Raw genomic sequence first — 72,089 nt, 5'->3', positions numbered from 1 at the left:
TATTATTTTAAAAGTCAAGAAACTGGATGAATTCAAAAATAATTAAGATTAAATGTAAATTATTCTATTAAGAATACAAATTTGACCAAGAACATCAAGTAATTTAGAAAATGATCAGCAAAATGAAACTATCGTATGAATTTTAAATGTGACAACGCTATTAAATAGCACCATGCCATACTATTTAACCATGTATGATTTATGCAGTAATATATTCTGACTTGCTTTGCTACTCTGCTTACTTAGATAAAGCAATATTTCTTCTAAATTACATCAGAACATTAATGACTTGTTTTTCTTTATTTAACTTCACTGTGTGTTAATTTAAATTCACATCAGGGGAATGTGCAATAATCATGGCAACACATTCATTGAGATGAAGATGTTCCAGATGGAGTTATGTATTTATTTATTAAAAATAGATATTTTCATACAATGTGTTCTGATTATAGTTCCCCTCACCCTACTCTTACCACATCCACCCACCTTCTTCACCCACCCAAATCCACACACTTTCTTGCTGCTCTCATTAGAAAATAGTCATCTAATAAAAATAAAGAAAATAAATCATAAAATAAAATAACAGTAGGACAAAACAAAAGTAGAACAAAAATAAAGAACCAAAGGAAAAATACCAAAAAAAACATAGACACAGATTTACATATTTGTACACACAGAATTCTCACATAAACACAAAATGAAACTATAATATACAAGCAAAAAGACTTGTATGTTAAAAAAAGAGTGATTTGTACTGATTCTGTATTCTGTCCTCTCTGACCTATAGTGAAGTTGTCTTAGATAATCAAAGCCACTTATTTTTATTCAATGAATTTAATTGGTAATACATTATATTACCAAATTACAATTTCTACATAGTAATTGCAAATGTTTATTCTTTGGTGACACATATCATTTTAGCTACACTAACTGAAACTTCATTGCACAGTTTCCTGCAGTTAATTCTAAGATGTTTTATTTGGTCTTGGGATTTGCAGACTTGTTTAATATGTAGAGCCTTTGTATCCAATGCTGTAATTCGGTTTGAATGGAAGTCAAGCAAAGCCTGCGATACTGTACTAGCTCCTACTGCTTGCCTTTTCTTCTAGCAAAACCGAGGTGGTTGCAATTTAAGTTGTTCAGTAAAGAAAGTCAGCGAGAAACCAGTAAGATATTTTGATACAAATATACTACCCAGCTGGGAAAACAACTTATATTGGCATTTTTCTTTAGTTTGTTTAAAAAGATTTTATTCAAAGAAAGTCAGTGGCAATGAAATTAACAAATGGAAATAACATTAATAAATTGAAAATCTACATATTATTATTTTTTACCAGCTTTAGTGTTTTTATGTCCAAAATTGCTTTGGAAGTAAGTAATATATTTCCTTACCAGTTTACCATTTTAAGATTTCTATAGGGAAATATATGTAGCTGACAATTCAAATCAAGAAGCTATTTTATATTTCAACTGATATAAGGACATAATTATTTTAAATGTGCATAAGTTTGTTTTTGTTATTTTAATATTGTTTATGAGAAATTATTAGCATCTTTATCTTTATGACTTTTCATTTCAAGATTCAAATAAGTTTTAAAAAAGTGAATTATCTTTAATTTTCATTTTATTTATACTGTTCTGACAAATAAATGACATTAGCATCATTTTCTTTGTTAATAATCAAATATTTGGATAAAGTTATATAACCACTATGTTACAGAAGCAACTGAGTCATACTCCTCTTAGTCATACTCCTAAGAGCCAGCATCTTGTATTTATTACAGTGATTGTCTTTATTTTTTAAAAACATTTGTATTTGATCTTCTACTTATCCTAATGTATTATTTCTTGTAGATATATAAAATAAGTACACCAATGATGCTTTTTCATGATCCATAAAATAAAATAGATGATGTCTAAAATCAACAACAGAATAGTAAATTTTAACCATAATCTTGTTCATTGTCATCAAGCAGATAAAAATGTATAAGTAAATTCTATTCCAATGTATAACAACTCACAGGAATAGCCAATGTGGCTTATGAACAATATACTCCTTTTTGAATGAAAATAAAAACATTTATCATAATTTTCTTAAAAGCAGTTCAAATACTTTGAATCTTTGAAAGTATACTCAAAATATATTGTCTTTGTTTTTGTTTCTTTTTTATTTTTTATTGAAATAGATTCTTCTCTCATACAATACATCCTGACCACAGTTTCTTTGCCCCTCCAGTCCTCCTAGATACCCCCCAGCTAGATCCACTCCATTCCATTTCCTCTTTAGAAAAGAGTAGACCTCCTAGAGACAACAGTTAAAAAGGGACAGAACAAGATACAATAAAACAAGGCAAAAGCTCTCTCACACCGAGGTTGGACAAGGCAACACAATAGGAGATAAACAGTCTGAAGAGCAGACAAAAGACAGACACACCCCCTACTCCCACAGTTAGTAGTTCCACAAGAAAACCAGGCTAACAGCTACAACACAGGCAGAAAACCCAATGCTGACCCTTGCAGGCCTCTGTGAGCATTCCTTGATTCAGTAGGCCATGTTTCCTGGTGATCTTCATAAGCTCTGACTCCTACAATCTTTCCTCCTTCTCTCTAGCAGGATTCCTGGAGATCTGAGTGGAGGGACCTGACAAATCCTCTAATTTAGATGCTTTCCTCATCATGTCTGTCTGTGGGTCTCCGCATCCTCGTCATTTCTGTCTGTGGGTCTCTGCATCCTCACAATGTCTGCCTGTGGTCTCTGCATCCTCACAATGTCTGTCTGTGGGTCTCCGCATCCTCATCATGTCTGTCTGTGGGTCTCTGCATCCTCATCATGTCTGCCTGTGGGTCTCTGCATCTTCATCATGTCTGTCTGTGTGTCTCCGCATCCTCATCATGTCTGTTTGTGGGTCTCTGCATCCTCACAATGTCTGCCTGTGGGTCTCTGCATCCTCTCCTATCTGCTACCTGAAGAAGCCTCTGGTGACCACTGGACAAGGCACACCAATCTATGAATATTCTTTTTCCCCCCAATCCCCCCCTAGTTCACTGTGCTATCCAGTTTTCAGTTCCAGAGATTACCTCTTATGATTTTTAACATATTTTATATGTCATTTAGATAGCATTCTTGCCTTTCTTCTATTTTCATTATTCTTAGTATGTGGTCTTTTTTCAGGTTCCAAGCATCTTGCAACTCTCTTTTGTGCCTTCTTATTAATTTTTCTTCATCCTTGTTGGAGCTATTTGATTCTTGCATTTCGTCTTCCAACTCACATAATCTTTTGGGGTTTTGTTTGTTTGTTTTGCTTTCTTTTTAAATATTTATTTATTTACTTATTTATTTATTTATTTTTACTCATTTTATATCCCAACCATCCTTTCCATCCCTCCTCCTGCTCGCCCACCCCCTTCTCCTCCCCAACTAACTTCTCATTCCCTCCTCCAACAGGGTAAGTTCTTCCATGGGGGGACAGCTAAGCCTGGTACATTCAGCTGAGGCAGAACCAAGCATGTCCTGCTGCATCAAGGGTGAGCAAAGTGTCTGACAATAGGTAATAGGATCCAGAAAGCCAGCTCATGCACCAGGGATAGATCCTGATCACACTGCCAGGGGCCCCTCAAACAGAACCAGCTACACATCTCTCTTCCGTATGCAGAGGGTCTAGTCCTGTCCCAAGCAGGTTCCACAGCTGTCAGTCTAATGTTCATGAGTTTCCTATGAGCTTGGTTCAGTTGTCTGTGTGGATTTCTCCATCATGATCTTGACCCCTTTTGTTCATATAATCCCTCTTACCTCTCTTCAACTGGACTCCCAGAGCTCAGCCTGGTCCTTGGCTGTGGATCTGTGCATCTGCTTCCATCAGTTACTGGGTGAAGGCTTGTATGATGACAGTTAGGGTATTCACCAATCTGATTACCAAGGTAGGCCAGTTCCGGCACCCTCACCACCAGAGGGGTGGGGATGAAGGATGAGAACATGAGGGAATGTGATGGCCGAGCTAGGAGAGAGATAGAATGGAAAAGCAATGAAAAAGATATCTTGATAAAGGGAGAGATTATGGAGTAAGGGAGAAACCTGGTGCTAGGGAAATTCCCAGGAATCCACAAGGAAGACCCCAGATCAGATAATCTTTCAACTCTGGTCCATTGATGAGGTGTTTCCAAAAATCTTGTTATTTGATTTAGTGCATTTTATATTTCAGTATGTCACTTTTTTAAAACTTAGCTGTTTACATTTCTTTATTTAAATCCTCTTCATGCTTTTTGAAAAATTCTTTTAATTGTTTGTGGTTTCTTGGGATTCATTCAAGAGTTTCTTTTCAACAATCAGCAGAAATCCCTTCGAAGTCTTGCTCAGCATCTTCTCCTCCTACACTCATGCACGCATTCCGCTTTGAATTGTCTGATCTTTGAACCAACACTTGTTCTCAGACCACTGGTAAAATGTCCTACCTTGCTATATCACTGAGCCAGTGTGTGCTCCATGTGGCCTTCACATCTTTTTAAAATTAATTGGTTTAGTTCTCATTCTTATAATAAGCTTTCTAAGTCACAGAAATATTTAGTTCATTTTATTTTATTTATTTATTTATTTATTTATTTTGGTTTTTCGAGACAGGGTTTCTCTGTGTAGCTTTGTGCCTTTCCTGGATCTCGCTCTGTAGACCAGGCTGGCCTCAAACTCACAAAGATCCGCCTGGCTCTGCCTCCCAAGTGCTGGGATTAAAGGTGTGCGCCACCACCGCCTGGCTAGTTCATTTTAATAGACATAAACAGGGATGCTGTTTTTCTTGCTGGAAGTGTGATTTGGAATTTCAAAGTAATTTAAGATTTGATTAGAAAAACACCAGTGAAAGACATTCAGTGAAAGGGACTGAATAACTTGTTTGCAAAAGGGGCATTTATTGGTATTATCATTATTAGTGTTATTAATCATAGCAGTAGTAGTCAAAGCCAATGTTGCCCCTCTCCTTGACATTGTAATAGAGATGCTGTGTTCTTAGGATATATGCCATACATTTTTGAAAAATAAAAAATAAAAAAGATGAGAAAGTAACTTTTATATTTCATTGCCATGAAAAGTTAGTCTATAAAAAACCCCAAATTTTAAATATAAAATATGGGTGGATAGAGAAAGTGACTTTTTATATACAATAATTTATAGTAACTTTGGTTATGCCACATAATAAATCAATTCCACACATTGATTCTTTAGTATTGGAATGACCATCTCTGTCTTTTCTGCAATGATCTTTTAGAAGTTAATTAACATCTTTCACAGCATCCAAAGTTATTTTTGACCTGGTCAAACCATGCCTCAATATAAATATGAAAAATAAAAATATGTATGTCAATATATTCAGTCTAAACTTTCTAAATCTGGCTTCTTAAAAGTCCACATATATTGGACATTGGAGTTCACTTCTGAACCCTTTGTTAAGAGTATATCCCTGCCTAAGGAATGTATCCATAGAAATAAAATAATGATGCCAGTTCAGTAACTGAGTTTAAAAAGCGGGCCTGTCTTCAAGAGAAGATTAAATATTTGTATTAGGCCTTTGCTCTCTGTGATGATTTGAAGAATGGGAAGATAGTCTTTTTTGCTAAAATGCTGGCTGGAGTAGATTAACAATGATATGTTTCACATTATTTTAATATGAGGTATCTCCACAGCATGTTGCCACATTGTTAGACTGTTAACATTTTTCCTCACCAAGTATACTTAAGAAATATTTGACGCATTTTCATGCCATGTACTGAACACAGTCCAAATAATTAGATATTTATGACAGGCAGAGAAAAACAGTACAAATTACCAAGAATATGTGCTCTAGGTGAACAGCATATAGTTCGGCAAAGAAGAATTTCTGCCTGAAACTGTGAAAAGCTCCATGGGAATGTTTTAAAGAGGGAAAACAAGTGAAAATGGCATTAGCTCCAGGGAAAAATTTAGTGGCCTGAAACTTTGCAGGGTGTGCTTAATCATACCTTTCATTTCTCTGACCAAAAGATGAGGATGAATATGTATAGTAAGTGCAATTATGAGATGCTTTGCTATGGTAGCCTTTTCTTAAGCTAAAATGTAATCCAGAGCAATAGTATAGAGTTTTCCTCCTATGTGATTTTTCTGGTAATTATACCATTCAAGTTCATATTTTTAATTAATTAAGCTGCTTGAATAGAGTACTATGCAGAAGTTAAGCTAAGGACATAATTTTATGCCTCAGTATGTGAATATTTCAGTTGTCCAAAAACCATTTATTGTGGAGTCCAATGGGTACTTTTGTTGCATTGATCAAATATATTTTACCTCTAAATATTTGGATTTATTCCTAGTCTCACTTTTATATTCCCTTGGCCAAGTGGTCTTGATTGAGATACTATAAGCTATCTTTGGTTTCAATTTGCTCCAGTTTCTACATTGTAAAATTCATTTCTTGATAGCCTCAGCAGGTTTTATTTAGGAATATGTATGTATTTATTAATAAATATATATGTATGCAGTAGCAATTGCTGCAAAAAGAGGTCATGGATTTCAAGGAGATTCGGAATGGGTATATGGGAGGGTTTGGATAGATAAAAGGGAAAGAAGCAATGTTGTAATTAAAATACAATCTCAAAAATAAACACAAGAAAGAAAAATTCTGCTAAGCGTACAATGAAATTATAAGAATCATCAAACTTATTCTCCGTTCATCTTTACACTAATATAGCCATTATGTGCAGATGTAAACACACTGTATAACATCATTGTGGCCAACCATGATCGCCACCACATAATTGGAGATGCACATGCAGCTGTCACAATGCTGAACATTTATGAATATGGTGACTCTTTCCAAGTTCAAAATACTAATGCTTTGTAAAAAGAAACATACACTGAGGAGAAGAAAATTAATATTTACTGTAGATAAATAACATTTTCTATCACTTTTTAGAAAATACTTTTTCTTCTTTAAATATTAGTTTGAAATTAGATAATAAAATAATATTACTGCAAACATACAAAGTATGTTTTGGAGATGACTTTAATATGCAAGTGTAGATGTCTTTATAATTATATGATAGAGAGGCTAAATTAGTTGAATATTCTTAGTTCTGGTTTATTTGTAAAGTCAATAAGGTACATTCTCATGGTAGCCTCACATTTCTGTCATATGTAAATACTTTTAGGTCTTTCATGGCATCATATATATGCGCGTTCAGCAGCTTTAGCACTTCGTGCTTATTTAGTTTTCTGAAGTGGCCCTAAAGGATCAAATCATTTGACATCTGCTCAAGTGATCTGTTCACGCATAAAGAGTGACTTAACTAATATTTTAATGAATTTATTAAGAAAATGGCACTTCACAGTAAAACGTTATAACATTTGAATTAGTATTGAAAGAATATTTACTACTATCGATTATTCCCTCAACATTGTTGAATATTGTCAATATTCAACAAGTTTTGAGAAGCAGAATGACAGTTCGGGGAGCTCAGAGTCCTCAAAGTGAACTTTCTATTAATATTTTGTAAATGGACATTGTATCCCCTTTGTCTCTCTATGGGTAGATGAATGCAGGAATCAAACATCAGCAGAGGAGTTTCTGTGGGCTGTAGATGCGAATTAACACAGATAATCACAACTGGTAAAAGTGCAGAGAACAAGTGTCTGTGGTTTTGCTCAGCCACAACTGGGACATCTAAATCACATCTCATACCCAAGGCTCAGGGACAATCACAGATGATGGGATAGAAAGTTTCCCAGAGCTAAGCTTCTAGACAACTGAGGCAAAACAGTTCCATTTGTGTGTGACAGGACTGCTGCCCTGATGAACTCACCCCAGCGGCTGTCTGCACAAGGCACGAAGAAGCTCAAGCCAGTAAGCATTCCAGCATGGAATGGGTCCCTAAGTTTCCACTACTAACTGAAAAGTTATGGACACTGATGCTGCTGGGGGAGAGAGAGTCCTTTTTCTTCAATGGATTATTCCTAGTTGGTCAAACATTTCCTAATGTATGGTGTCACATAAAGAAACATAAATAATACAAATTGGAACCAATGGGTTATTACATTAAAAAATAGAAGAGGATATGAAGGTAGTGATAAAAGAGATGAGACCAGATCTGGGGGACTTAAGGAGATGAGTGTGGTGAATGTAATCAAAACAGTGTATTCCATTCTCTATGACTTAATAAATATTTCTTAAAATTGTGGTGAGTTAATGTGATATATTAAAATATATAAACACAGCACACATTTATCTTATGCAATGATCAAATTAGCTTTATAGGAAATTGATATAAAGCTTAAAGTAACCCCTTAGGATTAACTATGAAAGAAGGGCAGTTAAACCACAAAGTTTGAAACTTTTAGAATGTTTTCATTATTCTTCAAAAACATATTTTTAAAATATTTTTGTTAATTCAATTTTTTCTTCCTATTTCCAGAACTTGACTTTTTTAATCTTAGTGCATGTTTAAAATCTTCGTTGCAAAGCTAAACTACACAATTATAAATTCAATTGCAATTAGATAATTTGTGTGGAAGAGACTAGATAACATTATATAGACGGTCTGTAACTATAGCTACAAAGAAAGTAATATTTACATTTTCACATTTAGACATCATGTCATATCTAACAAATCATACAATGTGCTTCTCTGCTGTAGTTTCCAAAATTCACCACAAGGAAAAAAAAAAGAGAGAGACAGTCAGCAAGGGGGTGGTGGCACACGCCTTTAATCCCAGCACTTGAGAAGCAGACGCAGAGGGATCTCTATGAGTTCAAGTCCAGCCTGGGCTACAGAGTGAGTTCCAGGACAGACAGGGCTACACAGAGAAACCCTGTCTTGAAAAGTAAAAATGAAAATGAAAATAAAAGACTGCTGCTGTAAGGACACGCCTTCAGCAGCTCAGGAATTGAGGGGGAGGGACGGAGTCAGTAGAATTGGAAGACCAATCACTGAATTTGACTTTTCCATCTGAGGGAGTAAAACTTAACTCTCTAGGGCCAGGTCAGTAGGGCAAAACTTAACTCTCTGGTGCTGGTGAAGAAGAGAAATGCATACGCGCGCACACACACACACACACACACACACACACACACACACACACACACTTTCAAGGCCTCTCTGTCTTCTATCTTATTTCTTTTCTTACCTCTATCCATCAGGTGGGTCCTGGGAATTGAACTCAGGTCATCAGTTTTGTTGGCAGTCATCTTAACCTGAGCCATCACCTCATGGAATTCATCTCTTTTTACAGAAAACAATGAATATGCTTGCTTGCTCTTTGCCACAAAGGGAAATGGTACATTTTTCCTTCAAGATCTTTCAAAGAAAATACAAACTTGCAAAGTAAATAATGTAAAGATGACATTTTGTGTGTATAAACATATTTATGATTATTATGTTTATTTTATTATGAGCTAACAATGCAATCAATGATTAACTTTATTTTTTCCATGCAGAAACATATCCTTGAAAATTTTGAAACTAATGCACTAGTACACCATCACCTTATCTGTCAGGGTCATATCAGATATATGTAGGGATAACAATAATGATAACCATTTATTTCAGGGAGCTAATGTGAAAGTCTTGTGCTTAATTTTCTAACATGGAAAAATTTGTAGCTAAATCACTGTTATCAAAAGCATTAATCAAACATTTCTCTATTTTCTTCTGAATAATTGCATAGAATGCATTTAGAGTCAAATATAAACTACATAAGCACACACACAAATAATTCCTTGTTTTTTTTTTCAATGCTCATGATTTATAATTAGACAACTTCTTCATGCTTGATCACCCACATTATTTACCAGTTATGTCTGGGAAGCTCTCCAAAAAGAGTAATATCCCAAGAGAAGTTATTTTATTCTGCTACTGAATGATGATTTAACATTGTTTAGAAGTTGAATCCCACAAGCATTTCAGGAGACATATTAACCTAAGAACACAGATTTCCTCTACTGCTATGTTACTACCTAGAAAAACACATACAATCCCTGAGGTACTAAAACTCTAATTCATATTGTATATAAACATTATCAGCAGTAAATAATGATAATAAATAAATGAATAAATAAACAAACATCTTTAATATTAAAATGATGTGGCCTATGTTCATCTAATATCAGAACAAATTTATCTGAAATGTTGAAATTTCTGTCCAATTCTAAACCAATATATGCCTTGAATCAAAGAGCTTCAGAATTGAAAAGACTTGGAGACAATGAAGTTGGTTTTCAAAGTTTACTCAGGACAATTAGCTAGAAATATAAAAATGGCTTTTCTTTTTTGGTAATTTAGCATATCAGCAACAAAATTAAAAATTGGTGCTTTCAGTTTTGATTTTAGAGATACTTAGACAAGATTTTCTGTTGATTAGAAAACATAAGTATCTCAACTAAAATTAACAGAGAAATAAGATTGACTTACCTAAAACATTTAGAGGATTGATAATCTTTTTGAGTACATGCTAAACATTTTCAACATACATGTATAGCATTATTTCATATTCATAGAAATATGGATATATATATGAGTTTGTATATATTGTCATCATAATTTTCAAATCAGCAATGGAAAATCCACAGAAATAAACATGGTAAATGATGTAACCACAAATGTATGCTGAAATGTGACCTCTGATCAAATTTCCTCAGTTATTAAGTCATGCATTGATACACAAACTAAGAAATAAAAAAAAACAGCAGAAAATACATTTTTACTTAGTAGGCATGTTATGTCTGTGCCCTCCTAACACAAAAGTGTAAGGTGGACAGAAATTGAGTCCTACAAATTGGTCCCTCAGGCAAAATCTCTCACACTGCAACTGTTCTTAGACCATGTATACTCAAGAAAGAATGACAGTAGAAATATGTTGAAACTGATCCCAGATACTATGACTCAGATATATCACTTATCTTTTGGACTGCCAAGAAAACTACTAGGACCCATGATGGAGTGGTAAATAAGTGACTAGAAAATTAAATTTATAGAATAATGTAATGTAGCCATGATCCTGAATTAATTCCTACATAGTTAAATATCCATGACTAGTTAATTATAAAGCTCTCTTAGACTAGCAAGAAACTACATGCTTCTGTGAACGAAAACAGCAAAGCATTTCCACCACACTTGAAGACTTACCCTTCAGTTCTAGATAAGAATCTAATGCTCAGGTCCCCAATTTCTAACAATTTTTATTGAATATGGAATGGAAGAAATATGAAATGTTACTGAAAAATGGTGAATAATTTTTTAAAGATGAAATCAAGTGTGACTTGAAATTTCTCCCGTTTATTCTCTTAGCCCTTTCCATTTATAGCTTTTTTAATCAGCAATTCCCTTTTATAAATCAGTTTTTGGGAGAAACAATTCTAGCCATTTAAATCCTATAAAACCCACAAGCTTCTGGCTTGACTTCATCATGACTTATAACACAGACTTGAAACATCATTACCTTCTCTCTTTCAGTTGTGTTTAAGGGATAAAACCTGAAGTTAGTGAGTGTAAAGATCAGTTAATGCCGCTAACGCACTAAAGGAGCTCTAAAACGTACTGGATAATGGAAGCACAATACCCTGTAGATGCTCACTTCAGCTCTGTGTGGCAGTTATACAACACACACACTATTACTGATCGCATTGCCTTGTAGCGTTTTGCGTTCCCAGGAGATGATGCTTCACTTACATGAAACCCACTTAGAGCAAGTCTTGCATTTCCACTTCCATCAATGGTGCCATTGGAAGAATCTTTAAACTACATTTGCATTAGAAAAACATCACAGGTTTTGACTTTGCTATAGAGTTACACTGGAAGGTTGTGATATAGTATTTAGTGAGAAGAAACGCTGAACATTTTATAACTATATATGATCACATCATATATTATAATTCGAGATATATAATCTGCAAAATTTGTTTTTAAAAAGAATGTCTTTAAAATACATGCACAGCTTATTTTTAGCTTAGATGAACATCATTTGAACATCAAGTGAACACACAATGAGAAAGTAACTGCTTTAAACTTAACACTTGTGGAATGTGGTCACTTTTTGCACAGCAGAGAAGAAAGTGCTTTTATAGTTTCAAGAGTTACAACCACAGTTATCACTGTATGGAGGTATATTGTCCCATTTGTTCATATGCAAAACTACTGCCTATTTTAGGAAATACTTTTTTAGATTAGTGCCTGGTTTCCTAATAGAGCATAAAGCATATCCTCATACTGTGTTGATACTGTTTTTTATTTCACTGTTTTTTTTTTCAGAGATTATCACATGAGATACTTTGAATTACTCTGATGTTTTTGTGTTTTTTTATGTATTTACTCAGTTTAATAATATTGTGTATTTTCTGATTGTGTGCATATCTTTTTTCTTTGAATTCACATGGATTATAAAACCACTGTCTTCTTAATAATGTATCCAGTATCACAGAACCATTACCACACTAAAAGAATTCCACAAGTCATCAAAACACATGCAGGGCTGGTGAAATGGCTCACAGGGTATGAAGAGAACTGATTCTCACAAGTTGTCCTGTGACCTCCACCCATACATACTGTGATTCTTAAAGGAAATTGTATACCAACACATAACAAATAAAAATAGTAAAACCATATATAATGCAGAAGTTAGTTTTAAAATTCCTTATGAATGATATACTTACTGAGTCCTCATTTGTTTTGAGAGAATGCATACATATATATAACATCCATTATTTTCTATCATTTAAGTTTGTGAAAAGTTTTTCCACATATAAAAGTGATTTAAATATTTTGAAGCATTCTAGTTTATAAGACATGGATGTATTTCCTTAAGTACTTTTGATTTGGGGAAATCACTAATAATTCCTTAATTGTGGATTAGAAATTAATTTAGAGTCATCAGGACACATAGAAAAAAAGCAAGGATTTTAGCATCTTTCATTTGTAAGCCAATGAATTTCATGCCACCATACAAAATAATACTATAGAAACTACAGAAAACAACATTGTTTTCAGAATTCTACAATTACATATGTGTGTGTGTGTGTGTGTGTGTGTGTGTGTTTTTTTTTTTTTTTTTTTTTAGAATTTTTTTTTTTTTAATTTTTATTTTGCAATACAATTCAGTTCTACATATCAGCCACAGATTCCCTTGTTCTCCCCCCTCCCGCCCCCCTCACCTTCCCCCCAGCCCGCCCCCCATTCCAATCTCCTTCAGGGCAAAGCCTTCCCCACAGACTGAGATCAACCTGGTGGACTCAGTCCAGGTAGGTCCAGTCCCCTCCTCCCAGGCCGAGCCAAGGGACCTTGCATAGGCCCCAGGTTTCAAACAGCCGACTCATGCAGTGAGCACAGGGCCCTGTGTCACTGCCTGGATGCCTCCCAAACAGATCAGGCCAATCAACTGTCTCACCCACTCAGAGGGCCTGATCCAGTTGGTGACCCCTCAGCCATTGGTTCATATTTCATGTGTTTCCGTTTGTTTGGCTATTTGTCTCTGTGCTTTATCCGACCTTGGTCTCAACAATTCTCTCTCATATAAACCCTCCTCATTCTCGCTAATTGGACTCCCAGAGATCCACCTGGGGCCTAGTCATGGATCTCTGCCTCCAGGTCCATCAGTAGTTGGATGAGGTTTCTAGCACGACAATTAGGGTGTTTGGCCATCCCATCACCAGAGTAGGTCAGTTCGGATTGTCGCTCGATCATTGCCAGCAGTCTGTTGTGGGGGTATCTTTGTGGATGATCTTCACCAATCCCACATCTGACAGAGGACTGATATCCAGAATATATAAGGAACTCAAGAAATTAGACATCAAAATGCCCAACAGTCCAATTAAGAAATGGGCTATAGAACTAAACAGAGAATTCTCAACAGAGGAAACTCAAATGGCTGAAAGACATATAAGGAATTGCTCAACATCCCTAATCATCAGGGAAATGCAAATCAAAACAACTCTGAGATACCACCTTACGCCTGTCAGAATGGCTAAGATCAAAAACACTGAAGACACCTTATGCTGGAGAGGATGTGGAGCTAGGGGAACTCTCCTCCACTGCTGGTGGGAATGCAAGCTTGTACAACCACTTTGGAAATCAATATGGCGATTTCTTAGAAAATTGGGAATCCATCTCCCCCAAGATCCAGCTATACCACTCTTGGGCATATACCCAAGGAATGCTCAACCACACCACAAGAGCACTTGTTCAGCTATGTTCATATCAGCGTTGTTTGTAATAGCCAGAACATGGAAACAACCTAGATGCCCTTCAACTGAAGAATGGATAAACAAAATGTGGTACATATACACAATGGAATACTACTCAGCAGAGAAAAACAATGACATCATGAGGTTTGCAGACAAATGGATGGATCTAGAAAAAATCATCCTGAGTGAGGTATCCCAGACTCAGAAAGACAAACATGGTATGTACTCACTCATAACAGGATACTAGATGTGGAACAAGGATGACTGGACTGCTACTCACATCACCAGGCAGGCTACCTGGAAAACAGGACCCCAAGAAAGACACAGGGATCGCCCAACGACAGAGAAATGGAATGAGATCTACATGAACAGCCTGGACAGGAGTGGGGGTAGTGAAGGGCGAGGGTCGAGGGAAAGAGAGCTTGGGTGAGTGGGAGATCCCAGCTGGATCAAAAACAGAGAGGGAGAACAAGGAATAGGAGACCATGGTAAATGAAGACCACATGAGAATAGGAAGAAACAAAGTGCTAGTGTGTGTGTTTTGATCATAGCCAGAAATCAATTTTGTATGTTTTTCAGCAGCCATCCACTTTTTTTTTTCAAGATAGGCAGGGTCTCTCATTAGGTTGGAGACTTGTTATTGGCCTGAGTTTTGCTGAGCAGGCTGGTATGAATGGCTATAGAGCCCTGGGGATCCATGCCCCCTGCAACCCCAGCCTTAGGATTACAGTTACATCCTGGATAACCGGCATTTTATATTGGCTGTAGGTACTGAAATTGGGTTGTCATGCTTTTACCTCTAGTACATTGTGGCCTGAGCTTTCTTCTAAACCAGATAACTTCTCATTACAGATAATTTTCTGCTTTTCACTGGTACATGTCTTTCATTTTCCTATTCTTGAATCATGATGATGTCTGCAAATTAAATTATGTATAAACATTTTTATTGTTATTACTTATTTTTCTTTCTAACTCTTCCAATCTGTACTCAAATTGATCATTATTTAAAATTATTTATCATGTTTTGTAAAGATTTGACATTTACTATCTGAATTTAATTGTAGTTTTTTAAACACTATATATGTTAAATTAAATGATAAATTTTAACTATGTAATAACTGAAAAAATGGGCATATGTTTGGTAAAATATGTTTTCATGTCTATTATAATTGTTGCCATTGTTATAAAAATATTTTTTCAGTCTGCTCATCTACTTTAGGGCAAGAATAGACACTGGACTTTATTGTTATATCTAAACAGTTTTGACATAAGGTTCCCAAATCTTGAGTAGACTGTTCAAATTTTTAATTTCCTATTATTTCAAAATTTAGGAGTTACTGATGCAATCTTTTTAGACTATTCTAAATTCAGGAACAGTACCACAAATTGATGATACTAACCTTTTTGAATTTATTAGAAATCACAATAATTTTATTTTTAAAATTACTTGCATACATATGAAATTAAGCAAACTATTTTATTAGTTGTGTGGCCCTAGAAACTATGTCTGTTTGAAAATTATACAGAAAGTTGGTATCATTTGAAAATAATTCATAGCAAGTTATATACAGACTTTGACAACAAAAGTTTTTCTTTCTAGGTATTATAAACTAATACTATGTGACTATCTGAGACCTCAGAGAAATATCAAGAAGTCATAAAATGTAAGGCTTTTGAGTATCTCATAATAAACCAATTTAACTCAAATTTGAAATCATTAATTGACTATCATAATAGTTCAAGCCCATATAAATTCAATTTCATCAAAATAAGAAAAATGTACACTGTTCTGTAGAAAAATACTTTTCCTTAACTGGAGGCCATGGGAAAGAAATATTTATAGTTAAATTAATTTTAAATTATTTCATTTCTTATTGAGTTTTTTCCCTGATTGTATGTATAATTATGCAGTATAAGTTTAAAAAATGAAACGACAATAAAAGTTTTGCTCTAAAATTTTTGTTACTAAGTGCACTGCAGTGCCTCTTTGTGATGTTTTATGACTCTAGTCCAAATCACATGTTATCATAGATGTAATCAATTAGCTAGATTTACTATAATGTTGACTTTATTTCACTAATTTCAACAATCCACTTCTTGATATTTGGCTGAGTTGTATATATTATTTAGATGTGTAACTATTTAGGTGTGGATTCCTGAAATCGGTAAATACGTCATTCTATTTAAACTTACTGGTAGCCAGCTATCTATTACAACTTGCCACAAGTTGAGAAATACAGAATCTGTAATTAATAACTACATAGAGAAATACAACAACAATCATAAACTTAAAAAATAACTTTGTAAAAGTAAAGTTAGGGTTATGATGACATATGAGAAAAAATACCCTGTAAATATTTTACCTATATTTTAAAATAAACAAATTTCATACTATGAAAATTAAAACACAATAACTATTCACTTTTTGTTAGAGAATGAGAATGTTAACGTTGCTTGTACATATTTTCTCAGAAAGAAACAGATTAAAATAAAAAAGCTTCTTGAAGTCAGATGATACTTTTGCGTCTGGCAGTCTAACCAATGGTAATGGTTTGTATGTGTGTGTCTAAATAATTATACAAACCATCATTTGAAGTGAATCACCACTAAATCAATTATTCCAATACAAAATATTCAAATTAACCAAAAAAGTCTTTAATCAAAAGAAAAAGTTATAAATAATGTATACATTATAAATAATGTAGGGAAAGAAGAGCTCTATAAATAAGTGGTGGTGAATGCAAACTGGTTCAGCGAGTCAGAAAATTCCTCAGCTGGCCAAGAACATGAGAATAAATAGGACATGGCTGAGAGGAAAACCAAATACTATTGTTCTGCTAAGGAACACGTTAATAAAGTGACTCCTGCTGACATTCTGTTATGCCCATAGATTATTGACAGACTCAGCCGTCATCAATGAACTGTTCTTCTACAGTAGGTGGGAACCAGTACAAAGACTCACAAATGGACGATGTGCAGATAGTGAGAGAATTTGGAACACTAAGTCTTAAATAAGATTTCTTCATCAAACATCTCCATTAGGGGAAAAAGAGAGCTAAGCTGAGAATGAAGTGAAAAGATTGTAAGAGCTAGAGGAGATGGAAGAGACCAACACAACAGGATTTCTCTATGTAGTTTTGGTGCCTGTCCTGGATCTCTCTCTGTAGACCATTCTGGCCTCAATCTTACAGAGATCTGCATGGCTCTGCCTCCTGAGTGCTGGGATTAAAGGTGTATGCCACCACCTCTCAGTCACAATGAGTTGATGAGTTTTCTCATAATGTTCTTGACCCCTCTGGTTCTTACAGTACTTTTTCCCTCTCTTCAGCAGGATTCTGTGAGCACAGCCTAATGTTTGGCTGTGGGTATCTGCATTGTTTCCATCAGTTACTGGATGAAACCTCTCTGATGACAATTGATCACTCTGAGCCTATCTGATCACAGGAGATGACCAGTTCCAGCTACATATCTGCTATTGCTAAAAGTCTTAGTTATGGTCATCATTGTAGATACTCGACAGGTTCCCTTGTGTCAGGTTTCTACCTGGTCCTGAAATGACCCCCTTTCATCTATTTCAGTACTTTCCACCTTCATCCATCCCTAAACTCAATCTCTCAAGTTCCCTCCAGACTCAACCTCAGTAAACCCAGGAGATTTCTTCTAATTCCCCTTCTCAGTGAGATCCATGCCCACCCCAACCATAGCCTCTTAGTTACCTAGCCTCTCTAGATTTGTGGCTTGTAGTATGATAATCCTTTACTCTATAGCTAATATCTCATAAGTGAGTATATACTATGTCTTTCTGGGTCTGGGTTACCTCACACAAGGCTGTCCACTGTGTCTATATCTGTTCACAATAGTACTCGGAATTCTAGCTAGAGCAATAAGACAACAAAAGGAGATCAAGGGGACACAAACTGGAGAAGTCAAAGTATTGCTATTTGCAGATGACATGATAGTATACATAAGCGACTCCAAAAATTCTACCAGGGTATTCCCATGGCTGATAATTACCTTTAGCTAAGTGACTGGATACAAGATTAACTCAAAAAAAAAAAAATCAGTAGCTCTCAGATATACCAGTGATAAAATGGCTGAGAGAGAAACAACATCCTTCACAGTACCCACAAACAATGTAAAATATCTTTGGGTAACTCTAACAAAGCAAGTGAAAGATTTGTATGACAAAAATATCAAGTCTTTGAAAAAAGAAATTGGAGAAGATATGAGAAGATTGAAAGATCTCACATGCTCTTGGATCAGTAGGATAGTAACAGAGTAAAAATGACCATATTACCAAAAGCAATCTACAAATTCTGTGCAATCCCCATCAAAATCCCAATGCAAATTCTTGAAAGAACAATATTCAGCTTCCTATGGAAGAACAAAAAACCCAGGAGAGCTAAAACTATCCTGTACAATGAAAGAATGGCCAAAGGTATAAACATCCCTGATCTCAAGCTCCACTACACAGCTATAATATAAAAACAGCATGCTATTAGTATAAGAACAGACAGGTGGATCAAAGGAATTGAATCAAAGACCCAGACATTAATCCACACACCTATGGACACCTGATTTGGGATCCCTGATCCCTATTAGCCTTGATGTGGATGTAGAGGAACTGAGGAGCAGAGTTCTGGTTGTGGTAAGTATGAGAGGCAGTAATAACCCTGGAGATTGTTTTGGAGGACAACTTGCATATTGAAGTGCCTGGACTAGCTTTGTATAGCTTGAGTCATGGGGGAGGGGAGGACCAAGGAACAAGGGAAGAAACTCACTTAGTTTGCATATGTGGACCTGATTGAAGACAGGCACATGTTAATGATGCACCAATTCAAATCGAAAGTGTGATGAAGGAAGTGCTGCACCTGAGGCAGGGATTTTCCAAGTGTGTCAATTAGATTAAGTCACATGATTTCTGAGGAGCTAGTCCTCTGGTTGGGAAACAGAAGCCTAACTGACTCAAACATGGCTAGCCTTTGTCTCTATGGAGTTGAATGGGCCCAGGCCTGATTTGGGTAGGGAGCAGAAGCCCTCCTCCTGCTGTGCTTTCTTATAGATGTCAGGGGTATGAGCAAAGCTCTAGTGTTCCTCATCTGGCCTGGGAGTCCACTCCTGATTTTTGACAAAGAAGACAAAATTAAAAGGATATTTTAAAGAGATTTCAAAGTGGGTGACATGCTCACTATGCAAATAGCAGGATCTCAGTTTGTGTCTCCAGTGTCCACATAAAAGTCAGACACACTGGTGAACAGGGAGGAGACAGGGAGACTACAGGCACTCACTGCTGAGGCTGCCTAAAAGAAATGGGATGCTGCAAAGCTGAAGGAGAAGGCCTTGTCTCAGAACTACAATGTAGAGAATTACAGAGACCTTTGGTTTGCCCATGCACACTCAAGGGCAAGAACACTTGCATACAGGTATGCACACACAGGCATATTCCACCACCACCACCCCCACACACATCTGGATATATATATATATATATATATACATACACACAAAAACATATATACATAAAAGTGGCATTCACTCTAAAAACAATACCCACAAATTAAAAATATGTGCTATACCCAGATCACCCCCCCCCCCCCCGCAAAGACCACCGAGGAGTGCCAATCTGTATGCAAAAGCAAAGAGCTTTTATTCAAGTGGCTTGAGCTTGTACCCTCCCTGTGTCCAACTCGGCAGTATGAGAGTCCTGAGCCTGGGCACGGTGGAGTTTTTATCATAGTAGAGGTTGGGGGGTGAGGGGATTTCCAGGGTTCAGGACCCTGATTGGCTTAAATTTTTCTAGGGCTATCTTGGTAAAAGGGAAATGGATGTGTGCTGGGCTAAAGGACACCTGGTGATATCTGATAATGGTTGGAATGTTAAGTATTTCCTCTGAAATGATAATTGGCACATTCCTGGGTGGTGCCAGTTTATGGCTTTTCCTGGGTACCTGACAGTAAGCCTGTCATGGAAGCTGTGTCTGGGGCCTTAGGCTATAATGGTGGCTGTGTGGTCAAGCTGTCTTGCCCCCCCGCAATGGATCATGAATATTTGCAAAGAAATTATTCAATTTATATAATTATATAACTAATAAAATATGAATTGTACATTTAAAAGTTTTTCTAGACCTTTACTTAGGTATGTTTGTACTCATACATTTAAAAATATTTTATTATAAATATTTGCCTATTTACTTTTTATATTTATCTGTACATTTATGTTATTCTATTTTACTATGTTTTTGAGACAGGGTCTTACAACATATCTGAGGTTGGCTTCGAACACATGATTTTCCTTCCTCTGACTCTCAAAGTACTGAGTTGTAGTTTTGTACAAACCACCCAAGATACAGTTTATTTGTGTGTGTGTGTGTGTTTCTGTTTTTTTCTTTCCTTTTATTGAAAATGGATTGTTTTTCTCACATACTATATCCTGATTATGGTTTCCTCTCCTGCTGTTGTTCCCAGTTCTTCCACATTTCTTCTTTAGTCCAGCTACTCTCCCTTTTTGCTTTTCCTTAGAAAACAAACAGGCTTTTAAGGGAGGATAATAAAATATTATATAATAAGAAAAAACAAAAATTAACAAAACAGAGTTGTACAAGAGGAACAAAAAGAAGGAAATGGGCCTAAGAGACAGCACAGACTCAGAGATATACTTGTTCACATGCTCAGGTGTTTCATAAAAACACTAATCTGGAAGCCATAATATATATGAAGAGGACCTGGTGCTGACCCCTGAAGGCCCTGTTCACTCTGCCATAATTTCTCTGAGTTCATACAAGCTATGATGATGTTGTATTAGCATTGTGTCATCACTTCTTCCTATCTGGCCATTGGAGATATTTTCAATGTTGAAAATGTTAAAAGATGCCTGGCAGTGGTGGCACACGCCTTTAATCCCAGCACTCAGGAGGCAGAACCAGGCAGATCTCTGAGAGTTCCAGGCCAGCCTGGTCTACAGAGTGAGATCCAGGACAAGCACCAAAACTACACAGAGAAACCCTATCTTGAAAAAACAAAGAAAGAAAGAAACAAAACGAAAATGTTAATAGAAATAGAACTATAACTATATTAGATTTAAGTTAAATTTGATGCACTTTTGAAAGTTAAAATCTTTTATATGTATTCTAATTATAATCCATGATATTATAGAACTACAATTGAGGTTCATCAACTATATTTTGTTGTTATACATAGATATTTCATTTCTGTTATCTAACTGAATACTTGCATATGTTGCAACATCTATTAGCCTATAAAAGCTAATATCAAATTAAGTATGATTAGAATGGCTAAGTTTTAAAAGAATATTTGTAGATTTACCTTATTATTTGTTCATTATCTTATTTTTTTCAGATAATGACTCAGAGAGTCATCTGGCTTCTTAAAAATTAGACAGAACATAAATGTCAATTTCGTGAATATGAATTAGTACCAAGCTGTTGCCTGAAGGACAATTGAATTATTACCGGAAATTATTTGTGGATACAAAAGAGCTTGTTCTTTGAGCAAATGACAACATAACAATTTAACCTGAACACAATGAGGTCTGAGTTATTGATTAGAATATATGTAAAGATAAAATTAAATAAAAAATCAAAAGTATTTTTAATAACTCATCAGATAAGTACTAGTTAACCTCTGACATTTAAAGCTATATCAAGTCTGGATGTTTAAGTTAAATGTGGATCACCTACTTATAAAGTAGCTTTTTAAATATTTACCAACATTTGACCTAAGTATTACCTGGATATTTAATTATTCATCTTTTTTCCTGTGATTATATTGACTGAAAAAGTCATAACTCTTCAAGATCAACTGAATTATGATAAAAATTATTTTGATAATAACTAATCATCTCGTGTCAAATATTTTGATGGCTCATGGTGGAGAATACTACCTTCTCCTGCAGATAACCCAGATTTGATTCTCAGTATGCACAAAAGTATGGCATCTCATATGTGTCTGTTACTCCAGTTCTGAGGAATCTGGTTTCCTTTTCTTCAGTTTGTCTATATGTGAAAAAGAATAACTTCAAATAGACTTTAAATTAAACTATTTCAATCTTATGCCTTGAGCCACTTCATTTTTTCTAAAAGCATGGAGACAGAATATATGAATAGTCACATATTTTGAGTACAGTGATATGCATCACCAAACTGTTTCAAGAGATAATGAAGAACATCAATTTTTTTCAGTATTATACTTTCTATGAATACCTTTCTGTTATGGGTGATATAAACAAACTTCACAACTAAAACTAACACTTTACTTGAGGTAATCAAATGATTTAATCCTGATTCCCAAGTATGATTAAATATAATTGGTGGGATTATGGTATATATTCATTATCTTCAAGACATGTTATAGAGATGTAAATGAAGACAGTTGTAAATTCAGAAACAAAGATGTTTTGCTATTTGTTCTAATTATTCTGCATGATGCAGTTAGAAAACTATCTCTGTGTTTAATTCCCTGCATCTTTGTACTGTAGCTGGTAAATGTATTTAGAATATATTTCTCTTTTCCTCAGATATATTCCTGTGGTGATATTTTATTTGTGCTGAAATATGGTGATATTTTATTTGTGCATTAATAAATAAGCTTGCCTGGAGATCAGGGGAAAGGCCAGCCATTCTAAGTAAACAAAGAAGTCAGACAGCATATGCCCTAAATCCCTTAGCAGGCAGGATCTCTGTGTGTTCATGGCCACACAAGGGAACAGAGCCAAGAGTGGTGAAACACACACCTTTAATCCCAGTATCAACTATAGAGACCTGGAGGTCTGTACAGACAGACAGTCAGTAACAGAGCTGTGTAGGAAGAGGAAGTGAGATAACTAGACTAAGAGCCAATGAGAGGGCAGAAAAGCAAGGCATATAAGACTGGGTAGACAGGAAGTCATGTTCCTTGGAAGCTGTGGAGTTGGTGAAGTGAGGTTAGCTTATGGCTTTCCATATTTCCCTGATCTCTCTAAGGCTTCAACACAAATTTCTGGCTCTGTGTTTTTTATTTAATAAGACCATTTAGAAATTTGTTTACATATTCCTGAGGATATTAAATCTGCTTATCTTTCTATTATGATCTTATGACAAGTCATATCACCAGTTAACATTCATTTCCATTGTCTACTCAGATATTTTAAAACTGTACATAATGAAATACTAAAAAGCACCAAAATTGTATTGCAGTACAGATTATGGTTTGAATATAAACTATACACAATAGTTCATACCTTTGAACCCTTGGTCTCAGTCTGTGGCACTTATTGGGAAAATTGTGGATCTTTTAGAAGTAGAGGGTCCCTGAAAAAATGAAGTTATGTGAGTTGGGCCTTGAGGGTGCATAACCTGCCTATGCTTCCTGTTTACTCCATGCTTTCTGGATGTGGATTTCTATGAGCAGCCCACCTCCCAGTCCTATGTACTCCATTTCTTCCCTGCAGTGATATCAACTGAAATTTTAGCACAAAATAACCCTTCCTCCCTGAAGTTCGTTTGTCAGATTATTTTATTCACTCTTTCATATAATACATCATAACTGCAGTTTCTCTTCCTTCCCAAGCCCCAAGCCTCACCCTCCCTCCCCTTCCCTTTCTGGGTGATTCATTCTCTCTCTCTGTCTCCCTGAGAAAAGAATAGGCATCCCTGGGGCATCAACCAAACATGGTATAAGACCAGGCACATACTATCACATCAAGACTTGATGAGAGAACCCAGCAGAAGGTAAACAATCCTGTAGGTAGGCAAAAGGGTTAGTGACTGCCCCACTCCCACTTTAGGAATGGCATGAGAACACCAAGAAACTCAGCCATAACACATATACAGGGAACTAGGTCAGACCTCTACAGGCACCCTGTTCTCTGTGAGCTCCCATGAGTCCTTGTCAATAGATTTTGTTAGTCGTGTTCTTGTGGTGTACCAGAACCCTCTGGTTCTTCCCATCCTTCCTTCCCCAGTTCTGCAGAAGCAATCCAAAACATATGCACATAAAACAATGTTCAGTGGACTCAGTAATATGTATGGGTGTGTATAATCTACTACATTCTATTATACTCAGTAGAGCACACACACTCATTTAAGAAGGAATGAGAGAGACAGGAATTGTTGCTGGAGGAAGAAGGATAACAGGAAATTGAAAGTCTACAAAATTTATAATGGACCAAATGAAAATGGCTCCCATAGACTCATATGTGTGAATATGTGGTCCACAATGTTGGACACGTTTGGGAAAGATTAGAGGGTGTGACCTTGTTGGAGAGTAACTGGGAGGAGACTGAGATTTTAAAAGTTCATGACATTCCACATTAGCTCTCTCTCATCTTCCCCTCTTTTTGCCTCCTGCTTTTGAAGCATATGTTAACTCTCAGCTACTGCTCCAGTCCCATGCTTACCTGCCTCTTGCCATGGTTCCAAATATGATGATAATGGACTCACCATCTGGAACTGTAAGCCCCAATGAACATTTTGTTTCATAGGTTGCCTTGGTAATGATGTCTCTTCCCAGTAATAGAACATTAACTGAGACACAAAAGTAAGAATTCATCAAACTATCTTTATTTGCGGTAAATTGAAAGGCACCAATCACATAACATTTGAAATCAAGTGTTGGCACAATATGCTTGGTTTTTGTTATCAAATTTAATTTCTATTAAAAGTCAGTGTGTAAAGGATTAGGAGTTGGTGGAGCAACATGGTACCTTTTCTCTGAATATGGATGCTAGTGTGGTTTTTGTGTTTATTTTACCCAAATGAAAAGGATGAAAAGAATAGAAATTGAAGATCTCTGAGAGTCTGGGAAAGTTTAAATGAATTGAGAATTGGTAAATAGGGATAGAATTTTGCAAAGAAAATAGGGTGTCAGATAGCATGGAAAATTACACTTGTCCATTCTGTGAGAAGGGAGATACAGAAAGAAAAAAGTGTCACAAACCTTGACTATGTTATGTCTGTTCTTAGAGTAACCTTATTCTTATAGAGAAATGTTGATAGAAAGTTGAGACAAGATTTTGAACTTAGTTTATGTGAAATGGATAAAGAAAAGTTTTACTCACCTGTAGTTTTACTATTCTGTAGATCTAGGGAAGTTTTGCTTGCAAATAAAAAGAAAGACTCAATTTTAAAAACATCAAATGAGGTATAATATAATTTGAACTGTCTTCCTATTTATCAGATCTTGTACAAAGCTTTGAGTAAAATTTATAGAAGTCAAAATTTAAAGTGAGAGGATGTTAAATGATCTCATTTACAAAAACTTCTCTCTGAAATTTAAGTGACTTTTGATAATATTTTTTAGGAATTGTAGCATCTATACAATGCCATCCAATTTGCCCAATATATGTTAATGGAAACTCAAGAGTATATGAGCATATTACCTGCATACTATACCTGCTCAGAACTATAAAATGATGATTAAATTTACATAGTATAAAATAGTTTTAGTGTTAACAATTATGTTTTGGAAGACAAAAATGTCATCAGGCTGCAGAGCTTTCCCTCACCACCTTTTTTTATGCTCGCTTTATTTCTAAAATACAAAGCAATGGAAATAATTAAATATTTGGAATTTTCCCAAGCAGATATTTTGCTGAACAAAACATTCAATTATAATTTAATTAAATGATTGTTCATAAACTCATAATGATGATATATGCAAAAAATGTTAAATTAACAGCTGCAATTTTGCCACTAGATCACTAGATGGTATACAGCTCTTTCAGGAAATGTTTATAACAATAAGTTTGTTTTCCAATAACAATGCCAAGATATATTTACCTATATTTATTTTTCAAAAATTAATATACTTCTACATAATTATATCAAATATTCTAAAATAAACTTCTGCTGTTATGTAGTAAAATTTTGATTTCTTATTTAATAAGTTTTAACTGTCATGTTTACTTTTTCAGCTTATAATTTATTCCTATGTTTGTGCTAGCATATAGATAAAACAAATGTTTTTATTAGGTAACTAGAATAGCATAAACCTTATATTTATCAGCCTTTTCAATTACCACAGAATATTATCCCACCAATATTTAGTTTTGATGTCCTTGATGATATTATAACTAATAAGACATTTGTGATTATGTTAACAGTATATCCAACACTTATCAAAACATATAGATCAATATTGTAAGTTTATAAGAAAGATCCTAAGAATATTTGTCACTCAGTATTTCTTGGAAGTGTTAACAATCAAAAAATAAAGAAAATTTACAGACAAAATTGAAAATCATAATGCCCTCAATTAATTAGTACATTATATATACATTCTTAGCAGGATGTTCTTATGGTTGTAGAACATTGTTATCCTTAACTACAGGGTTAAGTAAGCCATTTTTAACTACAAAAAGAGAGAAAGTACCTTAAATATTAAGGAAATAACAAGTTATAGATTAGCATCAAGATAAATGAGATACTACACTTAGTGTTATATGATATTTTGCAGTATAATTTTAAGAAAATCTAAAATAAACTTAATCACATTTGTTTGATTTTATTTAGTTTTTTATTAATATAAAACTTTGGCTTGCTGAACTTAGTCAATTTGTAATGGCTATTCAAAACCCAGTTCCTCAATCTTGGAGCTAAAAATAATAATAGAAGTTCTAGTCATGTTAGAACAAAGTGCTGTAGGAAACTGTAACTTAGCTCTGGAAGAAACAGTGGCCAGTTGGAGAAACTGAGCTTGAAGAAAGGCACCAGAGCAGGAACAGCAACCTCTGTCTTCATTAAAGTCACCAAGAAATATTAAGAATCATGAACCATCAAATCTACAATTTAATTTCTTTTTTAAGTTTATTTTAGTGATCGAGTGAAACTCAGAGGGTATTGAGCTATTGCTTCAATCTCATAGCAATGTCAGTCACCCATCTACTTCCTCTACTTCCACCTCTATAGAGAAATCAAGACACAATGTTGCTAAGCTCACATTCTTCCCATGACAGCAACACAAATTATGGACCTTCTTTTATTGTTTTGAGATTTCCAGGAAGATCCAGGTGTCTGTCACATGATAGTCACCAAGTTATCAGTTAGTATGTCTTTTTGCTGAGAAGTTGTCATTGGGGTCACTGTGTTGAGCCTCCTTCCTGAACTGCAGCAGAACTGCAGAAAAAAAAAATGTTATAGTTGGCAAAAGGACTCAGGGCCTTAGGTGTGGCCCCTAAAGCATGATCTTAATTCCATCTTTCCGCAACACACATGGTAGCAGGAGAGCACCAACTCCTGAAAGTTTTCTTCTCACCTATATTCCTGCACCCCTTGACAAGCAGGCAACACCCCCTGCATAAATAAAACACAGCAAAGGTTAGACACCAAAATATACCATGTCTGAAGGAAAATGCACATTGGCACTACATTTCTCAGCCCAGAAAACACAAAACTAAATAATATTGAAAGGGAAGCTGGAAGTGAAAGATGAAATGGTGCCTCCTTACCTCATCCTGGTTTCTAAAGTTTTACCATTATTGGATGTGGACAAATTTCTAAACAGTCTGATTAAATAAGAAACACAGAGCCCAATACAGAGGTATAAGCCATAGAGATCAGAGCTAATAGCCACCAACTAACCTTATTTACCACCTTGCCTTAGCTTCCCAAAAGAGTTTCTTCCTGTCTGTCTAACCTGCACTTTTATTGCCTTTCTGTTTGCTTTTTTATTGGCTATAAGCCCAAACACATGGCTTCCTCGTCACTGTCTGCTTATACAGACCTCCAGGTCTCTGTGGTTGGTACTGGGATTAAAGGCATGTGTCAGTCACCATGCTTGTCTGTGTCCTTGACCCCACAGAAATTCTGCCTGCCATGTGATTGGATTAAGGATGTGTGCTACCACCGCCTGACTTCTGTTTATGGCTAACTATGACCTCTGATCTCCAGGCAAACTTTATTTATTAACATACAAATAAAATACCACATTTCAGCACAAATAAAATATTACCACATTTCTCCTTTTTTTCTAATAAAAATATAAAAGAATAAAAAAGTTATAACTAAGAAAAACTATATACGATAAGTACAATAACTACATACAATATATATAAGCAATAAATACCTCAAGAATTCTAGTCCATTTGCGTTTGACAAACTCAGAGAAAATATTCAATTATCTATCCTATTTTGATAAGTCCAAAATGTACCTGAATCAATTTTTATCCTAACATATATTACTAACAGAGAAATATCTTTTAATGTCTTTCAAATTTATACACTTTACACCTCTTTAGTGAGTTTCTTTTCAGAAATTCTTAACAAGGAAAACTATATCTAATCTTTAACTAACTATAACTACAACTATCTAATCTTCAACTCCCTCAGAGACACAAGAAGGAAATAATATTACCTAGTAAAACAGGAAGTGCAAGCAAGTGGCTTCCAAAAAAAAAAAAAAAAAATGTGAGTTGACAGAAGCAGCCAGCTGCCTGGACAGTCACCCAAGGTTTCTCCACAAAGGTAGGGCATCATCTTCAGCCTATAGGCTTAGCATATCTGACAGACTCATTTATAAAGTAGGATGTACACAAGGCCTACAGTTTGACCTCACAATAGGTGTGAGTAGTCCATGTACTATATAAACCTGAATTCCACCAGTGTCCTGTCATGATTCAGGATTTAAAATTCTGGAAATTGTTGGTGTTTTTGGAATTTGGCTGTCTATTCTTGGTTTGTGGGTGGCTTAATCTGAGCATACCATTCTTCTCTGCATCCCATTCTTCTCAGCTTGTGGGTAGCTTCATCTCTTTTATTAAATGCCGGTCTACCATTGAGAGGTTAGACTCCGTCAGCTTAGTTACTCTTTCAAGAATAACTGTTTCAGCTACTGTTCCACTGCACACAAGAAGCCATCAGTTCATTGCCCGTTCAGCTGCCTTCAAAGAAAGGGGCACTGTACCTTTTCTGGATTGCAAAGGTTACTTCAGCAATAGTGTCATATTTTCCTGGCCTCGGAGGACACCTATTGCTAAAGCCACAACCACACTTACATTGGCAAGGATAGGTAGTCCTTTGTTTTGTGTCCTATCTGTCAGCAGTTGATGTTATAACATTTTGATGTCCAGTGGCTAACTTTCGCCATAATGAAAGTTAACTCCATATGCAGTTTCTTCAATGCCCATATCTTCTCTGAAGTAGATTGATACTGCCAGGAGCCAACATGTCTCATATTCATAACAAAAAGAAAAATTTTCTAAGTTATTAAAACATTTTAAATGCCATATTCTGTAGATCTCTGAAGGGTTTGAAGATGACCTATCTAAAATATATCTGTTTGATCTTGAAAACATACCTAATATGACTACAAGTTTGATTATAATGTCTAACTACTAACTTTCATTTTTTTATATATCCTAATAGTTGGTAATAATAATATTCAAGGTTTAGCAAATCGCATTACATTATTAAATGAACTGTATAAATACAATATCTTGAACAGGATTAGAAATATACATACAACATTTTCTAACAATCTTAATCTCAATATATATAATTTGTATACAATATTCAAAAAGCAAATCCAATGTAATTTAAAGCTAGTAACTGTCTTTTAAAAGTAGATTCAATAATCTATCTTTTAATCTATATCATATCTATATTCTCTTTTCTTTTCAGAGTAGATTCAATAATCTACCCTCTTTTCTATCATTTCTATATATCTTTTTTTTTTCAAACAAGGACTTTAAATCTAGTCTCCTTTGCTTAGCCTTTTTCCTAGCCATTAACAACAACTTGTAACCAACCCTCCTAAACAATAAAAATTATCCCAGACCCGAAACCCATTGAAAGACCAAAAACCACTCTCCCCACATCACCTCTTTGGGAATGTGGGCATTGTGTGGTTAAAATTGATTCCTATTGTTTGTGGGCTCAGGCAACTTTAGGGATTCTGAAAAGAAAAATTTGGGGTTGATTGTCAAGTTCTGGGAAAGGTAGGTTTATCATTTGTTGTCCCGTCTCTGCATAATGCCAAAGTCCAGGGCTTATCTCAAGTCCTCGTTCAAGTAGCTGTGAATCTGGATCATCTTAGCTAGCCATCTCGAAATCGGGAAGAGTGCCTCAACTCCATACTGCAGCTGATAGACACCAACCCAACAAAAACATCAGTGGAAACCACATTATCTGAAATAAAGTACTAAAGTGAAAAATCCTGGATTTCTCACAAGAACTGACAGGGCCCATGGGGATTTTGCCCAATATTCTTAAGAACTTAAATAAAAGAAACACACACACACACACACACACACACACACACACACACACACACAAACACACACCTGGAAAGTGAATTTCATGGAAATTGAATATGGAAATTGAATCTTAAAAATGAAAGTAGTAATAGTCATAAAGATTAAAATGCACTTCAGAAAGCAAATTAGATTGCATAGCAATTATATGAAGACAAAACTCCATCAAAAGACAAAAGTTTTATATATGCATTTAGAAAAAAACAAATTAACATTTGGAAATAAATTTTAAAAATGAAGAGTTGAAGCAAAACTACAATTTTATAATTAGAGACCTTGAAACTTAGTTCTGAACAAGTAAAAGAATGTCTCAAGACAAAATAAGTAAGAATGTAGAAAAAATAAACATATCTATGAACTAATCATATCTAATTAATGTTTATAGACCATAATTTATCTTAAATATTTATCATTCCATAAAATTATAGGTCATAAATTTTTAGATGATTAAAATTTAATCATCTAAAAATTTTTAGATATGGAAACAAACTAATAGCAATGACAACCCAGAAAACAATGTTAGTAATAACCCATTAAGAAGAGCAATTAGCTGGGCGGTGGTGGCGCACGCCTTTAATCCCAGCACTCGGTAGGCAGAGCCAGGCGGATCTCTGTGAGTTCAAGGCCAGCCTGGCTACCAAGTGAGTTCCAGGAAAGGCGCAAAGCTACACAGAGAAATCCTGTCTCGAAACCCCCCCCCCAAAAAAAAGAGCAATTAATCCAAAAGTTGGGAGAGGATGAAAACAAGTCTTAAAAAATTATATATATTATATATATATATATGGGTTTATAAAAGTAAAAATTAAATACTAAATATAAAAATATATAGGCTCTAAAGTAAGTCAATGATGAGAAAAAATAACAATGAGGAGAGCAGATAATACATTGTGAAAATCAAATATCATAGTCCAATAACTAACGTTCTTTCTAAGGAAGATAAAAAAAGAAATTAATCTTAAGAAATTAATAACATAAGCCAGAATCAAAGCTGATAGAGGTGGAAACATGAATTATTGTGAGAAGATATGGAAGACTGGGAGATCCTAAGGTAGTAGATGAACACAAGGCAAGGGTGTTTTCCAGACACAGGAGATTAGAATCACATATGAACTCACAGCAGTCATGATAGCAGCACATGACCTATGTAAGTTGAAGCCAGAGAAAAGCTCATCCTGGATAAGGGAAGGAAGGCATGGAAGCCTGTTCCTACTAGGAGATATAGGCAACTGATAGCTTTTGAGACAGGGTGAGTCAATTTTGTTTATGAGTGTAGCTCTTGGTAAGTTGACCATATAGTTAGTACAAATGATATTTTTGCACTGAAAATTCTAGACAGTACAATAATGTGAACATAGATAAAATCACATATACTATACATGAGGCAAAAAGACTGGAAACACATTCCAAAGACATCTCTGTCTTCACGGAAAATTCCTAAAAATGTCTAGAAAATATTCCTAGAACTATTAAAGCAATCCACCCACTTATGAGGAAGGCCCACTATGGATAATCACTTTGTACTTCTACATATTAATGAGGAATTTGGGAAAACAGTCAAAACTGCAACTAACTTGAGAAGGCCTTTAGAAATTACCATTTAAACTGATTAAAAACACAGAACCAAGAAAATGGTTTCTCACTGTAATAATAATCAACAGCTGAAACAAAGGAAATAATTACTCCTGATTTTCTGTTTTCCCCTCTTAATTCTGTACCCACCAAGAGTAAGATAGCTAGCGATAGATGTGTATTAATCTGACTATAAAGCAGTCTGAGGAAAAAAAGAAGTCTTGTTGTTTTAAAGAGAGTGGTGGAAGAAAGGAGAGATTGTAGTGCTGGGAGTAGCAAAGAAATAAACTAAGAAAGTACCAAGTAGAGAAAATTTTCTCCTTTTTCAATGCATCTACCAATATGGGAGGTTCAAGAGTGAAAATTGAGAACAGCCTCAACTCCTTGAAGAGAGACCAAAATAGGGTTCCTAAGGATGAAAAGTTCTAGGAACAGCTATGCAAATATAAAGAAAGTTTATCAGACTAAAAACTATGCAGAAACTACAATGTTTTGGCTGAGCACTGAGTCTGGTAGGAGAGGGGAGATTGTCTTCATCATATGACTCAGCTCAAGTCAAGGAAATCCAGTGTGGTTGTATCTGGAACACGCATGTACAGAAAAAAAGAGAGACAGAGGGAGAAAGAGAGGTGTAAAGGGAGAGGGAAAAGGAAAGGAGGAGGTGAATGGACAGAGACAGAGAAAGAGAACAACAGATATAGAAAAACATATACAAAAAGGAAATTTGACCAAAAAGAAATGGAACAGAAAATGTAACCATTTGTCCCAGAGCCTCTAAAAGTGACTTATTAAACTATGATTCTAAGAAAATACGTATATGTGCCATCAATTTTCAAAATAGTGAAGAATAAATAAAAAATAAAACAGAAGAATAAATGTGAGTTAATGTATAGCACATTTGTGGTATGAAAGTATGAAAAGAATTAGGGTAGCTATTCTCCTCCCTTTGTCCATAGGCTTGAATAGGTTGTTGTTACAGGTGCATCAGGAATTTCATTTATTGCTTTTCTGTTTTCCTTTTCTTGGTTGTTTGTAGGTAGAGATGGGCTTTACTTATGATATATGAGAAAATAAAATATGGTATATTAATATTAAATTTGAACAAAAGTGCCCTTTTTGGTATTTCTGTCTATAATATGTGTAGCTAGAGTTTTCCTGCCTGGCCCACAGTCAGGACAAATCTCTGTCACCTGCCAGTCCCACAGCCGCTCAGACCCAGCCAAGTAAACACAGAGACTTACATTGTTTAAACGGTTTGGCCTAATGGCTCAGGCTTCTAGCTATCTAGTTCTTATATCTTAAATTAATCCATTTCTATAAATCTATACCTTGCCACGTGGCTCGTGGCTTACTGGCATCTTCACATGCTGCTTGTCATGGCAGTGACTTGTCAGTCTGCCTCCGTCCTCATGTTCTCTCAATTCTCCTCTCTGTTAGTCCTGCCTATACTTCCTGCCTGGCCACTGGGCAATCAGTGTTTTATTTATTGACCAATCAGAGCAATTTGACATACAGACCATCCCACAGCAAATATGGTTACTGGTGATACTCTTAGAGTGAGAGGCATAATGATACAGAAAAATACAAATAAATACACAAATATTTTCAGAAGTGGGAAAGACTTAAGGATATGTACAGATAACAGGTAAATATTTGAAATACATTCATTTGCATTATTAGGAAAAATAAACCAAAGTCATGAGATGTTACTGAAATCATACCTGAATAGCTAAAAAATAAGGAAATAAATAGTAAAATCTCTCAAAGAAGCAGTGAAACTGAAGCACTCCTATATACTTGAGAGGACTAAAAATCTAACAGCCCACTTGGGGAAAGATTTTGGACCTTCCTCATAAAATGATTCATGCATTTACCATAAAACCAAGTAATTATACTCATGGTATTTATTCTGTGAAATGACAATGATTGGCTATGTAAAATTCTGTGCACTGATACCTGTAGAAGTATTTGCACCACGTAATATTGTACCAAACCCAAATGTTTTCTTGAGCAGTATGTCAGCTATCCAAACCATGGGATGCAGTTCAAACATTAAAATTGATAATATAAGTAACAATTTGTTACCTCACACCGAGAAATATTATGAGTGATAAAGGACATTTGCAAAAGGCAAGTGATTTTATGCCTTAATTCATGTTGTATTTTGACAACGACTAAATTACAAAGCTCAGGAAACATGACCAGTTCATGGGAAAATGTGGATAAGCACATGACTGTGAAGAGAAACGTGGGAAAGAAATCCTTGATGTCACACAATTTCATACGTGTAATAAAATTGCATAGAACTAAATGCACATGTACCAGAACAGATGTGAACAGATGAAACTTGTAAACTTGATTAAAACTGATATCTAAAGAATGCAAAATACACTAGCATCTGTAGATGTAACCATCTTATTAAATAAGAAACACAGAGCCAATTACAGAGTTACAAGCCCAAGTGCTCAGAGCAGTAGCTGAGAGCTGAGCTTACCCTTCGCTGCCTCTGCTGTCCTTACTCTCAGCAAGAGAGCTACTTCCTGTGTATCTGTCTTTTTATAGACTTTCTGTTCTGCCTTCTCATTGGTTGTAAACCCAACCACATGACCTCCTCATCACTGCCTGTCTATACAGACCTCCAGGTCATCTATGGTTGGTATTAAGATTAAAGGCATGTGTCTCCATGCTGGCTGTATCCTTGAACACACAGTGATCCGCCTAGCTCTGCCTCCCAAGTGTTGAGATTAAAGGCGTACACCACCACCGCCCAGCTTCTGCTATGGCTTGCTATTAGCTCTGACCCCCAGGCAACTTTATTTATTAACATACAAATAAAATCACATTTCAGTACAAATAAAATATCACCATAAGCATCAGGTAATTTTTCTGGTGTATTATATAAGATATTGCACTGGTAGACCCCAAATAAAGATATATTGGAACACTTCCATAAATTTATTTTTTGCCAGGGCATATGCATCTAGAAGATGATTGTAGGTACAGATAAATAACATAAATGATGCTTTTAAAAAGATCATAAAAGTCTGCTATTTTATCACCATCCAAACATTTTCTTTATAAAAGGAGTTTAAATAGAATGACCCCAAATGGGGAAGGATAAAGCTTCTCCCAGAAGCCATAAGTTATAAAGCAAGAGTCGTGTAGTATTGTCAGGTAAAGGATCATTCTATTCAATTTGTAAGAAAGAGGGATCTCAGAGATCCTCAAAGTATACACCATTGTTCTTGGGTGATAGGATATGAAGATTTGAGGATCTACTGACTTGTAAACCCTGCCCGTCATGGCTAGCTTACCTGTCACTGAGAGGTGCTATATAAGCTACCAAGGAAAGAGTAGTTCATCAACAGTCTTATCAAGCTGTGAACTCTATGAGTTACAACAATGGGTAGTTTTCCAAGGTCTTTCCATTATTTCACCGATGGTATGATTATTACAGTATAACCAACTCCAATCAGAAGATTGGACTTAAAACTTGTTCCGTGGTAAAGAACTCCCACACAGGACTATAAACGACAAAGGATTCTTGGCTAGTGGTGGTTATAGATGATATGAGCAGACCAACAATTATTAATTTGTTAAATGGACGTTGTGCTAAACTGACATAAACACTGAGTGAGCTTTAGACCCATAGATTAGTATGGTTCTCAGACCCCATCAGAGAAGCTAATTTTTGCAGGGGATGTCAGTTAACACAGAGGTGCACAACCAATCACTATGCAGAGAGCAAAGGGTTGTGCTGTAGCTTGAGTTTTCCTGCCTGGCCCACAGTCAGGATAAATCTCTGTCACCTGCCAGTCCCACAGCCACTCAGACCCAACCAAGCAAACACAGAGACTTATATTGTTTACAAACTGTATGGCCGTGGCAGGCTTCTTGCTAACTGTTCTTACAGCTTAAATTAATCCATTTCCATTAATCTATGCCTTGCCACATGGCTCGTGGCTTACCGGCATCTTCATATGCTGTTTCTCATCGTGGTGGCTGGCAGTGTCTCTCTGACTCAGCCTTCCACTTCCCAGCTTTATTCTCCTCCTTGCCCCGCCTATACTTCCTGCCTAGCCAACGGCCAATCAGTGTTTTATTGATTAATCAGCAACACATTTGCCATACATCCCACAGCATTGTGCAATGAGTCTTACTAAATGGACATCTATATCACACACACACACACACACACACACACACAGGTTCATGGGACATTGTGGAAGAGAGGATGTAAAGAACTTAAGAGCCAGAAGTAGGAGAGAACTGTTGTGAAAGAGTGTCTTCTGACACAGTCGTTGAGCTTACAAACTCACAGCAGCAATTGTTGCCTGCACAAGATCAAACCAGAAAACATTAGAGAGTGGGTAGGAAGGGATTCACAAAGTACTACACGAAATGAGAAACAATTAGCTGCTGACAGCTGCTGGGGAGCGGGAGTAATTTTCTCCTAGTAGTTGACTTGTGCTCCAGTGGATGATGCTACACCTGTCACATATGGGCAGCATATGTGATTTAGTGAGTTATTTACTTTTAATAGGATGAGAAGTTGGGAGGAGGGTATGAGGACGTCTGGAAGGAATTGGAGAGTATAGTGGGGTGGATATAGTTGTGATACATTGCATACATAAATAAAGTATCAAAACATAAGAGTGTTGAGTTAAAATAGGAGATTTTAATCATTCATTTCTCCTTATTGTCTTAAAATTCGGCATTTTCCCTAGTCTCTGAGGAGAGGGACCTGATGGAGAACTCCAATTTTGACTCCCTCTCTTCATAAGGTCTGACTGTGGGTCCCTGTGACTGCTCCCATTTGCTGCTGGAAGAAGCCTCTTTGAAAACTGGACAAGACACTGGCCTATGAGAATAGCAGAGTGAGAGCGGGTGTATGTATAGTTTGCATATGTTTTCAAGACTTGGCTTCTTTGCTTGTAGAATATTGATCATAACAGTATTAGGCAAAACAAAGCCTTAAAACAATATATTGCCAATGATAAGCATCTCTAAAGTTTGACTCTTTTTCCTTTATTTCAACATGTTAAGACTTACGTGAAATTGGTCTTCTAAAATCTTAATGATTTCCTCCAGAGACTAATGTCTAACATAGTACGTATTGTTGTGTTAGTATAAAGAACAAAGGCATGAATTAAAAATAAACAATTACTTTTTCTTTTGGTCCTATATTTTAAAATAAAAACCTAACAATTTATGTTTTTGCTATGTTGAGTTTTGGTTTACTGATAAATTAAGAAAAAAACCTTATTCATTTGATAAGTATAAACACACATTGGAGATTCTTTTCTTTGACATATTCTATTTTATTGATTAATTCAATACCCTAAATCCTATTTCCTTATTAATATTAAATCAAGCTATGGTTGGTTATAAAATTAAAATTAAAAGTATACACAAAGAAGAAAATACTGAATTTAGTATTTGAAAAGAATTAATTTCCATTTTTTTAACATTGAAGATAAGATCAATGAATATACCATGTATTCACACTATATGACATGATTTGGATGATTCATATTAAAGAAATGAAATTAAATATTCCATCCATCTCTCTGCTCATCCTTTGTATATATATGTATATACATTCATGCATGTTCCCCTCTGTATAGAAAGAATTTAGTAGAGAGCATATCCCTATGTTTATAATCAAAATGAGCAATTGTAGAATATTTAAAAATACCTTCACAGCATTTATTTCTCAATACTGGAATGAAATATTTAAATATCAGTTACTACTTAAACTTTTCTCAAGATTTTATTATGCTACACACTTATTTAGTAAGAACCGTAAAGAAAGTAATAAAATAGTAAATGACTATTTTGCTTTGCTGTGATGAATTATCACCACCCATTGGTAACAATCTTCTGTTAATTTGATATTTAATTCAACCTGTGGTTACTTCTCGAGCTGATTTTTGTGGTTGATTTTTGCCCTGGGAAAAATGTTCCTAAACATATTGCTAATTTTCCAGTGCTAATTATCTTGAAAAGAACAAAGATATGTGATTGTCTTCAGCTACCCTGAAACCATCCTGCTCTTTACAAAGTGTGGTTTAATTGCTCTGCTATGGAGTACTTTGGGTTTTAACGTGAAAAAGGGAGAAGTTTGCAAGATTATATTATGAGTTATTTTTTTATTCCCGAATAACAAAAGCCATGAGCATCTGTTGTAGGTTTAATGATAACTTTTGTCAGATGATCCTTAGAGTCCCTGCATTCCTGCATCCCGGCATCCCTGCCTTGTTGGCACATGGAATAGCATTTTTCCTGCTGTCCCTCTTGAAAGATGCAGATTTACCGCATGACATATTCCCGCTGGAAATACGTGTGCATCACTGGTTTATAATTTAAAGATTTCATTGAAGTCTTTCCTATTGTTCCTTCCTAATTTATGCTGGGTGAACAACATGTGGCTGATTAGATTTTATTTCTTTATTTTCCTTTATAAGGAAAACATCACGCAAAGGAATTAACTAGGAAAGCACCAAAGGAAGCAAAAAATATTTTATTTTAGTGACTTAAGTTTAACCATTTTTATAATTAAAACAATTTTTAAATTTACAGATATGTTGATCATATTTTTCCCCTCCCTCAAGTCCTTCCCAATCCTCTTTCTACCCACTCAACTATAAGTTCCTTCTCAAGAGCCAAAACCCTAATACAGAAACAAGCCCCCCGAAAGACCAAGAAAACTAAATAACTCCTCCAAAACCAAACAAAAGCACACTGAACTGTAAATAAATAAAAGTACACACACACACACACACACACACACACACACACACACACACACACAACTGTGGAGTTCATTATATGCTGGTCAACTACTTCTGAACATGAAGCCTGTCCTGAAGTGGTTTATATAGCCAGTGTCACTCCAATGGAGAAAACTGATTTTATCTCTCCTAGCTAATATAAGTGACAGTTCAATTGTTAACCTTTACTCCAGTGGCTGGGTCATCATTCATTCATTCATTCATTTTAAAATATAACAAAATAAATTATAATATGGTAAAATAAAAACTATCACATCAAATTTGGACAAGTCAAACCAATAGAATGAATAGAGCCCAAGAAAAGACACAGGATTCAGAGATTCACTCATTTGAACACTCAAACACACTAAACTTGAAGACATAATGTTTATGCAGAGGACCTGGTGAAGACCCATGCAGGCCCTGTGCATGCTGCTTCCATCTCTGTGTTTTCATATTGATGAGCTTTGATCATGTTGATGTAGAGGGCCTTGTTTTCATGTTGTGCTCTATGCCCTCTGGCTCTCATACTATTTCTGGATCCTCTTCCACAGGGTTCCCTGAGTTCTGGGGGGTGGGGTTTGATGGGGACATCCCATTTAGGGCTGAGTCTTCAAAGGTCTTTCACTCTGCGTAATGCCTGGTTGTATGTTTCTATATTTGTTCTCATCTGCTTCAGGAGGAAGCTTCTCTGACGATGACCAAGGCACTGATCTGTGAGTAGGGTAAGTATAGCAGAATATTATGAGGAGTAATTTTATCTCTCACTTCATTTTTTTTTTAGACCAGTCATATGTGTTTTTACCCTAGATTCCTGGGCTATCTAGTCTCAGGTTCTTGGTCATTCAAGAAGTATTGGCCATGGGTTCCATCTCATGGAGTGGGCCTTAAATCCAATTAGATAGAGGTTGGTTACTCATATAAGCTTTGTGCCATCTAGCATACATTGCAGGCAGTAAACTATTGTAGATAATAGTTTGTATCTGGCTTGGTATTTATGATACTCTGTTGAGAGCACACAGAGGACATACCTGTACCAAAGATGCTGCGTGAGAGTGGTGAAAACTCTACCCATTTTCAAACTAGAGCTTCACTATCTATTATGTTTTCTTCCACTTAAAATCACCACTGTGGAATCCACTGTGGATTCCTGGACATGAAGAGTGTATATTGAGACAGTTTCTCTGTATCTCAACATGACACATGGGAAAACCGGAACGATTTATTTTTTTTTTTAAACCTCAAATCCCTATTATATAAGACAACTTAAAAATAATAATTTATCTTATGTCATCTAAAATATTGTTAATGTTGTTTTTCCTTGTATCTGAGGAGCAAAAGATCAGAAACAAAACATACATTGGGAAATAAACTACCAAATATCTAAAGGTAATTTAGGAGAAATCGTCATGACTTTAGCCTTTACCAATTCAATCAGCAGTGACAGAAAATGGTATTTAAGTTTATACTATAAGACCTGTGTTTTCACCATAGCATTGTTTGAGTCACTTTGCATAACCATACTCAGATGCTAATATGATTTAAATATTAAAGTTTCTGATGGAGTTACAATATTGTAGAGTTGCCAAGTTACAAAATAACCTACCCTTACACGGTAAAGGAAACAATAAAATTAATTTTAATATAATAGTTCTCTAGAAAACATAAAAACAACACAATTAACGATCAGTTTATACTTCTCCCTTTTCTTTGGGAATTGCCATTTTTGACTATAGTTACCACAATTGAAGTTGTTCTAAGCTGAAATCCTTTCTTAAAATATTCCTACATTAAGAATAACTAAGAGTAGAAGACAGTAGAATCTTACTATGGAGAAACACGTTCCACAATGTATAAATGGATCAAAATGCTGTATTACCACATTGATTGTGCAATGGGGGAATTGAACCCAGGGTCATGTACGTGCTAGTCAAGACAACTTACATTAAGCTATATTCTCAGGACTGATTATATAACTATTATTTTTTTGTACAGCTCAAAAACACGCTTATTCAGTAAAATTTAATAAAAAGCATTTTATAATTAAATAATTGCACCTATTATCTAACGAATTTGCTTTTCCTGTATTAAAATGGGGTAGCTTAAACTTACCTTTTGAAGCACCTATAGGAGTTCAGTGTCTGAAACACAATTACTGAGACAATTTTCTTCACCTCAAAACATTTGGAAACACAGATTGTGTTATAACTCTGTGAAAATGATGTGTTGTTGTTTTCATATAGTATCACACTCCATGAAAGAGTCTGACCTCACATTTACCACCTGTTATGGACAACCATGGAAAAACAAGTATGCCCCTCAGATAATTTCCTTTTGGTAACATATAGTTCTACATATTTGCATGGACATGTGATAATGAAGGCTAAAACCTATGCACAGTCTTCACTAGGTGAGATTGACTTCAAAGTGCATGAGAGATTTGCTTGTCCATTTGTTATGGTTTATTCATTATATAATAGCAAAAAATACAATAAAATATAACAAAACTCCTATTTCAAATATATTTATTGTGTCAGATATTTATGCACATGTTTACCTGGCTGAAATAACAGTAATGTACCACTTTTACAATCATATTTGCAGTATATAAGTTTAGCCAGATTTGATCAAAAACTTTATACAGAAAAAGTTATCTTTATTTCATAATAATGAATGAAGATTATATGTGGTTATAACTATGACTATTTCACTGGGAATTTATTTATGTTTTATAATATTATCCTATGATAAAATTAAATTATATGTTTTATAAAAACACATTAAAATTTAATAAATTGTCAGTATAATTATTCATTACAAATCTTAAATAAACTTCAAATAAGAAAATCATGTAACTGCCTGTGCTGCCTGAAGACACCCATAGTCCGGTCTGGGTCTCCATCACCTAGGTTGGCTGAAGACATTTGGTAACAGGCAGGTAAGGTTCATTATGATGAACAAATATATGGTGGAGAAATGGGAAAGAAAGAAAAGCAGAACAGTCTATGGGATGCGGAAAGAGATGGTATTGAAAAAGTGATGAGGAACAAACAGATATGGGTAGCTTTCTTGCCATTTGGGACCATGGTGATATCTAGGACTGGGCTGCTGCCAAGGGCCATATCTGGGTCCACGGTTATACCCCAGTCAGGGTCTGTGTTGACACCTGTGGCCTATGCTCCCACCCAAACCCATATGGATGGCTGTGGTCTGGGCCACCACCTGTGGCCATTTTGGTGCCTGAGGGCTGTGCTGATCTAAATGGCCTGTGCTGCCACCAGGGCCATGATATGTTCCAGGCTGGAGCTGCTGCTGCTGACCATGTCTGGGTTTGTGGTCCTGCTGCAGTTAGAGTTCTGAGATGATATCCACGGCCCTTGTTACCATAGGAGGCTATAGTACTGAAATCTGAGGGCCATTTTGAGAGCTGGCCCTTGTGAGAGCTGGCCCTGCCCCTTGCTGGCCACTAAAGCAGAATAACTTGCCTAGCACCTCATGAGAGATCTGGTCCTGGACTCAGAAGAGATAGCCCTATCCCTCATCATGAGCTCCCCCTATGGCATGGGCTTAGAAGAGCTGACTCCACCCCTTGCCTGAGGGTTCCAGTGGCCTGGACTGATCAAATCAGTTACTACCCAGACCCACACACAGGGCTTTGAGTTAGCCCACCCCAACATGTACCCATTTATATAACCTGCTGGAATGTATGAAGGGACTGGTCCTATGGAACCATAGCTGCAGAATCTCCATGGTTCAGTACAACAGCAGGATATCCAAAAAGAGTTTTGGTGAGGGTCTATTACTAATGGTATACCAGAAGCCAGAGGCCTTGAACCAGACCAACAACTCATGGCAAACAACATTTACAAGTAATACTGTGTGGAAAAAGGAGTATATTGCCTGACACATCACAGTTCCAATACCACTAAGATGCGTGAAGAAGTATTGGAGAGGCTGGAAAGACAGAGGACAAAGTGTTTTGTTTTGTTTTTAATTAATATTTTAAATTTTTTTTCTTTTGGGAAGGGAACTATGGGGGTGAGGGGGGGATATGGAGGGACTGGGAAATGAGTAGGCCTCGGGTACATCATGTGAAATTCCCAAAGAATCAAAATAAAATTTGGCTAAAGGAAAAAAGAAAACCATGCAATAATTTCATAGAAAATTATGTTTACACTACAACTCCTGAAATTAAGGCAATTTTTAGACATATAGCAACGTGTGACAAACTTAATTAACCCAAGGAATGTCAAACCATTAAGGGATCTTAAAATTTATGTTTATTTAAATGTCACTGCGTTACAAGTTATTCAAATTATAAATATTGTGCTTTGTTTCATATGTTACAGTGACATATTTACAGATGTAATATAATATCAAAAGTAAAAGTAGTGAAAGAAATGACAATTTTGTCAAAATTCAAAACTGAATGACACATAAGGTGTAGAGTTTGTTTCAAAACAGCTTAGAGAAAATTATAATAAAAACTACTTAATATATATATATATGTTAATTTTAGATGAATGCTACACTGCAAGTGTATTTTTGCAAACATATTTTGCATATTGTGCTAATGTGATGGTATTTAGATAGTGGAGATTTTTTTTTTTACTAAAATGGTATGAGAATGGAGCACTTGTGAGGAGATTAACTTTCTCCCCAAAGGAACCTGATTCCTCCTTTCTGTCCATCTACTATGTCAGTCAGCAACAAGAAGCTACCATCCCTAGCCTAAGTGGAGAACTCAGTATGCTGACCTCCTTCCAGTCAAGAGACTGGTCAGTAATGTCTCTCTCTCTTTCCTCCCTACCTTATTTTTCTTTTGTGGCTCCAAAAGACTAATCCATTCATTGCATAACAAGGTATGAAATTTCAATATGAATTGTTGTGGAAGATGTCATTCAGTACCCCTAGACAGTGACATGATCTGTGACCTACATACCAGACTTTCTGTGAAAAGCATAGCAGGATGTCATGCTGGTCCAAAAAGCAGCATATAGGGGAAAGGTACCAGCTTGCGTTTTCTTATCCTTAGATTGTGAGGCTGGTGTGAGGGTTTTTACACTTACCAGGGTGTGAGTGGTTGGAAGCCTTATCAATGCTAAGCAAAATAGTGCATGGGGTTTTCTTAGATTTTCCAGATGTGAGGTAAGAAGAAAGAGTGAATATTAAGTACTAAAAGTTACCACCCTCCAACATCAATCACAGAGTCTGATATTTTGCTAATATGTGCTTCCGATGCTCATCTCATCATAAGAATGCACCAAGCTTCACTACTACTGCTCCTAGAACCACAGGGAGCCTACAGCAGTAGGTACAAATGAAGGCAAAGGCTCAGCCCTGTGTATCATGCGACACCAAATGAAGGTCTTTATCACTCTCAGTAGTATCTGAAACATCAAGTAGTAGTTTAACTGCCTTGGAAAAAATTTTGGCACCATATGTTTGTGATGATTAGCTTTATCAACTTGATACAACATAGAATTACCTGGTAAGAGAGTCTTAATGAAGGATTTCCCACATAGAGTTTACTTGGCTTATCAATAGTAGATTCTCTAGCTGATAGATGAGATAGCTCACAATGAGTGGAACCATTCACTAGGCAGATATCTTAGTCAAAGTTCTATCACTGTAGGGAGACACCATGACCATGGCAACTCTTCTAAAGGAAGATATGTAATTGGATCTCACTTACAATTCATAGGTTTAGTCTATTATCATCATGGCTGGAAACATGGTAGCATTCAGGCAGGCATGGTACTGGAGAGGTAACTAAGGGTTCTAAATCTGCATTGGTAGGCAAAGAAAAAGGGAGTGACACTGGGCCTGGCTTGAGTGTCTAAAACCTCAAAGCCCACCCCCATGATATATTTCCTCCAACAAATCTCATCTCCTAATAGTACCCCACTATATAAGCCTATAGTGAGGCCTTTTCATTTCAACTGTCACACTAAACTCCCTGAGCCCCATAGGCTTGTAGCCATATTATAATGCAAAATGCATTTAGCCCAACTTCAAAATCCCCATACAGTGTATTATAGTCTCAACTCTGTTTAAGAGTGCAAAGTTCAAAGTCTCTTCTGAGATTCATGACAATTTCTTAATTGTAATCTCCTGTAAAAGAAAAATGAAATTGCAGATCATATACTTCCATCGTGCAATGGCACAGATATACATTACTATTCTGAAAGGGAGGAAATGGAACATAGTGAGGAAATACTGGATCAAAGCAAGACTGAAAACCAGCTGGGCAAGCACCAAACTGTGCATCTCCATGTCTGATGTCAAAATGCTCTTCAGATCTTTCAAATTTGTTGAAACACATTTTTTTTCTCTTGGATTGGTTCCACTCCCTGTTAGCAGCTTTCCTTGGCAAGAGTCCCATGACTCTTGCATCTCCAACATCTTGGGGGGTCTCCAGTGGGTCTACTAGACAATCAAGGCTTCACCTACACAGCTTCACACAATGGCCTCTCTGGGCCTTTATGCATCTACACTGTTAACACATGCCTGGCCTCAGTGGTTTTCCTTAGTCATGGAGGGAGATTCTATAAACCATTTCTTGTATCCTTGAATCTAAATACTGAATCACATTGCTAATGCTGCCAAGTTCTGCTGCTCACTGTGACTGGAACACAGTACCATCCTTCAAATACATTTTCATCTGCTTTGTGTTTTCAATGGTTTCCTTAACTGTCTGATGCTGTGGGATGGTCTGTATGTCAAGTATGTTGTTGATTGGTCAGTAAATAAATCACTGATTGGCCATTGGCTAGGCAGGAAGTATAGGCGGGACAAGGAGAAGAATTCTGGGAAGTGGAAGGCTGAGTCAGGGAGACACTGCCAGCCGCCACCATGACAAGCCGTGTGGGAAGGTCCCGGTAAGCCACGAGCCATGTGGCAAGGTATAGATTAATGGAAATGGATTAATTTAAGATATAAGAACAGTTAGCAAGAAGCCTGCCACGGCCATACAGTTTGTAATTAATATAAGTCTCTGTGTTTACTTGATCGGGTCTGAGTGTCTGTGGGACTGGCGGGTGAGAGAGATTTGCCCTGACTGTGGGCCAGGCAGGAAAACTCTAGCTACAGTCTGAACTTGGCTGTTCTGGAGCTTGCTCTGTAGACCAGGCTGAACTCCAACTCAGAGATCTGTCTTCCTCTGCCTTCCCAATGCTGAGAATAAAGGCGTATGCTACCACACCTAGCTCTATGCTTTTTGTTATTTTCTTTTAACTTTTCTTTAATTTCTTTTCACAGATTGGAAGCTTAGCTGGGTAGGGTCTTTCTCTGAAGTTACCCTTCCCTTTATTCCAATTAGTATCAGACTTGTACTTAATCTGTTTATACTTCCTGGTGCCAGTTTTCTTCACAAATCGTACATTTTGCATTTTTCCTTGCTCAGCTTGCCCCTTGTGATTAATGATCTGCATAAGACTGGCTATTAATACCCACATAGTCAACTTAGGCTGTTTTGAAATCTCCTCTGCCAAAGCTGTTAATACATAATTCTTCAATTTAGCCTCAGGCAGAATTTTTGGACAAGGGTAGAAAGCAGCCACATTGTTTACCAAAATATCTCAAAATAGTCTCCAAATCACATACTAAACTTCTTCTCCTCTGGAACCTCTTGAGTCAGGACCCTACAGTTCAATTAACCCTTGGCACCATGCTCTTCCATAATTCTACTATTATAGTGCATTAAGCCTTGCTTGAAGCATTTTACTTCTTTTGTAATCCAAAGTCCACATTCTCCCAAACAAGAGCACTGTCAAATCAGGTCTATCACAGCAATAAATCTCATGGGAATATATTACTATAGATAAATATATTAATAAAAACACCCACACATACACACAATTTCCCAAAAGAAAAAGTGGGCCCAGAAGATGGTTCTGTGGGTACAGTGCTGCCAAGACTGATGACTTGGATTGAGTTTAATTTCAGGAATCAATCAATGGTTAAGGGATAAAATCAACTCTCACTGTTGTTGGCCTCTGATCTGCACATGCACTGTGATATACATGTACCCATACAAATATATACATGCATATGAAAATGCATACAAACATACAATAGGTACATAATATGATAAGAATAAATAAGAAGGACAAATGTAGGGAATTAAAATAATTACACACATCAATTTATTCCACCCAGGTTACAATCTGGTGTCATAGAATGTTGTAATAAAGTTTTTTACTATTATTTTATTATGAACTACTTTTGTTATATTGCAGTTAAAAGATCAGAGAGACAAAAGAACAAGCCACAGCCACCACCTCTTACCTCAACAACTCCCCAGCCTCAAAAAACCTCTAGTTCCTGTCTCCTCACCACTTATATACATTTTCTGCCCAGCCATTACTTCCTGGGATTGAAGGCATGTGTGTTTCCCAAGCAAAGGCATGAGATCTCAAGTGCTGGGATTAAAGGTGTGTGCCACCACTGCCTGGCTCTATTTCTTGCCTAGACTGAGTCAATTTCATGTAGTCCAGGGTGACTTTGAACTCACAGAGATCCAGATGGATCTCTGCCTTCCAAGGGCTAAGATTAATTAATTAATTAATCTAGTGGCTTGTTCTGTTCTCTGATCTTCAGACAAATTTTATTAGGATATACAATATATCACCACACCACTGGGTCAAGGAACAAATAATGAAAGAAATTGAAAGCTTCCTAGAATTCAATGAAAATTAATGGACAACATACCTAAACTTAAGAGATACAACAAAGCAGTACTAAGAGGAAAATTCATAGTACAAAATGCCTTCATTAAGAAACTAGAGAGATCTCATTCTAGTGACTTAACAGCATACCTGAAAGCTCTAGAACAAAAAGAATCAATATATTCAAGAAGGGTATAGGGCAAGATATAATCAAACCCAGGAATGAAATTAATCAAATAGAAACAAAAAGAACAATATAAAAAAATCAATGAAACATAGAGTTGGTTCTTTGAGCAAATCAGCAAGACAGACAAACCCTTATCCAAACTAACTAAAAGGCAGAGAGAGAGAAAATATCCAAATTAACAAAGTCAGAATCAAAAGGGAGACATAGCAACAGATATTGAGGAAACCCAAAGAATCATTAGGTCATACTTCAAAAATCTGTATTACACAACATTTGAAAATTTAAAAGAGATGGACAATTTTCTCTATAGATACCATCTATCAAAGTTAAATCAAGATCAGATCAACAGTTTAAATAGACCTATAATACTGAAGAAAATAAAAGTCTCCCAACCAAAAAAAAATTCCAGGGCCAGATGTTTTTAGTGCTGAATTCTACCAGATTTCAAAGAGCTAACACCAGTACTCCTCACATTTTTAAACAAAATAGAAACAAAAGGAACATTGCCAAATTCATTTTATGAGGCCACAGTCACCATGATACCCAAACCACACAAAGACTCAAGAAAAAGAATTACAGACCAAATTTCCCTCATTAACATGGATGCAAAAAACTGCCTACAAAATACTTGCAAATTGAATCAAAGAACACATCAAAAAGATCATTCACCAGGATCAAGTGGGTGATCAATCCAGATTCAGGGATGGTTCAACATAAAGAAAACTATCAATTCAATTCACCATATAAACAGATTTTAAAAAAAGATGATCCTCTTGTTATATGCTGAAAAAGCCATTGACTTTATTACTATTGTTCTGTAGTGCATCTTGAAATCAGGGATATTGATACTTCCATAAGTTCATATATTATGCAAGATTATTTTAGCTTTCCTCAGTGTTTTGTTTTTTCATATGAAATTGAGTACTGTTTTTTCCAATATCTATAAAATGTTGTGTTTCAATTTTGATGGGCATTGCATTGAATCTGTAGATTGCCTTTGGTAAGATGGCCATTTTTACTAAGTTAATCCTATTGATCCATGGACATGGGGGATCTTTCCATCTTCTGATATCGTCTCCAATTACTATATTGTTTGTGACTACTGTGAAGGGTATTGGCTCCTTGATTTCTTTCTCAGTCAATTTATTATTTGTATATAGGAGGGCTACTGATTTTTTTCAGTTAATTTTACATCCAGTCACTTCACATTAGAAGTAGTCATAAGGATATAACTAAAATTTTCTTGAAATCTAATACATGCTATAACTAAATTGATAAAATCCAAAATGAAGAAATCTACTCAGATTTCAGTAGTCCACCTTTTCTTTCATCAGACTGAAACTCAATTATATTTTAAGAATAAGCCTAAATCTAGTCTGTTATTTCAAATATAAAGGCCACTTATTTTTCCTAAACATGATTTAATATTTTAAAAATATACCCTTTGGTAGTTGTGTACTGTCCGTATATTAAAGAAAGTAGGTATAAATTAAATTAGTAAGGAATCCTATTTATATTATTCACGTGAGTTTTACAACTTAATATACAATCAATAAATATTTCACATTCATATATATTTTAAGTGGTATATTAAAAATCAAGTTACAGCATTATAAAACTTTCAGAATTAATGCTGTTAAATATTAAGTTCCTGCTAGCTTCACTAATGCAGACTATTCTCCATGAAGAATACAAACTGGGGCTATTAAAGTGTGACAGGAGCCATAGGCAGGGTGACAACTTATCAAAACCAGTATCTTTGTTCCCACATGTGGCCCTAGGTAAGGTTGTCAGGATCTCTGATCATGTGATGTGAGCACATTTCTCATTCTTCTTCATATCACTGAAATATAAGACATGGTTGAATTTAAAAAAAAAAAAAAACTTAATTTTACTGAGGACCGATTTACTGATTTTACCACTCTGCTTACCATAATGATATAGTAAGTTTTAAAATATATAGTATCTTTGCACTAATTTTATTCTTATTGCAGATAATGTAAATATTCTTGATCCCTTGCTTTTCATAGAAAATGTTGACTAAGCCTGACTCTTACTACACAATGTACCAATGAACATAGTTGAGGAACTGTCCTTGTGGTATGATGGAGCATCTTTTGGGTATATATCCAAGAGTGGTGTAGCTGGATCTTCAGGTAGGTAGATTCCAATATTCTGAGGAAATGCTACATTGATTTATGTAGTAGCTGCACTTTTGTGCCTCTTCTTGGGAGTCTTCCTACTGTTAGGTTGCTGTATCCAACTTTGATATGATAGTTTCTGGTCCTCTAATCATATTTTATTTTGTCATTTTTTTGTTATTGTCTCTTGGAAGTCTGTTGTTTTCTAATGAGAGACAGAGAGGTAATAGAACTCTATGGGGGGGGTATAGAGTGAGGGGTAACTATAAATGGTTATTGTTTGAGAAAAGAATCTACTTTCAATAAAAGAGAAAAAAAGAAAGAGCAATACACCCTTATGGATCAAAGCTAGGCCAATGCCAATGAATTATGTGTTATTTATATAACTTCCAAAACAATGGTTTCATAAACACTATCTACAACATATATTTTTAAAATAAAATTGTGTGTATTATGAAATTATTATTCCAAAAAATCTATAAACAAGTATTTAACATGTTCTTCTGGACCAGTTGTATGGAAGAATTAGAATTTAAAGACCAAAGAATAAAGTCAATTATCATGGAAAAGGAAACTATTTTAGTATCCTAAGGTGCTGGCTTAAAAGAAAGCAGCTGAACTTGAATGAGTGGCTATTAATAACAGAAGGTCTCTGTGGCTAAGTTAAAATCCAAAGTTAAATATCTGCCATATGGGCTCCTGCTGAGGGCCTGGAGCCCCATTTGATGCTTTGCTGGCTTCCATCAGCAGCATTTCCCTTGTATTACAGATACATCACTTATCTTCCTGTACATATAAAATCTTGCCTTACATCATTTTAGAATGGAGCACATTTGCATGGCTTCATTTTGGACTTGTTTACCTCTGAAAAACCTTCTATTTGCAAATAGGGAAACACCTTGAAGTGTTATGTATTAGGACTCATAAATCATGATGGTGGAATAAAACTTAATATATAATTCAGTCTTAGAATTGTAAATAAAGGATTTCATGTAGTAATTGTTCTTAGCCAACCTCTTAAAAATGTCTTTTAGGTTTCTGTCTCTCTATCAAATATTATTTTGGTTTTCAAAGGGCCAGGCTGTTTTACTTCTTATTGAAATTGCAAGTTTGCACAGGTAATTTTTAAACACTGTCATATTTGTGATTGTCCTTCTTCCTATCATAGACTTCTCCATTCACTGAAGAGCCTGAGTAGCTATAACACATGACATATAGGATCCAATTTACTGTGGAACACAGAGAGCACATGCTTTGTTAGAAAGCCTGAGATTTCTCCGGACACCTTAGTTTGAGTCCAATCTAATATTTTAGAGAGTTCCTTTAAGGCAATGCCTTTGATTTAGCCTGTTTGAAAGTAGTGTCTCCATATGCATATTTAGAATTACTAACTATAAATGTTCCCTTGTCATACAGTTTGTGTGGTGCTATCTTCATTTACATACTTGAGTATGTGAAATCTTACTCATGTTAGGAAGGAAAAAAATTAATCTCAATCTCCTATTGTAGAAAATTTAAATTACCAACCACATATTATATGTTGCATATATATGCACACACACAGAGGAGAGAGACAGACAGACAGACAGACGGACACAAACTTGCACATACATACACATACACACACACACACACACACACATATACACAGAGACTTAGGAAAGGATGAGCCTGGAATAGAGAATTGAGTCAGTAAAAAATTAGTTCCGTAAGCTAAACAGTAGATTACCCCAAAGAGAATACTGGATGTGGGAACAGTAGTTTATTTCCTGTTTCATTCAATCACAGTAAAAACACCTTAAATGGGCTTTATTCTTGTCTTTGAGAATTTGAAAAAATTAGTATAAAAACAAAGAAATTTCAAATAATGTAACTTAATTTCTAACAAAATTTCATCCAAAAGCAAGTATAATTTTTATCCATTATGCTGTCAGTAATGATGATTTTCATTGACAGACTCAAAAACATCCTGGAATATTTATTGAGTTAGTGCCAATATCTTCAGTCTCTTTGCCACACTTTTCCTTACTCGCTGAGGATTTCTAGAAGCATCTAATAGGAGGACAAACATATTTCCAATCATAATTTGAATCTGATAGACAGGGGTTGATTTCCTTTCTAGCATTTTATAGAAACTTCAGTACTTTCCACACATTATGCATTTAAAAAGTGAAGACAGAAGATAATATCTTGGCGCTATTGGGTGCATTATGGAAAAAGTTAAACTAAAATCTTTGTCAAATGTAAAAGCTAAACTCATTGATTGTTGACAATGGGAACTAGGAATCTGATGAAGCTAGCCAGTGTGATACATTTGAAGGGGAAAAAGAAGATGTTTCTAGAAGAATCAACGTGTGAGCAAGAGGAAACATAGGAATCCAATAAATTTGGAATTCATAGTAGAAGCTGATTGAGGATATAATGCAGACAAAAGCCTGAAGTTAAGTGTAATCATTAGGTTCAGAATGGATTACTAAGAATTGTTAGTATTTTTCAAAACCTTTTAAGAGGAGGAGGCGATGTAGGGATTACTCAGCAATTATGAGCATGTATAGCTCTTGTAGTGGACCACATTTTGTTCCCTACATCCATGATGCGTAGCTCACAAGCATTTATAATTCTAGCTAAAGGGGACCCAATACCCTCTCATGGACTCCACATGAACCTGCATATGCACATGCACGTAATACTGGCACAGAGACATACACAAACACACATAACCAAAGGAATTTTAAAAAATCATATTACCAATTGGAAAAAAAAGAGGAAGGGCTCAGAGGATCTTTCAGTGAGGGCAAATCTGAATTGTATTTTCAATTTTGAAAGAAATTACTGTGAATATGAACACTACTTATCAGCGGCTTTCAAACTGTCAATCATGATCCCTATAGCGGTCAAATATCATCTATACTGCATACCAGATATTTGATTCATAACAGTATCAAAGTTATGACTGTGAAGTAGCAAAGAAATAATTCCATGGGTGGGAGTCTCCACAACAAGAGGAACTGTTTTAAAGGGTGGCAGTGTTAAGAAGGTTGAGAATCAGTGCTACAGATAGATGGATAAAGATGACATATGTATATCTATCTATCTATCTATCTATCTATCTATCTATCTATCTATCTATCTATCTATCTATCTACAAATAGATAGTAAAGATGATATATATATATACAAAGATTATATATATATGTATATATATATATGGATATCTTAAGCTGTTTGTCTCCATTTTTACTTTATGAATATTTTGTATATGAAACCACATGTTCACTTTGTCCTCATGAAGACCTCGGGGAGGCTTGAATCATTTTGAATAGGAGTTACATATAGCTGTGAGTTGTTATATGGTCACTGGGTATTGAACCTAGGTTCTCTGAAGAGTAAAAAATGCGCATAACTGCCGAGCCATCTCTCTATTCCATGAATAGTATTATTACAAGGAGGATATGAAACGTTTCATATTTTGTATTGACACATATTTTTGTCAGATTTCCAGGAAAGATGAAAATAATCTAAACAAAATCAGAGACCATTCAAGATTGCTTTGGTATGTGTTGATTTGAGATTATCTTACTGAAGAGTGATTTGGTGTCATGAAAGAAAGACACAACCTGCTTTAATATTTCTATATTTCAAGAATTTAAAGGGAACGCTGGGCGGTGGTGGCGCACGCCTTTAATCCCAGCACTCGGGAGGCAGAGCCAGGTGGATCTCTGTGAGTTCGAGGCCAGCCTGGACTACCAAGTGAGTTCCAGGAAAGGCGCAAAACTACACAGAGAAACCCTGTCTCGAAAAACCAAAAAAAAAAAAAAAAAAGAATTTAAAGGGAAAAGGACAGAAAACACTTAATTAGAAGGTTGAGAGTCCCACATACAAGTGTTCAGAAAGCTTACTTCTAATATACAAGTCTATTTTTAGCCACAAATTTGGATGGATTCCTTTAAAGTCCCTGACGTTAACCAAACAGTTAAGAAATGCCCTGATGAAGCATCAATAGTATAAATAAAAGTGGAGCTGGAAGAGAGAATGAAAGGACAGAGCCTTGGAGCTTTGTGGGTACTTCGTCCTCTGAGATCTATGTCACATCTTCACACTCCTCGGAGCCTTGTGTGTGAGTGATCTTGGTGCTTTCATTTTTCTGAGACTGTCACCAAAGGTGTCAGCAAACCCCGACAACCCGGGCTTTCTCCTTGGCACTTGTTTTAGTCAGAGAATCTCTCACTTTCCTGCATTTGCTAAGGAGGTTGAGCAGAAAATGTCCCAAATCAGTGAGTGCCATTTCCTTCTGGTTTAACAACATTTTTTTTTTCCTGAACAGAAATATATTTCTTTCAAGTTGCATTTGCTTTTAAGCAGCAAACAGGACACATATTCAAAAATTTTTACAAAAATTTATTGATCCAAATATACATTCCCCTCTTGTCTACCTGTTCTTCACATGCTGCAGGAAAGTTCTCCAAATCTTTCTGTCAGCATATAGCAAGTCTCTTATTTCTAGTTTCTAATAAGATGATTTTATTTCCTTCTCACCCAAATCAGCAATACCCTGATAGCACAAGTGCTTAGCATCAGCTTACTTAATCACACTTGTGTTTACTACAGCAGAGGGTTTTTAAGGTCTTGCTCCTGTAAACATTATATTTAAACACTACACTCCTATTAATGGTTTAAGAGGTTCTATGTGTACTTTGATACTGTTTTTTGCCTGGGTTTGATTTCTTTGTTTCTTTTGCTTGTATTTTTCACTTTTTTACTCATTTTCTGTTGTTCTTTATCCCACGATGTCTCTCCTGCTTCACAAAACTCTTCTGTTTTCTTCCCACTCTCTCTCATCTCTGTCCTTCGAGGCCCCTCATTCCCCTTTTCTTTTTGACAGATTTTACTTCAGCAGCCTCTTTCATTACAAATATCTGCCATACTTTCTTACTGTTAACAGGTTACCACAACCATTACCAGTTTAAACATTAATTTGGTATATTCTTTTTTATTGATTCTTTGTGAACTTCACATCATGTACCCCAACCCCACTCCTCTCCCTGTCTGCCATATCTGACATCTGCCCTTGAAACCTTCATCCCCAAAGAAAACTAAGAACTAAAAGAATAATTAAAAAAAAAATCAAGAACTAAAATAAGAATTAAGAAAAGACACTTCTCACCATGGTAGTTGGGGTGTGTTGTGGGGTGTCATACAGTATACCCTTTTCCCCAAACAGCTTTACTACAAATGTTAATTACAGTGAGTCATTGGTCTGGTTTGAAGTCTCTGGCTTTTGCTACACTGTCAATACTGGATCCTCACCAGAACTCCTCTCAGATAGCCAATTGTTTTTCTCTGTGTCGTGGAGATTCTGCACGCATACCAAGAGCACTAGCTCTCCTGTTTTGCTCACGTGAGTGACTGTGATGAGCCAATTCCACAGAGTCTGTCTGACAATCGAAAGGGATTTATTCTCGGTAGACTCACAATAAGCGTAAGGGAGTTGGTCACAGGATCCAGGAGGGGTGGGGCGCACTCTGTCTTGATCTGCAGCACCAGCATCCAGCATCCAAGACCACGAGGTAGCCAAGAAAGCAAGCACATATGTATCCCAGGTCTTAAGGGCGCCCCCCTTCGGCCACGTCCCACAGGTAACTAGTAGTTATCTGCTGCCTACTAGGAGCAGTGCTTCAAGGGTAAAGCACAGACAACAACCCCGACAGGACAGCACCAGCTTTCCTGCATTCATGCCACCAAGGCCACCTCTCCAGCACTGCCCTGGTGAGGGGTGGGGCAAGCTAACCTGAGTGTCAAAGCCATTGAGGGGCAGGGGCAGCTTTCCTGCACTCATGACCTCCACCCTCAGGCCAGCTCAATCATTCACATACACCACCACAGCCAGCTCTCCCAAGCTGCCCAAGTGAGGGGTGGGGTCAAGTCTCCCAAGTGGAGTACTGCAGCCAGTGAGGGGCAGGGCCAGCTATGCACAGCCCTCAGGCACATCATGGCCACAGGCAGCAGCCCAGACCAGGGATTTCTGTATGGTCTTTGGTTGTAATATGAGCTATGGGCATAAACCAAGAACCCTGCTGCTACAAGGCCATGGACCCAGACATGGCCATGGGTGGCAGCATGGGACATTACCATGTCCTCCGGTCATAGGGCAGTCTACTCACATCAGAGCATTCCTTGCATTTCCAGTTCTTCCTTTCTTCACAACGCCTATTCCCATCTCTCCACCGCATACTTGCTCCTTAGAGTGGCATCCACCTCACCCACATGAGGCTGGAGCCCACTCCTGCACTGTGCTGCAGTAAGAAGGGCCCTCTCAGGTGCCTCCTATGCCAGGCCCATGCTGTGTAGGTCCGGGAGGGGCCCCTATGATGTCTCTCAGAATTTAGTATATTCTTGATTTGTAGGTCAGAGTCCTGATGGGGTCCCTCTTAATAACCAGAACAGATGTCTTCAGAGACTTATTCTTGAGAGGCTTTGGAGGGCAAACTATTCCCTAGATTTCCTAGTCCATGCAAGAAAGTGATATTATCAGAGCTGTGATTTTTCTCTGTTTCATATTCACAAACAACGCATGTATCTGATCTTTCCTTCATTCTCATATCACTCTCTGACCCAATATGGGACAGAAAAGAAATGTTGACATTTTCAAACCTCATGTGGTTATAATTGGGCTTCCTTAAGCAGTAATCCAGATCAGCTTCATCACTTCAAATCTCCTTAACCCTAATAATATTCAAAATTCAAAATAATAATCAAAATTCCTATTACCATATAAGGAATTCATGGGTCGTGGGAATTAGTGGTTGTAAATATTTGAAGGGAACACAATGACTCTTCACCAGAAATGACAATATTTTACCATGAAGGATTCATGAAGAAAATTTTGCAGCACAAATAGAGAAAACACATTGTTAAATATTTTGTCGTTGTACAAATCCATACATGTCCTCAATAACTTAAGACAGCTGTGATGTCACTAACATGAATATGTTTGGAGTGTCACTGTATGGAAGGTAATTCATTTTCTCATGAACTATCTTAAATATCACTTAAATACTTATAAGTAACTACTTCAATATCACTAGAGAACCTGAAACTACATTTGTTGTTGAGTATTTAATATCTACTCTTCCTTTTTCCTTTTCATATAGAAAAAATGGTGACTTACAGAGTGGTCCTTACAAGAACTATCCCCTTTTAATTTGTCCGTGTTATTTCTTAATACGGATGTATAAGACTTCTTTTATTGAAAATAATTATCTTTCATACAAAGATTCCGATTATGGTTCTAGTGTGCCAACTCCTTCCAGATCCTCCCCACCCACCCAAATCTACATCCTTTATTGTGCTCTCTCCCTCACTAGAAAACAAAGAGCAATCAAAAAAGAAATGAATAACAATACTATAAAATTTAAAAAAAAAAAACAAGCAAGCCTGAATAAAACAAAACCATCAAATGAAAACCACACAAAGAAAAAGAGCCAACGTGAAAGTTCACGAACCACATCTATGGAGACACACACATAGGCAGACACAGAAATCCCCTAAAAAATATAAAACTGGAAACCATAATAAATAATGAAAGATTGGTTGACTGAGAAACAAAAGGAAGAAAAGATGCCCAAACAAGGTATTATGAGACAAAGAGAAAACTAACTGAAGTCTGGTCGTAAAAGCGACTTGTAGTCTCAGTGAGACTCCATTAGAGAAAACTCATTTTCATTTGTCAGTGGTTATCCATTGGAGATGGTTTCAAGGTTAGGGATGTGGGCTTGTGTTCATTTACCCTCCCGGCACTGGGACATCTTCAAGCCCTGACTTGTCTGTGCAGGCCTGTTTTTGCTGCCACAATCTCTGGGAGTTCATATGTACATCAGTCCTGCTGTATTTAGAAGCCTTGCTTCTTTGGTGTTCTCTCTCCTCTCTGGCTCTTAAAATCTTTCTGCCCAATCATCTGCAGGGTTCTCTGAGCCCTTAGGGGGAGGGATTTGGTGGAGACATCCCATTTAGGATTGAGTGTTCCAAGGTCTTTCACTCTCTGCATGTTATCAAGTTGTAGATATCTATATTTATTCACATCTACTGCAGGAGGAAGCTTCTCTGATGACTGAGGAAGATATTGATCTATGAGTAAGCAGAATTATATTAGGAGTCATTTTGTTCTTGTGTTTCCTTTAGCAAAACAGAAATACTTTTCTTTTCTCTAGGTCACTATCCTATCCAGTCTCAGGTGTGTGGTCACCCAAGCAGTGTCAGGGATGGGTTGGATCTCATGGAGTGGACCCTAGAACCTATCAGATATAGATTAATTATTCCCACAGGCTTTGTGCCACTATTGGACTAGTGAGTCTTGCAAGGAGGTCACCAGGGTTTCTTGCAGGGTTGGTCTTTACTTTTCTCCTTTGGTAGTGTGCAGAGCACCTTCCAATACCACAAACTAGTCTGTAGGGTTGACAGCTGTACATAGGCACCTGCATGACTTCATCATACTAAACAACTTGTGTAGGTACTGTCTCCAGCAATAGGGCCTTGCAACCAGTATCCTTGGGAATGGCATAAGTCACTTAGGAGTTCTGATGGGGCCACTTTGGTCAGCAGATTTTTTTGGCTGTAACCAATTCCTGGAATTAGGAGCTTCATTTGGTGTAAGACATGTCCATTTGGGGCTTTCACTCCCCTGTTATTCGGTGTTTCCATTTACGTCACTTTCATACACCCCCTAAAATTGACCTTAGTTTTAGCTGCCTTTGCTCATAATCTGTCCTTCCCACCCCTCTCTTGATTTGATCCTCTCTTTCGAGTCCCCCACATCAAACCATCATAATTATGTATGTTATTTCTGCTTCCTAAGATTGATTATCAAATCCTCCCCCAAGTCCTTTACTCTATACCTAACCTCAATGGTTATAAGAATTGTAGACTGCTTATCAAAGACTTAAGGGCTAACATCCTCATATACTAATTAATTCTTACATTGTACCTTCCTCTCATGGGCATCAATCTGCCTATTCATATATTTCCATTTTTACACTGCTATGTAGAGTTCTAATCAGCTTTTGCCTTGTGTTACAATGATGCCAAGCATTGCTTACATTTCAGTGTTTACTGCTGTAAGCCTTCTAGACTCTTATCACAGTGAACAGTGCAACCGGGGAATTCACACCTGGGAATATTGCTGTTCAGAACGTTCAGAAGCTTTACACTGACAACTTGATGTGTTATGGATGACCCTCCGTCATTTGGCCTTGCGGTTTTAGTTGTTTCACTTTTACTTTTACTGTCTGGCTCTTTCATACCAAAATTTGGTGATAATCTGCAGTGTTTACTCTCTTGTCTATCATTTTGGAAAAAAAAATATTTTGACTACCTAATATCCTCCCTAATTTTCTTATTGATGATGCAGTGTTTTGAATTATCTCTTTGCCCAGACCACCTGGAATAAGGATTGACCTATGCGCTCAATATGATTATGCTGTTGGCATCCTTCTAATGTGTTTACATATTGTTCAATAGATTCTGAACTATTTGCATCAACCGTTATTAATTTCCTGTGCCTTGATGTATCCTGTGTATACTTTTGCATTAAGCAAAGGTTAGATACTTCATGAATATTTTGAAAGAGTGAATAAATTATCACTAAATAGCAAAAGCATCTTGGAAGTTATTCCTTTCACTTAGTTCTATATCAGTAAACCCAAACTAGATTGAAATCATATTGAAATAACTTTATCAGCAACATGTTGGCATCAGTTTTATATTTCTACAGATATAAGTGAATAATTGTGATAATATTATAAGAATTTGATGCATTTAAGAGAGATCACTTACTTAGTATATATTTAATCTCTAAGAAGACTGAATAAATTCTATCACATAATTTAATCCTAGGAGATATTGATATATGGAGATAGTTTTTAAGTTGCTGCTAATAAGAGTACCAACTAAGAAGGTGAGGTGTTGCCTTTATGGTTTCATTTTTTGAGTTATCACCTCCTCAAAGGTTCAATCTCCCAATCCAGTTAAATTATTACTTTTAAATTTTATTTATTTTTTAAAGATTGCATATAAGTAACATGTTTCATTATGAAATTTTCTTACATACTCTGTCTCCCTTTGTCCACAGTAGCCAACCTTCTGCTCTCATGAATGATTAAACAATAGAGGTAACATCAGATAACTGGGATAAACATGTTTTATCATTTTATATAAATTTATGAAAGCATATCTAAGCAGAGGCACAGATGGGCTCTCTTTCTAAACTATCAGCTCTATGTAGGTTCTGGTGTGGATAGAGTTACCTCAGATTGAATTATAAAAGTTCAACTTACAGATACATACAGACTAGTTGGTCAGGGGTGTTGACCTGAGAAAGAACTCAGAGACCAAGGCTGGGATTAAAGGAGACACCAGCCCAAAAGAGTCAGAAAGATGTCATTGAGGAAGATAAAAGGAGCCCATGCCTAGCTCAGCTGTCAGCTGCAGCAGCGCATGGGCAGCGAGAGGCTGTACTGTATCCAGCAAGTTGAAAGACTGAAGGCAGGAGGCTCACGCTACTGTGTTCAGTGTGAATTAGGAAGTGCTACTGCCAGTTAAAATCTATTGGAGAACTGAAAAATATCTAGTGGGAATCCTGGGCTCAAATATACTGTGGTAGAGCAGAAATAATTGGGAATAAAACAGATGAGGGAAATCCCAATCCACTTGATATGCTCAAATGAGAATCTTATAATCAGGGTCTTCGGAGATCTGTGATTCTATGTGCTTGGAATAAAGAAATGCACGAGACAAAAAGGAAGTTTTTAATCAGCATCATTTTTTTCTGAGATGCATACTTTCATATATGTTCTTTACTGCCTCTTTAGAGTAAATTACTTATTATTTTAATTACCAGTATTAATACAAGAGGTATTACAAAATTTACTCAATTCTCCATGTTTTTCCTTATTAAAATGTTAAGCAATCAATCTGAAAGAATTTTTCATTGCTAAAATAAATTTTAAATTTATGAACTTCAAATATATTTCAAGTTAAAAAGCATTATTCAAAACAAATGGAAAAGCAGAATAATGAAAATGATGATTAAATAAAAACTAACATGAATTAGTTCTTAAAAATTTATTTATTTTTATTTTCTGTGGACAATAGTTTTGCCTGCTTATATGTATGTGTACTATGTGCAGTGCCTTCAGGATACAGAGAAGGACATTAGACTCCCTGAAACCAGGTTTATGGACAGTTATGAACTACTATGTGGGTTCTGGAAAATAAACCTGGGTGCTCTGCAAGACCAGATTCTCTGCTCTTAACTGCAGAGCCACCTCTCTGGCCTTAATATCAATTATATATATATATATATATATATATATATATATATATATATATATATATATATATATAACATACATACATAAGAGAATAGTGAATAGACTAAATTGAGTATGAATTGTATTAAAATATAATAGTCAATCTCAATAATCTATACTTGTCTCTTGTGTCGTTTACAAAATGATGAAAAGCAAATATTTTCATTTTTTTTAACACATGCAAGTAGGATGCAGTTCTAGGGACGCTCTGAGTGTGTGTTTGAATATGTGTTTTATAATCCTTCTGTATTAGTTTCTACTTTGTTCTGAGGGGATGCATGAAAAAGAATGTGTAAAAACCTTCTAAGAGTAGGGATGGAGACGGGGTCTAGAAAATGCTCAGAAATGAAAGCACAGTGATTATGAAGTGAAAGGCAAAGAGGAAAATTATTTGAGCTGTTGGAAATGAAGCTTTTTTTAATAGAATGCTAGTAACGACAACTATGAATTTCTTGTTTATTGGAGGTAAAATGACCAATCAAAAGATACTGTATTTTAAAGGATTAAGGGTACTTATGCTACTACTTTGCAAATTACTCACTATAGCCATTTTGTTGTGTTGCATTATTTTCAGTATCTAAATAGGCACAAAGACTTTAGAAGCAGCCCGCTTCCAAATGACATTTAAGAACCCCCTAAAACCCATGTATACACAATTGTTCTGTTAGGAAAAGTCGTGCATGCTGAATTGGTTAGCGATCCTTTTAGAGGCGCTTTTCAGAAGCATTAACACATCAAAAGCAGAACTGAACCTATTCAAAGAGTGAAGTATCCTTATGAAACTATTCATGCTACAAAATTCTTAATACACAAAAGACTGTAAGAATCTGGCTGAGAACAATATGACAGTAACTCTAATTGCCTGAAAAATTAGATACCTGACTTGGCTTAATTCTGAACAAGGTCAGATTGGTACATTCTTCAATAAAAGATTACAGTCTAAGACAGATCTGAGTGGCCCAGCATGTAAACAAGCCAAGGAGATTTATCAGAGTAAATTCATGATTAATAATCACAAAGAGAGCAGGTTCTGGTGTGATGTGTTGAGCTATGCATCCAGAAACAATGGGGCAGCCTACTCAGAAATTGGAGACTAGCAATGAGGTCAGGAAGGTTTTCTACCTTGAGTGAAAACTGGAATAGATTTCTACTTTTGAAAATGGAAAATTCTGCTAGCATACATTCAAGACAGAAGATGAAGGCTTTTTATAAATCTCGTGTTATAAAAAGGGGAGATGTAGGGAATATTCTTCAAATGGCATAATATCCTAAGAGAGTCACTACAAATGATAGACTTGACCTATGAGATGACTTTAATGAGTATCATATTTATATTAATTTTATTAATATGATTAATATAAGGGAAATCCATGTGATATTACTTTTAATACTAAAACAAATTATTGGAAATCCTGAATAATATGATATTAGTTACTTCTGTAACTCTTGAGGCTCTTGTGTCAACACATTGAAACATTTAATAACTCCAGTGTTTGTATTCTATCTTGCCTCTGAGAAGCGGGCACTACCTGAAGCCCTCTGCACACTTTCAAATGTCAGGCCACTGTGTGTGATGGTTCATCTTTTTATTCATTTACTTTTCCCTGCTAAATGCCAGCCTTTCTCTTGGGGCCTCCCTATCTGAAGGGATAACTGTCTATATCTTTGAAGTTCTCTCTGTCTCCAAATTAGGTAGCTCTTCCAAAAAATATCAGCTGTCAAAATTCAGCTAAAAGCTAGTTCCTCAATTCCTAACCTTAACTACCTGGAGTAGCTTGAATTTACTCCAGGGATGGTGTTACAAAAGGCCCAGTATGTGAGTATTTGGTGCCATGCATTTGCTTTCAAAATAATCTATCCATAGTTTAAGATTTTACCAACCAAATCCTTTTTCATCTTCCTACTCTGCTTCTAATAAAATATGAAGATATAGATACAGAAAGGGACTGTCGAGGAGCAAGCCACACACAGGGCATGAGCCTTGACCACTGCAGTGTGAGAACATAGTGTGCATCTTCTGCCACGGTAGCAGCAACTGGTCAGAGCAGTTAGTTATATGCACAATAGTTATTGACAGTTCTTAGAGCAACAGTTTCAAGGCTCAGTTCTCTGCCTCTTGTAGGGAGATGAAATATATCATCTAATTCCTTTTTTGTGTACATAGATTATGATTGACAGAGAGATGTGACCAAGAAGCCAGAAGTAGTCATCAATATTTTTATCTCTGTATTTATCCTAAAAGTATTCTCTCTGAGAATGTTTTTCAAACTTTCAACAAAATACCGATTCTAAAAGTAAAATACTATTACTTGAGGATTTTGGCTGACTTTGGTCAAACTGTAACCTAAACACGACCTGTATAGTTGAGTGAAAGTACTTAGATCCCAATTAACTGCAAATCAAAATCTTAGATCAGGTGCTTGCTAAGTTTCATAAAGTTAAGTAAATGAAGATTGTTGTGGATAAGTGAGTTGACATAGTTCTTGCCTTCTTCAGAAAATGAAGTCATCCTGAGACAAAGCATTTTATCAGAAATGTACTTAGCAAATTAAATAAAGCACTTCAAGGAGAGATTGGAATAACTTTGTCAATGGCATATTCATGCTTTCCCGTGCTTATACACAGAGGGCTGAGTCTTTGTTTTAGAGCATTTTCTTCAGTGATCTCATAGTGAAACCTAAGTGTTGTGTGTCAAAAAGAGAATGCAAATTGTTATAATTATGGTGCAGACTTTTTAGGGTGCAGACATTTTGTTAGAGTACACGTGTGGAAAAATGCGCTGATGCCTTGTGGCACCAACCTATCTGTATTCTCAGTCTCACAGATGTATCACCAAAAGGGAGCCTCATGTCAACCAGGAAAGAACTCTCATGGATGTCACACCACAAGGGTCCTCATGCCAGTCAGGAGTGAAGTCTCATGGATGTTATAACAAAAGAGGGCCTCATGCCCATCAGGAGAGACAGACACTAAGATGCACGTGCAGTTTTCTTGGGGAATCTCACGTCTCACTTGCTTTTCAGATTGCTGAGAGTCCCATAATTGATCTCATGATCATGTAGGTTAAGAATTTTTGCTACCCCAAGGGTTAAATGTATATTTTGTGTTTGAGAATAAGTTTTACAATGAAGGTTGAGACAAGCATTTTTTTAAAATAGGAAAATGGATTTAGGTTGATTGTAGAACTTTCCTATGTTAGCATGCTGCTCATTTCTACCTGCCTTCTAAAAGATAAGCTGAAACAACACATTCCTATGAAAAATGAAACTATCTACAATGTGTGTAAAGTATTAAATGATTCTGTATTTTAAAAATTCAGAAAAAAATGGTTGTTAAATGGGATGTTGAAAGATATATGTGAGTTTACCATTAAACTGTCTTAATTTATTTTGAGCTGTTATAACAATATATCTGAGATATGATGATTCATTAAGATCAGAAAGTGGTTTCTCACAGTTAAGGAGTCTAAGAAGTTCTACCTGAAGATGTCATTAGAGGTACTAGATGACTAAGAACCAAACTGTACTGTTCTTGAAGATGAACCAAATTCAGTTCCCAGCCCCTGAGTCAGGCAGCTTACAACCACCTATAACAAAAGCTCCCTGAGATTCAGGACTCTCTTTGGACCTCATGGACACTTGAACACCTTTACAATAGCTGATTTTTAGAAGTGAAACATTCAAACTTTGTTAACTAGATCTTCTTAAAAGGAAAAGGCTTATTGAAAATATATACAGAAAACTGAATAAAGTCTATGATATTTATGACATCATATTTATCACACTAACTGGTTATGCCACATATCACTAGAATAATTTAATAGGAAAGAGAAATTCAATTCAATATATATCAGAATAACTAAAGAACAAATGTGATATTCTGTGGCTAATTCAACGTGATACTTTGAAAACATTTGTTGTTGATTTTAGGATAGAAATGTTTCAGAAAAGGCTGGAGAGGTTGCTCAGCAGTTAAGAGAACACACTGCTCTTAAGCCACTGTTGCTTAGTCTTCCTGTAGGATACCGCTTTCAATTTTTAGGCTCCAATTGTTTGCATAATAATGGGCAGCTGAGTGTAGCATATTTTAATTTTTTAAAATCATTCTTATAACACGTTTGGCACTGCTTCTAATGTGATAATTTTAAAAATAAAATGTTTACAATAATTACTCCAGATTCTCACAGTTTCATAAATTTAGAAATTAATAGTTTATAGTTTATGAAATGCCAAGTTCTACTCATTAATTTTCATATTAAATATAGAAAACAGTTTAAAGTAAAATTCATAGAAATATGTAGGTAGATCATAACCTTCTCAAAAGCATTATTGTAACTGTTTCAATATGAAAAAATTATAATGAGCCCAATCATAATATGTGGCACCAGAAATTAATATAAAAGCTAAGAGTAAGAGGTTTGAAGTAAATACTTATTCTATGAAGAGCTTACTTCCTAATAACTGTAGCAGTTTCATTTTATAGTTAGTGTAATCAAACATATTTCATATGCATAATTTATGAGTGTTTCTTAATTCATTTATGAAACCTTGGTCAAATCACAATAGAGTTATTGGTAAATAGTTTTTATTGGCAAATCAAGAAAATACATGAATAACATCAGAAAATTCTTAAAGAATATGAAATAATTTGCTGATATTAACTACTAATTATTACATGAAGTGAACTCAAGAAGTTCTAAAATAATGACTATGTTAAAATTATCGCCTCATGATAGCAACTTACCCAGACTTAAAATTAGTTTCATCTTTTAGGGATTAAGTGAAATATTTATTTGACATAATATTTTTTCTTTAATTTGTCTAACAGCTGTGTAGATATGAATTTAACAAAAGCAGACATTTAAATTCTGTTATTATCTGAGCTATAAAAAACTTTTTATATAAGAAACTAACCTGGGCGGTGGTGGTGCATGCCTTTAATCCCAGCACTTGAGAGGCAGAGGCAGGCGGATCTCTGTGAGTTTGAGGCCAGCCTGGTCTACAAAGCAAGTTCCAGGAAAGGCACAAAGCTACACAGAAAAACTCTGTCTCAAAAAAACAAAAATAAATAAATAAAAAGAAACTAATAAAATAGTGGTAAATATTAGAATTTCAGAGTATGGATGGATTACAAATTGGAAAAATGAATAATTAGCTAACCTTTTGAATCTGGACATTATTTTCAGTGTCTTACTGTAATTTCTTCAATATCTTTTCCCTTCAGATTCTTTCATTGTCATTTCTTGTCATTCTCTATTATTTTTTCTGTCTTCCTTCACTGTCTCATCTAGTTGTCACTTTTGCCCATAAATTACACGAGACTTTGAAAATTCAATGCAATCTTCAAGAAATATATCATACATGCACTTAAATGTTAGTTATGTTTCCTGTTCTTCTGATAAAATAGGCAAACAAAAGCAGTTTAAAATAGAAAGGGCTTGCTTTGGCTCACAGTCCAAGGGTATTTTCCTGGCCAGAGTGAAGAGGTCATGACAATAAGATATTGAGATATTCACATTTAAAAGGCAGAGAGGAATAAATGTCAGTGCTTAGCCACTGTGGAGGCTGATCCCCAGAGTCTGATGGCTCTTCTCACCTCTATTAATCTCATGTAAAAACTACCTTACAACTGTGTCCAGCTAATCTGATACAGATACTCCCTTAATTCTTAATCTGTTACATGGACCATCAAGATTTATCATTACACTTCACTTACATAAATTTTGCATCTGATTGATTTTTCTGTAAAATGAGTAAATGCTTTTATAGATATATTTTGTGGAGAAACCAAAATAAATTCATTCCATCTATGGACCCCTAATAATTCACTTTTTACTTTGTAACAATTTTAGTAAGTTAATTCCTCTAAAATGTTGCAATCAGTACTAGAAATATGCATAGTTGTTTGTATTTAGTAGAAATGAGAAATAAGATCTTATTTTAGTATGGAATTCTGTGTGACTTTTCAACTCTTTATGGAACTAGATAGAATTAAATGAAATTGTGGGAAATAGATGGATTAGATACTGGGTTAATTCAAAGATATAAGACTTTCAACTTACTATATCTGTTTCCTTTATAACCTAAATTCTACAGGTGTTGTCATGATTTATTAAATCTCTTACACAGTTACTCAGTAAATTACTTTAACATGAGGGCTAATAAGATCTAAAGATGTTTATATATTGTCAGTCATTTTCTGTCTTATTAAATTAAGTCCCTCACAATATAAACACTGTAGAGGGGGCTATTTTGTTACCTATGAAATGTATGCTGCTTTTTTCTAGTACAGATTCTTTTCCCCAAATTACCTCACCCATGTGATCCTCTCTGTTGTTACTGTTTCATTTTTTTGTTTCCTTTGAGTCATAGCCTCATTGAGGGAGGTGAGACTGCAGTGGGGATGTAAGAGAAATGAAAAAACTTGATTAATTAAAAAAACAGTTAACTTTGACAGTAGAAACATATATGAAAATGCTCTATGTATTTCACGTAAGGAATAGGTAAGAGAAGGCCGTCACCACTTGAGATGTTTTGTCAATAATACATTGATTCAGGACAATCCTGAGCTCACATCTAGGGAGAATATAGTGTTCAATTCTTCTAGTGATTCAGTTGATAATGTCTCAAAACAAAGATCTGAATACGTAGAGCGGAAGTATCAGCGAGCCCGTGACAAACATTAACATGATACAGAATGTGAAATTTAACTCTATAGACAAAATAGACATAGTGAGAAAGCTTGTGAAGTTTCACCAAAATCTGAACCATTTCCCCGACTCCAACTCTATCGTTTTAATTACTGTACCATGTTGGTGTAACTGTTATCACAAGGGTGGGCTGAAGATAATGTGTTCTAATATAAGGACTGTGACTTTTTATGCAAGTATAAACTTGTTTCAAAGTAACATGTTAATATAACAGGGCTGGTCATATTGTTCAGTAGGCAACGTGCTTTCTGTGAAAATGAGGCTCTGAGTACAGAATCCATTTAAAAGTACAGTATCCGTTTAAAAGCCTGGCATAGAGATACCCATCTACACAACCAACTCTGGGAAGGAGGAGGCAAGAACATCTAAATGTGGTTAGCCAGGCAATGTATACAAATCAGTGAGCTCAAGGTTCAATGAGAGACAATGTCTCAAAAAATAATACAGTGAGCAATCAGGAAAGACACTCAACATTGACCTCAGGTATCACTCTGTATGCTTATGTGTGTCCATATATATGCATGCACATGTTGACACACACAAACAAATATATTAACCATGTGTGTACACATACAATAAATAAAGAACATTAATTATAGCAACTTTTTATTTCTTGAGGGTTTCTTGCCTTCATATTTCAAGCTCAGGACATAATCATTGAAGTTTCTTACTTTTGTCCTCCAGTTCTCCTGACTACTGTAACTTTTTTATGATGTATAGTAAACCCTTATTACTTTTCATAGTTAGAAAAATTCTAGACTACTAACAGATCAAGATAGGTACATTTAACATGTCAAAACTGGTTTTAACTATTATATTAAATATGGGAATCGAGAATTGTTACTCTGATCTAATTTAAATAAAGCTATAAGTATTTGATGGAAATATACTAATTCTCCTGTTATATATTCTCAGTGTAGAAAAGGATTGAAACAATATTAAAATAGGTGGAAATAACACTTCAGCCCAGCTCTCTAATAAAATGAATGTGATCAGTGATCTAATAACTACTCTCTAAGATTAGCATATACTTGCTATTGATATAATATACCAAACTATAATTAATTCTTAATATAAAATACGATTTCTAAGGATATGGCATATAACACTTTCTGAAAAAGCCTTATTCAAAGTGACACACTAAAATATTTTTCTCCAAAAATGATTGGCAATGAAACTCATTTCAAATCTCATTAGCTATGTAAATACAGTTGCAAAGGGCCTTGGTAATTCCCTTATGTAAAGAAAATGTATATTAATAATGTAGCTAATGATTTATGCATATCTAGCATGTTATTATTGCAATTCAATCAAATTATATGTAACAAGATATGAATCTATCATCAACATAGCTTGAATAAATGTTCCCTAAGGTCAATGTCTCCAAGGTTTCCTGACTGTCCCAAAGATTGATGTGGTAGAATCATTAAGATTTCAGAACTAAGAAGTTATATGTTTGGGGTACATGCTTTTTAATGGATATTTGAACACTGATTCTCTTTCTTTCGTGTTTTGGATGGCATGAGGTTGACAACTTTCTCAACTATAGACTCCTACCAAGTCGTACTGCCTCACCACAGACCCAAAGTAAAGGGCACACATAAATGGAAGTTAAAACCACTATTTTAAAAGACAAGAAAAAGTAATACAGTTTCCACTATGTCCTGAAAGCTACCAAACATAACAAGTTGTGTAATTTAATTCACAACTTATTCTATCATTAAATGTTTATTACCATAGCACTCCCTGGAGTTATCATCATAACAGTCTTTATTTTTAGAAGTACAATAAGATAAAAGGAGTACTTGGAAGTTCACTGGACTTGACTAGTGGAGGTAGTAGGTAGATCTACTTAGCTACGTAGCTAATAATATAAAGGTTAGGTATATACCTGGGGGCATATGTTTGTTTATAATTTAAGAGTCTTTCACAAAAGCTCTTTTTTCTCTGTTCATATTTACTTATTTTGTTTTGGATACATCTCAACCACAGTTTCCCCTCCCTCCACTCCCTCAGTTTTTCCCCTCTCCCAGATAGACTCTTCCTCCATTTCTCTTTGGAAAAGAGCAGGTCACTAAGGGGTATCCACTGAACACAGCATAACAAGATACAATAAGATAGATGCAAGCACTCATATCAAGGCTTGTGAGGAACCCAGTAGCAGGAAAAGGGTCCCAAGAGTAGACAAATGAGTCACAAGACACCCCCTTTTTTATTCTTAGGAATGTTTCTATCATATTCATTCTTTTCCCCCAATGTTTCCCAGATTTTCCAATCTACCAAGGTATTGAAATTCATATTCTTTCTTACTCTTTAAAAACAAAGAAAAACATAAATAAAAATCAAAAGCAGAAAAAAAACGTGGTGTCCTATGCATACTGACCCATTACTCTGGGACATAAACACTGTTCTGGAGACTAGTTGATACATCTAGTGTCACTCCTTTGGAGAAAACTGACTTTCTCTCATCAGACAGTTATCAACTGCAAAAAATCTGGTTGGCTGTGGTTAGGACTTTATGCTCCCTTCCTCTTTATGTTATTTTGTGACATGAACTTATGCAGGCCATGTGTATGCTGTCAGTCTCCATTAGTTCATGTGTGCGATGGTCCTTTTGTGCTTGAAAAACATTGTTTCCTGGGAGGCATTGTTTCCACCATCTCTGACACTTACACTCTTTCTGTATCTTCTGCATAGATCCCTGGGCCTTGAGGGGAGAGATTAAATAAAGACAGTTGATTTAGAATTGAGTGCTGCAAAGTCTCTCACACTCTGAAAATGGTCCATTTTTAGGTATCACTGTTAATTACCACCTATTGAAAAAAGGTGTATTTCTGTTGAGGGAATATATATGCATGCAAAAACAGTTAATGAAAAAGTGGTCATGGACTTAAAAGAAAGCAAGATGGATATATGGGAAGGTTTGGAGGAAAGAGGGATGGCAAAATTATAATCTCAACAATTAAAAAAGTTAATAAATTATGGCTGTTAATAGCAGAGAATAGCAGTCTACAAAACTTTTATACTTTAAATGGGTGGATTTTATGGCATGTAAATTAATGTAGTGAAACTGTTTAAAAGAAAGGAAAAACAGGGAAATCCATGATAAAACCCCCACAGCCTTCCTCTTTACCTAATTTCTTTGGGTCTCTGAATTGTAGCTTGATTACTATTTACTTAACAGCTAATATCCACTTATAAGTGAATCCGTGCAATATGTGTCTTTCTGGGTCTGTGTTACCTCACTCAGGATGAAATTTTCTAGTTCCATCCATTTGCTGTAATTTCATAATATCTTCTTTAACAACTAATATTCCAATGTGTAAATGTAGCATAATTTATTTATCCATTCTTCAGTAGAGGTACATATATGTTGATTCTAGTTTCTAGCTATTAGGAACAAAGCATCAGTGAACTAGGTTGAGCAAATATCTTGTTGTAAGATGAAAAGTTCTTTGGGTATATGCCCAAGAGTGGTATAGCTGGGTCTTGATTTAGATAGAGTCCTGATTTCCTGAAATCACCATATTGATTTCCATATTGGCTGTACAAGTTTGCACTCTCACCAGCAAAGGCGGAATATTCCCCTTGCTCTACATTTTTGCCAGCATGAGCTTTTTTGGTTACTGATCTCAATCATTCTGACAGATGTAAGATGGAATCTTTAAGTAATTTTGATTTGCATTTTCCTGATAGTTAAAGATGTTGAACATTTCCTCAACTGTTTCTCAGTGATTTGAAATTCCCCTTTTGAAAATTCTCTGTTTAAATCTGTGCACCATTTTTTAAAATCAATTAATTTGTTTTTGGATATCTAGTTTATTGAGTCATTAAAGATTTGGATATTAGTCCTCAGTCAGGTGTGGAGTTAGTAAAAATCTTTTCCCATTGTGTAGCATACCACTGCGTCCAATTGATGATGTTCTTTGCCTTAGAAAAGCTTTTCAGAATCATGAGGTCCCATTTATTAATTTTTTATCTTAGTGCCTATACTAGAGATAGTGTTCATATTTGGCTTTCTTTAAGGGATTTATTCATTTCTTACAGTTGTTTGTGTTCTCCTGGATTTCTTTAAGGTATTTTTTCATCCTTAAGAACTTCTATCATCTTCATATAGTTCATTTTAAGGTCTGTTTCTTGTGCTTCAGCTCTGTTGGAATATTCAGGGCCTGCTATGGTAGGATACCTGGCCCCTGGTTGAAGACATATTTCCCTATATATATTTGATTGTGTTCTTAAGTTGGCAT

The sequence above is a fragment of the Peromyscus eremicus genome, chromosome 13 (genome assembly GCF_949786415.1).
Source record: "Peromyscus eremicus chromosome 13, PerEre_H2_v1, whole genome shotgun sequence".
Lineage (NCBI taxonomy): Eukaryota > Metazoa > Chordata > Mammalia > Rodentia > Cricetidae > Peromyscus > Peromyscus eremicus.
Note: the sequence above shows the minus strand (reverse complement) of the source record.